This window comes from Pyrus communis, chromosome 11 (assembly GCF_041283825.1).
Source record: "Pyrus communis isolate YQ-2024b chromosome 11, ASM4128382v1, whole genome shotgun sequence".
Taxonomy (NCBI): Eukaryota; Viridiplantae; Streptophyta; class Magnoliopsida; order Rosales; family Rosaceae; genus Pyrus; species Pyrus communis.
The window spans coordinates 382501-444813 of record NC_142575.1 but is presented as its reverse complement, the minus strand read 5'-3'; the positions used below and the strand labels follow the sequence as shown (position 1 = coordinate 444813).

At 36.7% G+C, this 62313-nt stretch overlaps 9 protein-coding genes and 2 long non-coding RNA genes across 14 annotated transcripts; 6 read left to right on the top strand and 5 right to left on the bottom strand.

Annotated features, from left to right (window-relative positions):
* Nucleotides 1–6640: 6640 nt before the first annotated feature.
* Nucleotides 6641–10089, top strand: LOC137741524 (IQ domain-containing protein IQM2). The gene is made up of 8 exons (XM_068481226.2): nucleotides 6641–6829; nucleotides 7259–7762; nucleotides 7861–7975; nucleotides 8060–8125; nucleotides 8224–8403; nucleotides 8494–8733; nucleotides 8843–8944; nucleotides 9048–10089. Exons 2-8 carry the CDS (start codon nucleotides 7290–7292, stop codon nucleotides 9885–9887), a joined length of 2016 nt encoding a protein of 671 aa, XP_068337327.1. The 5' UTR covers nucleotides 6641–6829; nucleotides 7259–7289; the 3' UTR covers nucleotides 9888–10089.
* Nucleotides 10090–10577: 488 nt separating this feature from the next.
* LOC137741526 (protochlorophyllide-dependent translocon component 52, chloroplastic) lies at nucleotides 10578–14629 on the top strand. The gene is made up of 7 exons (XM_068481228.2): nucleotides 10578–11281; nucleotides 12061–12248; nucleotides 12469–12554; nucleotides 12918–13102; nucleotides 13184–13369; nucleotides 13586–13773; nucleotides 14172–14629. The coding sequence occupies exons 1-7, from the start codon at nucleotides 10760–10762 to the stop codon at nucleotides 14425–14427; spliced, it is 1611 nt and encodes a 536-aa protein (XP_068337329.1). The 5' UTR covers nucleotides 10578–10759; the 3' UTR covers nucleotides 14428–14629.
* Nucleotides 14630–14649: 20 nt separating this feature from the next.
* LOC137741525 (protochlorophyllide-dependent translocon component 52, chloroplastic) lies at nucleotides 14650–18686 on the top strand. Its single transcript, XM_068481227.2, has 7 exons — nucleotides 14650–15462; nucleotides 16229–16416; nucleotides 16634–16719; nucleotides 16808–16992; nucleotides 17074–17262; nucleotides 17641–17828; nucleotides 18228–18686. Exons 1-7 carry the CDS (start codon nucleotides 14941–14943, stop codon nucleotides 18481–18483), a joined length of 1614 nt encoding a protein of 537 aa, XP_068337328.1. The 5' UTR covers nucleotides 14650–14940; the 3' UTR covers nucleotides 18484–18686.
* Nucleotides 18687–19172: 486 nt separating this feature from the next.
* Nucleotides 19173–21472, top strand: LOC137741941 (uncharacterized). Its single transcript, XM_068481643.2, has 2 exons — nucleotides 19173–19379; nucleotides 19480–21472. Exon 2 carries the CDS (start codon nucleotides 19519–19521, stop codon nucleotides 21202–21204), a length of 1686 nt encoding a protein of 561 aa, XP_068337744.1. The 5' UTR covers nucleotides 19173–19379; nucleotides 19480–19518; the 3' UTR covers nucleotides 21205–21472.
* Nucleotides 21473–21696: 224 nt separating this feature from the next.
* On the bottom strand, nucleotides 21697–25533 carry LOC137741942 (cytokinin riboside 5'-monophosphate phosphoribohydrolase LOG8). Its single transcript, XM_068481644.2, has 7 exons — nucleotides 25367–25533; nucleotides 25120–25217; nucleotides 24896–24926; nucleotides 24670–24769; nucleotides 24375–24445; nucleotides 22260–22403; nucleotides 21697–21918 (listed from the first exon to the last, which is right to left on the bottom strand). The coding sequence occupies exons 1-7, from the start codon at nucleotides 25460–25462 to the stop codon at nucleotides 21841–21843; spliced, it is 618 nt and encodes a 205-aa protein (XP_068337745.1). The 5' UTR covers nucleotides 25463–25533; the 3' UTR covers nucleotides 21697–21840.
* A 2647-nt stretch (nucleotides 25534–28180) lies between these two features.
* LOC137743461 (alpha/beta-Hydrolases superfamily protein) lies at nucleotides 28181–31945 on the bottom strand. Its single transcript, XM_068483356.2, has 8 exons — nucleotides 31589–31945; nucleotides 30762–30854; nucleotides 30099–30310; nucleotides 29856–30000; nucleotides 29697–29769; nucleotides 29152–29298; nucleotides 28924–29049; nucleotides 28181–28591 (listed from the first exon to the last, which is right to left on the bottom strand). Exons 1-8 carry the CDS (start codon nucleotides 31834–31836, stop codon nucleotides 28502–28504), a joined length of 1134 nt encoding a protein of 377 aa, XP_068339457.1. The 5' UTR covers nucleotides 31837–31945; the 3' UTR covers nucleotides 28181–28501.
* An 839-nt stretch (nucleotides 31946–32784) lies between these two features.
* SETH2 (UDP-Glycosyltransferase superfamily protein) lies at nucleotides 32785–36500 on the bottom strand. 2 transcript variants are annotated; one of them, XM_068483286.2, is made up of 9 exons: nucleotides 36363–36500; nucleotides 36008–36144; nucleotides 35084–35656; nucleotides 34662–34816; nucleotides 34156–34246; nucleotides 33945–34061; nucleotides 33759–33862; nucleotides 33208–33298; nucleotides 32785–33122 (listed from the first exon to the last, which is right to left on the bottom strand). In XM_068483286.2, exons 2-9 carry the CDS (start codon nucleotides 36125–36127, stop codon nucleotides 33027–33029), a joined length of 1347 nt encoding a protein of 448 aa, XP_068339387.1. In that variant the 5' UTR covers nucleotides 36128–36144; nucleotides 36363–36500; the 3' UTR covers nucleotides 32785–33026. The 2 variants fall into 2 exon arrangements, with proteins under 2 accessions (XP_068339387.1, XP_068339388.1); XM_068483287.2 differs by lacking the exon at nucleotides 33759–33862 and having other exon boundaries at nucleotides 32938–33122.
* A 2269-nt stretch (nucleotides 36501–38769) lies between these two features.
* Nucleotides 38770–46677, top strand: LOC137742154 (uncharacterized). Of its 2 annotated transcripts, none has more exons than XR_011069363.2 (5): nucleotides 38770–39255; nucleotides 39363–39444; nucleotides 42679–42802; nucleotides 45013–45728; nucleotides 46002–46677. It is a non-coding gene; the product is annotated as an uncharacterized LOC137742154 (long non-coding RNA). The 2 variants fall into 2 exon arrangements; XR_015953161.1 differs by having other exon boundaries at nucleotides 39047–39255; nucleotides 39376–39444.
* LOC137742153 (uncharacterized) lies at nucleotides 44737–46364 on the bottom strand. The gene is made up of 2 exons (XM_068481922.2): nucleotides 45991–46364; nucleotides 44737–45798 (listed from the first exon to the last, which is right to left on the bottom strand). Exons 1-2 carry the CDS (start codon nucleotides 46362–46364, stop codon nucleotides 45045–45047), a joined length of 1128 nt encoding a protein of 375 aa, XP_068338023.1. The 3' UTR covers nucleotides 44737–45044.
* Nucleotides 46678–54246: 7569 nt separating the features above from the next.
* Nucleotides 54247–56937, top strand: LOC137742152 (beta-amyrin 28-monooxygenase-like). Its single transcript, XM_068481921.2, has 3 exons — nucleotides 54247–54902; nucleotides 55791–56209; nucleotides 56330–56937. Exons 1-3 carry the CDS (start codon nucleotides 54346–54348, stop codon nucleotides 56821–56823), a joined length of 1470 nt encoding a protein of 489 aa, XP_068338022.1. The 5' UTR covers nucleotides 54247–54345; the 3' UTR covers nucleotides 56824–56937.
* Nucleotides 56938–58539: 1602 nt separating this feature from the next.
* LOC148692609 (uncharacterized) lies at nucleotides 58540–59437 on the bottom strand. Of its 2 annotated transcripts, XR_015953163.1 has the most exons (3): nucleotides 59164–59437; nucleotides 58781–58980; nucleotides 58540–58673 (listed from the first exon to the last, which is right to left on the bottom strand). It is a non-coding gene; the product is annotated as an uncharacterized LOC148692609 (long non-coding RNA). The 2 variants fall into 2 exon arrangements; XR_015953162.1 differs by lacking the exon at nucleotides 58540–58673 and having other exon boundaries at nucleotides 58727–58980.
* Between the last annotated feature and the right edge of the window lie 2876 nt (nucleotides 59438–62313).

Below are 62313 nucleotides of genomic sequence, written 5' to 3'. Positions count from 1 at the left end.
AAAATTATAGAAACACTTGAAAATTAACCAAGACCAGATGGGTCCCCATGAATGACATTGAAGAGGTTGAAACAACGTCAACGATCATGACACCACCCCCTTACCGACTACCATGTAGATGGATAAGAACTCCTGTGTTGTGTTCGGTGCTACGAAAAATTATGCTCAAAATATAATATTAATGTTGTTCTATTCATATATATTTTTACTTTTCACGCATTCTTGTTAGTTTTTGTCAATGATTTTCTATTTCATTTAATTTAACAACTAAAATTGAGAAATTTGTGTGTGAAGTAAAAATCGATGTCTAAATAGCACTAACCCTTGTTAATTTATGCATTAATAATATAGAATGAATAATTATGCGTGTCTTGTAATATAGTAAGTGAACTAATAACATCTAAAGATCACATCCTACTGTATATATTTCCAGTCAGTGGTCCAAGTCAATTAATCCATATTTTGCTTTAGTCACCGTCCAATATTAATAAGTTCAAGCTATATGTGTGTGTGTGTGTGATGATGTGCATATTGGGATGAGAATATTTTCTTCGTAGGTCATATGTGGTAAGTAATCGGTAATGTGTTTATGGTCAAACTTGCCTGTGCGCTTCTGGACCGGTTGGACCGGCAGGATCAACCATGACCCACCAAATTTCAAAAAGCCAAATCCAGCAAACGTCAACCTAAAACAATCACTTTTAATCATCGAAAAGCGGAGGCAGAATAATTTACAAGTCGAGCTGACTTTTACTTGGTCCGCACTCCTACTGCCACGTAAGACCACCATAATGTTTTGATGCAGCAATACTTATAATACGTCGGTGCTGTCAAATACTACTCAGTTAGAAACGCGTTTTTTTTCTTTGTTTCTTTGGGACTTTTGAAAAGTGGACTTTTGAAAAGTATGGGAGGGGATCTTAGATTTTACTGGGAGTGCTGAAAGGGCACAAACAATTAAGCAGTCAAAGCTTGGCAATATATATATATATATATATATATATATATATATGCCCTTTATGCAAAGTGATTTTTATTTATTTGAAAAAAAATGGAGTTTAGGTGTTGGACTTACTTTACAACGAACTTCCAGAATCATTTATTTTGTAAATCTCGATTCATAGATTATCTTTACAAAAATTCAATTTAATTTGAAATCATTTGCTTATTTAAATGCTTTATATGTGTGTGTGTGTATATATATAGATAGAGTATGTATGTACTGTATGTAGCATGCAGCATATAGCTATATATATATATATATAGAGAGAGAGAGAGCAGCTGTCAAATAATATTTATTGAACCCGCGTGCTCTCCAGCTATGTTGTTATGGTCTATGACGGTTACTTACCACCTCAGCTTAATTAGGGATGTATTATTGCTATTTGGATAGCAATCAGGAAGATGTTATATTATTGTTCATCAGATTAGTAAATAGGAAGACTTTTATTTGTTAATTATAGTTTCCTATGTAACCCCAACTCCATTGAAATGAAAAGGAACACAGTTTTATGGTTGGTATGAAATGGAGATATACCATTTTCATTAGATCTCAACTCATAATTACAGTGACACCTAATTATAACTTTGTAACTAATCAAGAAGGAGATGGAAGCTATTGTTAGTAAGAAAAAAAATTCCAAAGCGAAATTACTTGTATACCTAATTCTTAAGACAATGTGATTGATTTACTTTTCTTTATAACTTTTTTTTTTTTTTGTAATTATTATGATTCTTAGTTAATTGTATTAGGTTACTTTGCTTTTTTGCATACGTTATATATACCCTTGCAGTGTGACGAATAAGACTCGTAAAATTTTACCCCGCAAAGGTTTGTTGGTATATAATTCTATAACAATGTGTTACAAATTAAATCTAATACTCTATAACCCACAAACATATATGTACTTAAGCATTTTTAGGCATCTTTATGATTATCTAGGGCAGGGTAGCTTAAGCTTTGGCTTAAGTATTACTTCCTCTAAGATTTTAGAGTCATAACACATGGAAAAATGACATATCTCTAGTTGTTGTTGTTGTATGAAAGTTCAGTTGTGGAATTTATATACATGTATGCATGTGTGATCAGAAACCAGTCATGTATATATTATTTAGATCCCTAACATTAGGCGAGCTAAGTGATCATATATTACAATCCTTAACAAGAAAATAAGGTGGACGCGCGTATAGTCTATAGCCAATGTAGTAGCTACATTGATCTACATATGATTGCAATTTGCAAAACAAGTGATGGAGAGTGAAAATAAACATTAATTAGCTACAAAATTAATATGTACAACACTGGGAAGGCGGAAAATTTTCTAGTATGATAGAAACACAATCCACTTGTATAATATTTAGTGTACTATAGTGTGCTTTCCGCATATTGAAAAATCTCTTCGGGAGCACTGTCATGGGATTTAGTTGTCTGGGTATTGGGTATGTGTGTACCACTCATACCAGGCAGCACATCGTGGTTGACTATCAAGCCAACAAGTGTACTTGATGCACCAGTAGTCGGCGAGTCCACAGCTTGTACGGTGCAAAGTACCCTTCACCTTGCATGTGCATGGAGATCCGAAAGTGATGACAGTTGGAGGTGACGATGTTATGTCTGATTCACTTTGATTTTTCAATAATTTAATCTTAATTAGCTAATAGCTAGGGTTTTAGACGGACCAAATTCATAAAGGCTATATTTTGGGGTTGGGGGTGACTTTTGACTTATTAGGGTTTCGAAAACAAGTACAAAACTAAACTAAAAACAACTGCGCAGTATTTAAGGACGAGGATTTGTTAAGTGGTTCCATTTTCTGACAAACACGTTCCCGATTACAAAAAGTGAGTTCTACAAGGCTATTTTATGTTCATTTTACAGATCAGATATATATGTGCCAAACTAATGGTACATATATTTTAAAACCTCCATATCCAGAAGGAAGGAAAAAAATCTATATCGGTTTGCGTTGAATTGAAATACACAGATCTCATATGGATTTGTTAGAACATAAATCTTATATAATATATTGTTGATAGTGTGTCTCATATTACCATTGATTATGATGATACACGGTGAAACCCCAAGTATTTGCCTTATTTGGTGGTTTGTATTGGATTGGATTTCAAATCTTGTTCGATTTGAAGTTATAAGATGAAATAGACATGACATAAATTTATCTCTTCCACATTAATAAGATTGGAAATGAAAATTTTCTTATCTCTAATTCATTTTTTACCTTCAATTTAAAAAAAAAATAAAAAATTAAAAGTTGGCATCCATTTTTTGCTCTAGTATACTTTCATGCAGTGCTCATTCAAAACCAAACGAGGACATAGGATATATCGACTTTAACACTTCCATATGAGTTTCTGCAGAGCATAAATGAAACAACTTGCCAAAAATTTGTATCCATTTTTCATAATATTATGCATGGATCAGATATATCATGGCGAATTATTCAGAAAAAATTGAGTGCAAGTATTAAACTATAAGGTTGTGGTATGTGGAAAATGAGAAAGCATTTTCGTTCCCATGTTTGAATGAAAAACACAACAATGCTCTACAAAATGATTTGAAATGTTGATAATTAATAACATTTCCCTAATCAAACCCTTTATTTTTCTTTTGGTTACATCGATCGCATCGACCTCCTACTACAAAGTAGTTGAGACTTGGGAAGGGCAGATCTTGTGAACATTTAAATTTCATCTCATTGAAAGCAACATTTTTTAGAGTTTTCATACCGAACTTTTGTATTGAGTTCATGAACTTCGTATACCTAGCTGTCAATGGGTATAACATATTTCAGAGATATATATATTTTTTGTTGGTGATAGTACGTACAGCCTACTGCTGTATGATACTTTACTAATTCATATGCTTTTGTAGACTACTTTCCCACACACACACACACATGTATATAAACTAGGGTTTTTCGGCTACGCGTATATGCACTTTACATGGTTATTCTACGTATGCATGCAATCAAATAATTAAACTTTGATGTGGATAGAAGTTTAAAAATATATAGTACTTCTCATTGAATTAATAAAATCCAGTTAAACGAATCCCTTTTGTTGGCCATTAGAGGGCAGATATTCAAAAGTTGTATATATGTCCAATGGCAGCAAAATTAGCACACAAGTTCGGCTTCATTATCCATGGCAACAACATACTGTTTCCTTTTTTTCTTCCAATCGTTTTGGTATAAAAGAAAGTGTAGTACTATTCATATACCTATTTTTACGTCTCACACATATCTCTCAATTTTCGGCCGTCAGATCAAATGAGTTAAAGAAGATTAATAGCAAAAAATCAATAACGGTATGTGGAATAAAATGAGTGTGTGGATAATACTATCCTAAAAGAAATGACTTTGATTTGGAAAGCACAGGTTTCAATACAAGATTACGGCTCGAACCATTGTATATATATCGTTCAAGACACAAAGAGTGATTAGTGTTATACTAATTATTTATTAATAATTAACTAGCTAATGCTTGAACATTATGGTGTATACATATACACAAACACGTATATCCTTGTTAATCTTTTTTAAAATAGTAAATGCAACATCCTACCCCCTCTCCTTATTATAAATAATATCGTTTGTTCAAAAAAAAAAAAAAAAAGTAAATACAACACAAAGAGCACACATTTATATGTATCTCACATTGATTATTAGTGGGGTATAAAGTAGGTTGGCATAAATTATATAGAAATGTATCGTACCAAAATACATGCAAAATACATATAATATCGTACATATATCATCTATGTATTTTTCACACAGACAGCCTATCTATGTTTAGTTTTTTTTATCCTTGGACAGATAATATATATGTATTTGTAATAATTAAAGATCCATATATTGCATAAGCTTGACTGCTTCTTGTATATGTGGATATTAAACAAAACACAAGCTTTAGACTTTTGAAGGGAGTTTTTGTTGTTATTAAACCATCAAACCCCTTTTGCATTTTGGTATATTCAAGTCAACTTGTGGGACATATATAGCTCTAACTTAAGAAGCGAATGCATGGAACTTTCAAAGACTTTGAGCTTTCACTTTCGAATAAATATGTATACATATATATAGAACAAATTCAATAGAGACCAATATGATTAACACAACAATGCAAATTAATATAGTCTAACAACTCATCATATCCATCCAAAACACTACACATCATCCATCAAACCAACTAATTAAATGCCACTTAGCTAGCTCCCTCTGATTAATCACCATCACAATTTATGTATGATTAGATAGAGAGCGATGTTATTTAGAAACACATTAATTAACACACGCTAATATACAACGAAAAAATTCACCATATTAAAGCACGTATTAACAAATGCCACCAATTAAAAGCTTGAGAGTTAAGCAACGTTACCCATATTACTTGGAGGTACGACGGTTCTATATAATGACATAAGTGCTGTCGACTATATGTGAAAATCATTCCCACTTTGTAAACTAACTATGATTTCAAGTGAAACAGACTGATATATTGTATATAAACAATAAATTATGTGTTAGTTTCCATGAAAATTAGGTTATATATAATATATAGTTCTTATAACTAATTACTTAATTATAATGGAAGAGTGCAAGAAAAGATTGCACCGTGTTGCTTGATTAACTTAACCAATTGTTCAATATTTAAGATCGAAACATCACTATGACTACAAGTCTACAAGTAATCTTTCTTAAATATAATTAATACTTAATTTGTACAAAAACAACTATATATGTCGGAAAATTGTGTTACGCGTATATAGGGCTTGTTTAAGTTAGGATGAAGTCAAAGACTCATATTTCCTTGAAAAAAGAGGATAACAGGTGACAAGTCACTGTTATCCACCCCTTTCGGATCCAGAGAGGCTATGATGAATTTAACCCTACCCGTGGCCACAGTCAAGCAAACTCACCAGCTTAGAATATCGAACCCGGAACCCCCACAGTTTTTTTGTCTATTGGGTAGTCGCAGTCCGCGCCCTTGCCACTGGACCACTTGATGTGGTTATGAAATCAAAAACTTAAAGTAACGTTAGTTCAACTAACATGAAAAAAATAAAATAGTAGATATTAATCGAAACAATTTTTAGACTTTTTTTTATTCTAATTGACGTGATACTGTTTTATTTGTTTATGTATATGTAACTTCTTCGTGACCTTCATTTTAGTCGATTTAGAACGAGTAATATGTTGTTTTATTTTGTCATTTGTATGGAGTTTGGGGCACATACAATATTTGCCTACATGGTCAAGTATCAAAATTATTATTTGTATATGAATTCTTACAATTTCTTAGAAAGAGGGAAGAAGGAAGAGAAAATAGAGATACTAAATTGTTTAATGTTTTATCACAAGAATATAAAGTCTAAAAACCAAAACAACAAACAAACAAAGACATAAATTAAAGGTTTTGGGTAGAACAAAAAAGGTTTTAGAAGAAAATGAAAATGCTTTCAAAATTCGGTTCTTTTCCCAGTAAACCCCCCATGATCACGTGGTTGGAAAATGGACACTCCCTCTCTCCTCTGTGTAAACTCTCTCTCTCTCTCTCTCTCTCTCTCTCTCTCTCTCTCTCTCTTCCCCCCCTATATATCATGCATCAATGGAAGGTAGAGTTTGAAAAGCACAAGAGCTTTGTAAGCAAGGAAGAAAGAGAGAAACTAACTCCTTTTTAATCCAAACGAACCCTCTCAAACCAAACCAATCAAACCCTCTCACTCACCATTCAAATTCCAAGCATTCACTTCTATTTTTACACAAAAATCTGTTTCTGCTCCTTCGTTGGCTCGCAAAATCCTCCTTTTAAGGTAACAATGCCCCGCTTTTAATTCTATACATAATTTCCCTTTTTGCTCTTCTTTTTCTACTTCTCAGTTTGTTTGCTGTTTGGTCAGTAAAAAGGAGTTAAAAATGGTAAAAGTCTCTTTCTTGGAGGAAAGTTAGGATTTTTATGCTGTTTTGATGAAATGGGTTTTCTGGGTTTGCTCTTGATTTCATGGCGATGTGCTTGTTTTTTTCATTGATTTTGTGACCTTTTCTGTTGTATACTTAATATTCTTGTAGTTTTTGTGGATCTGATCTCATGGTGGGTTTGTCTGATGGGTTCTTGTTCATGTTGGGATAATTTAACTGCATTCTTACACCGACAACAGCTCGATTTACGTTCATTCATGCTTTTATGCTGTATAATGGGTCAACTGATATGAAACTAAAGCTCGTTCTTTTTGTTCTCTCAGGAGTTTGAATTGTCTGGGTTGCTAAAACCGAATGGGAATTTCCTTTTCTTGCCCATTTTCGCAGCACAGTGATTTGGAAAGTGGGTTGGATTCGATAATTGTGAAGTCCATATGCTTTGGAGACAATGAAGATAAAACTCCGGCCAGATCAGTTAGTTTCAATGGTGGTGATGCAGAACCCACAATAATGAAATCCTTGGGTTCCGGAAGGATGACACTTGAAACTTCTGTTAGCTTTAAAGGCAGAGACTTGGAGAAAATGATGTTGCTCAAGGTTCCTTCGTTAGAAAAGAGCATGACCGTTGCGTCAGTCAGCCCTCTCAGCAAAGAAATGAACGTTCCCTCCCCAAGGTCAGATAGTCCTCTGGTGATGATCCGGCCCTTGCAACTTTTGGATCCCGCCAGCCCCAAACACATGGCCGCAATTAAATTGCAGAAAGTATACAAAAGTTTTCGAACCAGACGAAAGTTAGCAGATTGTGCAGTTCTTGTTGAACAGAGCTGGTATGCATTTTATCACCATGCTCTAATCTTTCTGTTTTATTAAAAAAAATTAATGTGCTTTTATCTTATTAATGTTTAAATTCTTTGAAATAATATAGGTGGAAGCTATTAGATTTTGCTGAGCTCAAGCGGAGTTCTATATCATTCTTTGAAATTGAGAAAAATGAAACTGCCATGTCGCGTTGGTCTAGAGCAAGGACCAGAGCCGCCAAGGTAAAATTTGAACAGATTGTATTCTTACACTTCGAGTTTCTCATAATCTTTTCAGAAAAACTAAGTATTTCTTTGTCACTGCAGGTTGGGAAAGGTCTATCAAAGAATGAAAAGGCACAAAAGCTTGCTTTGCAGCATTGGCTTGAGGCGGTAAGTTGATTGCATTCGACTGTCAATTTTGTTCTTCTTCTATCTGTTATGACTCGAGCCATTACTGATCTCGATTCTTTGTTATTGATTAACAACAGATTGATCCAAGGCATCGGTATGGACATAACCTGCACTTTTACTACGTTGAATGGCTTCACTGTCAGAGTAGAGAACCGTTCTTCTACTGGCTAGACATAGGTGAAGGGAAGGAAGTAAATCTTGTTGAAAAATGCCCTCGATCGAAACTGCAACAGCAGTGTATCAAGTACCTTGGACCGGTGAGCTTTATGTCCTTAATCCTTATTGATAATCCTTTAATCTGTTTCTTCTCCCATTTTGTTTACTGATTTTTGTTCTGCTCAATGTAGATGGAAAGAATGGCCTATGAAGTTGTTGTGGAGGATGGAAAATTCTTCTACAAACAATCAGGGGAGCTTCTCCATACAACCGGAGAATCCGATGATACCAAATGGATTTTCGTTCTTAGTGCTTCTAGATCCTTATACGTTGGCAAGAAAAAGAAGGGGACGTTTCAACATTCAAGTTTTTTGGCTGGAGGAGCCACATCTGCTGCCGGGAGATTAGTTGTTGAAAACGGCATCCTTAAGGTATGGCTAGAATACATACTACTCATAAAATCTTCCTTCTCTTTGCATACATACCATTGTTTAGATATTTTGATTGTTTGTAACGTTGATTTATTGTGAATTTCTACAGGCAGTTTGGCCTCACAGTGGTCACTATCGGCCTACAGAAGAAAATTTCAGAGACTTTGTCTCGTTCCTTGAAGAGAACAATGTGGATCTCAAAGATGTTAAGGTATAAATTAAGAAAAATAAAAATTTATGTTCTGATTTAATAGGTTTCAAGAGAAAACTATCGGAATATTTATCCTAAAAAGCTCGCTTTTCTGTATTTTCAGTTAAGTCCAGTTGATGAGGAAGAGGAGAGTTCACTTAGCAAGAAAAGAAGCAGTGCTCATATTAGATGCAACTCATCTGAAGAGGACTTGATCCCAAATGTATGTGATTTAAAGGCTGAAGAGACCATTGACGAAGAATTGATTCCGGAGGAGACTGATTCAATAGGACAAGCTGCTGCAATCGAATCTCATATGTCAAGTCGTCTCCGCTGTGTTAGCAGAAAATTGTCTAATCTTGCAATACCAAACAGGGAAAGGTATTCGGAGAAGGTAGAGAGCGCAACTCAACCCGCTGGTTCAAGTTGCAGCGGTATTCCAGTAGAAACTCCAGTTGATGGTATTGAAACGGTGGATGAAACTCTCCCATCAGAACAGGATTACATGGTTTCAAAGAAGAACTTGTTTGACGAAAACAATGATGAGACCAAGGGAGAAGCCATTCCTCAAGAATCAATTCTCAAAAGGATTAACTCACACAAAGGAATGAAATCATTCCAACTGGGAAGGCAGTTGTCATGCAAATGGACAACGGGAGCTGGACCTCGCATTGGTTGTGTGAGGGACTATCCCTCGGAGCTCCAGTTCCGAGCTTTGGAGCATGTGAACTTGTCTCCAAGAAGTGCTGCCCGTTCGAGGTCATACTTCTCTCCTCGGACCACCAGCGCGCTGAGTCCAAGGGTGTTGACACCGGCACAACGTGGCGGGGAGATGGAAGCACGCATAAGCTCCCCAGCACTTGAAAGAGTGAAGCGTTCTTTAAAAAGCATTAACCTTTCTAGAACTCAGTCATCCCAACTATCTACAGGAAGTACAGCAACCGCCATTGCTAATGTCTCATGACTGAAAAATGTAGATTCATATATTTATTTATTCTTTTGTGAATAGAAAAGATGACTAAGCAATTCTTTATCAGTCTTTTCCTACGCAAATCATGTATAAATTTATTTTTCATTAGTTCATCTTGTACAAAAGGAGACGACAAATCCTATAATTTTGGTGGGTTTGACGCCCTTTTAATACAAATTATTCATTTTTTTCTTGACTAGTTGTGTTTGACACTAATCATGAAATGTGTTAATGTTCTTGTTCAAAACTCATTTAGATCTTAGAGGTTTTTATTTTTTACAATGATAGCGTTAATGGATTAAATCGTTAAATGTTAAAGGGATGGAAATCGGTCGAGATCGAACTCTTATCAAAATGCATGAACATTATTTTTTCGCACCACTACGGTAGAACATTTTGTCTTCTATTTTTACTCTGAATAAAGCCCATTGCTTAACTCCAATGTTTGTACAAACCATTCTCACCAAGAACTCACGTACACTCTGTCAACTTACGATATTTCGAACAAGTAACACATTATCATGTGTTGAAATTACACGTAATAATCTGTTAAAATTACAAAATCAAATATTTACGTACATATCAAATTGTAATTTGTCCATTTGTTACGCGGAGTCAATTATTTTCGGAAAAACGGAAAACGCACACGCAAAACTTTATGCGGTTGGGCATGCATTGGATAGCAAACTAAAACATTATGACCAGTTAAAGCCTTGAACTACTTGTCATGTTATCCACTTCAGTCGACAAAATTCTCATCCCAAATCAGAACCTCAAGTTTCTTTTTACTGCATGCCAAGTTCAAAGCTTTGCACTTTTGAGCCTCCAAGTTCTTACCTTGCTGAGCTCCATACGTGGCACCAGCCATGGAAGCTCTGAGAATTTCATCTCTTCCCTCACTGCAATTTCCCACCAAATTTGACAAATCCCAACCCAAAAAACTTACTATCTCAGGATTTAACCCACGCCCCGCTTCATCTTTTTCACCGTTTCAAAGAACCGCATCATCAGCGTTCAAGACTTTCACCGCCGTACAATCCTCTGTTTCGACCGAGCCTGCAAACCCACCCGACCCATCACTCCGAAACCCGACCCAGGAGGAGAAATTCGACTGGTACGCCCAATGGTATCCGTTGATGCCGGTTTGTGATCTCGATAAGAGGGTCCCGCATGGAAAGAAGGTTTTGGGGATAGACGTGGTGGTGTGGTGGGACCGGAACGAGAGTGCTTGGAAGGTGTTCGATGATGCTTGTCCGCACAGGTTGGCGCCGTTGTCGGAAGGGAGGATTGATCAGTGGGGCAGGTTGCAGTGCGTCTATCACGGTTGGTGTTTTAATGGCTCCGGCGACTGCAAGTTCATCCCTCAAGCACCAACTGATGGCCCTCCGGTAAATAATCCTTGACTACCTTCATGCAAGTATGATATAGATATAGGTACAACTAGTTATTATGGTAAACCTTCGTACAAGTTAATTAGATAGACTGCTAGAGATGTCAAACAGTACCATAGATTTGCATAAAAAGTATGATTTTGGTCACTGTAGTTTCGGCGAATTTTCCACTTTGATTCCTGTAGTTTCAGTTGTTGTGATTTGACGTCTTTGTGTTGTAGTGTACTAATTGTTGCAGTTCAAGGAGGAGGAGGATGGCTTAATTATATTAGATTTTCAGCAGAATTAGCGCGTGAAACACCTCCAAAAAGTCTAATTTTTCCTTTATATATGATGATTGTATACTAATTATGTCGAAAAAAGGACACAATTAAAGTTAGTGGCCTTCAATTGCAACAATTACACCACTCATGGTGCCTAGAACGGGAAGGGATAATTTCCTTCGTGATTAATCCATCTAATTCCTCGACTATGACAAAAGTTGGAAGTTGGGGTTCATTTCTTATTTCAGCATTCATAGAATCTAGTGAGTTGTCATCCAATCCTAGACACGAACTGTGGCCTTCCTAAACTATAGGGATTAAATCACGTCAATTGAAACTACAGGGACCAATTTTAGTGAACTTTAAACATTATTTATAGTAATAGTATTCCAAGTTTGAATTGAAACTCTTCTCTTGTTGTTCTTGCAGAAGTGGTTCTATGCCAATAAACTATATGCTGTGCATGGTTAGTAGTTTAAATAAGATGATAGGGATGACACTTTCAACTTGCAGATTCACACGAATAAGAAAGCATGTGTAGCCGCTTATCCAACAACCGTGCAGAATGGCATTGTGTGGTTTTGGCCAAATTCCGATCCTCAATACAAAGATGTTCTTGCAGAGAAAAAACCTCCCTACATACCCGAACTAGATGATCCATCGTATAGTGGTCCAATGGGAAACAGAGAGATTCCTTATGGGTATGTAAAGATACTTTTTTTTTATACCAGTTCTGATATGAAACTATTTTTCTACTGAGGCATAATGCTCCTTTATAAGAAACCTTGTGAAGCCGCATCCAGGTCTTATTTCATCTTTCATGTCCAAGAACTTTTAGGTGTATGGATCTGAAATATTGAATTTTCATTTTTCAGCTTTTCCTCTTAATAACTTTGCTTAATATCTTTATTGCAATTCCAGGTACGAGGTCTTGATTGAAAATCTTATGGACCCTGCTCATGTTCCATATGCACATTATGGAATAATGCAAACGAGACAACCCAAAGGCAAACACTAGTTTATGCATCACTTTCAAGAAGTTGATTTCACTTTGTGTAGTTTGATCCTTTTAAGGGATAAAGTGCCAGGGAGTTCTTTAGGGTGCCAACTCCGGCGTGTCAGCTTAGTAATCCTCATCATTTTGGTTTATTATTAGGAATTTTTGGTTTTTATTGGATAACAGGTAGTTTCCAATTTCGGGATTTGTTTGAAATATTCAATAACTTGGTTTATAATAATGAAGTTAATTTTTTATTTGTTACTTTATGCGCCTCCCTATTATTTGCTGGATACAGTTTCCTTTTGATTTCTCCCTTGTAGCCTTTGAGGCCTCTCATCAGATGGATGATTTACAGTTCGTTTCTTTACAGAGAAAGCTGATAGAGAAGGGGGTAGACCAATGGATTTGAGTGTTGAGAAGTTAGACATAAATGGTTTCATTGCAAAGCAGGAATGGGGTCGGAGTAAATTTTTGCCACCATGTGTGTTCTATGTTTTTCCACTTGATCCGCTTGAGCAGGGTAATGGGGCTGCATCATCAGGTGAAACCAAAAAGGTAGAACATTCTGTTTTTGTTCAAATCCTTTATCTTTTTATCCTTTTGTACATCTCTTTATGTGTATGGTGATTTGTGTAGGTGTCATCAGCCCAGCGGGGACTTCTAATTTTTATTTGTATCCCAGTTAGTCCGGGTAATAGCAGGTTGATATGGACCTTCCCAAGAAACTTCGGCATTTGGATTGATAAGATTGTTCCGCGGTGGATGTTTCATATTGGACAAAATCTGATTCTGGACTCCGATTTATATCTTCTTCATGTTGAGGTGACTTTTAACTTTTGATAGTAGGTTTAGAAATTATCTTGCCTTTCAATTGCTGAATATGTAAGACTTTACTTTTTTGGTTGAGGCTTTTCTTCTGAACAATAAGAAAAACATTCTATTGAGTTCAAGTGTGCAGCTGCATGACCACGGAATAAGAGTCTTTGGTGAATCTCTTATCGCACTTATTCTTGCCTGAGTCTTGAGTTCTTCGTACAGGAACGTAAGATAATGGAAGCTGGCCCAGCCCAGTGGCAAAAAGCATGTTTTGTGCCAACAAAATCAGATGCCCTTGTGGTTGGTTTCAGAAAATGGTTAAACAAGTACGCTGGCGGTCAGGTAGATTGGAGAGGCAAGTTCAGTGGGGCTCTTCCCCCCACTCCTCCTAGAGAACAGTTGCTGGACAGGTAACTTTCACATAGTTATGAAGCAGGATTCAAACAACAAATTGATACTTAGTTTCAGAAAATTAGAACAGTTTATATGGGAAATTCTGATGGCATCAAAGTAGATCATAGCGGTCTTGAAAATATACTAAAATTTGGTGTTCCTGCAACTTTTACAAACCAGATCTGTTATAACACACCTTCAAGCATCTCTCAGTTTGTTCTTCGAATGTTCAGGCCAGCAAAAGATACAGAAATTTCCAGCACACATTTGAAAAATTTGGGTTTATTAGTTGAAATGCAAGTATTTGCCTTGCCAGGTTGTGTCATAGCCATAAGAACTAAGTTGGAGAGTGTTAAAACTTAAAAGTCCTCTTATTGTTGAATCATCATCGACGGGTGTTTGCACCACCTTTCAGGTACTGGTCCCATGTGGTAAACTGCAGCAGTTGCAGTGCCGGATACAAAGGTCTGAAAGTGCTCGAAGTTGTATTGCAGTTTGCCGCTTTTGCTTTAGTGGGAATTGTTGCTGCAACCAAGCAGGCTGCCATATCAGTGGCTGCAAGAACTACGCTCGTTGCAGCAGCTATACTATCATTTGCAGCTTCAAAATGGTTGGCTTACTTTATCTACAAACAGTTTCACTTTCATGACTACAACCATGCTTTCCGGTGATCTGGTTAATCTTCGCTCACCGTGCGTTTAGCTTAATACAACAATAAACACCGCGCGGGGTAATGTAATTATGAAACATACGTGATCCGAATGCATGTAAACTAAACACTGTAGAGCATGAGTTTGTACACTATACAAAGAGTGTCATGCTAATGTCAATGTTGTCTATTGGATAATGTGGATCATCTCTCAGTTTGGTAAATGGTTGCATTCCGTACCGTTCGTTGCATAGAGTTAATTATTTTGCTAAAATCATCACCTAAAAAATAAAAGAAATACGGAAAAACAGAAAAGGAACAAAACATTATGTGGTTGGGCATGCATTGAATAGCAAACTGAAACATTATAACCGGTTAAGCCTTGAACCACTTGTCATGTTATCCACTTCAATAGACAAAATTCTCATCCCAAATCTGAACCTCAAGTTTCTTTTTACTGCATGCCAAGTTCAAAGCTTTACACTTTTGAGCCTCCAAGTTCTTACCTTGTTGAGCTCCACACGTGGCAGCAGCCATGGAAGCTCTGAGAATTTTATCTCTTCCCTCACTGCAACTTCCCACCAAATTTGACAAATCCCAACCCAGAAAACTTACTCTATCTGGATTTAACCCACACCCCACTTCATCTTTTTCGCCGTTTCAAAGAACCGCATCATCAGCGTTCAAGACTTTCACCGCCGTACAATCCTCTGTTTCGACCGAGCCTGCAAACCCACCCGACCCATCACTCCAAAACCCGACCCAGGAGGAGAAATTCGACTGGTACGCCCAATGGTATCCGTTGATGCCGGTTTGTGATCTCGATAAGAGGGTCCCTCATGGAAAGAAGGTTTTGGGGATAGACGTGGTGGTGTGGTGGGACCGGAACGAGAGTGCTTGGAAGGTGTTCGATGATGCTTGTCCGCACAGGTTGGCGCCGTTGTCGGAAGGGAGGATTGATCAGTGGGGCAGGTTGCAGTGCGTCTATCACGGTTGGTGTTTTAATGGTTCCGGCGACTGCAAGTTCATCCCTCAAGCACCGACTGATGGCCCTCCGGTAAATAATCCTTGACTGAAAACCTTCATGCAAGTAAGATATAGATATAGGTACAGCTAGTTGTTATGGTAAACCTTTGTACAAGTTAATTAGATAGACTGCTAGAGATGTCAAACAGTACCGTAGATTTGCATAAAAAGTATGCTTTTGGTCACTGTAGTTTCGGCGAATTTTCCACTTTGATTCCTGTAGTTTCAGTTGTTGTGATTTGACGTCTTTGTGTTGTAGTTTTACTAATTGTTGCAGTTCAAGGATGATGGCTTAATTATGTTAGATTTTCAACGGAATTAGCGCATGAAACACCTTCAAAAAGTCTAATTTTTCCTTTATATATGACGATTGTATACTAATTATGTCGAAAAAAGGACACAATGAAAGTCATTGGCCTTCAATTGTAACAATTACACTACTCTTGGTGCCTAGAACGGGAAGGGATAATTTCCTTCGTGATTAATCCATCTAATTCCTCGACTATGACAAAGTTGGAAGTTGGGGTTTATTTCTTATTTCAGCATTCGTAGAATCTAGCGAGTTATCATCCAATCCTAGGCACGAACTGTGGTCTTCCTAAACTATAGGGATTAAATCACGTCAATTGAAACTATTGGGACCAATTTTAAAGAACTTTAAATAAATAATAGTAATCCAAGTTTGAATCGAAACTCTTCTCTTGTTCTTGCAGAAGTGGTTCTATGGCAATAAACTTTATGCTGTGCATGGTTTGTAGTTTAAATGAGATGATAGGGATGACACTTTCAACTTGCAGATTCACACGAATAAGAAAGCATGTGTAGCCGCTTATCCAACCACCGTGCAAAATGGCATTGTGTGGTTTTGGCCAAATTCCGATCCTCAATACAAAGATGTTCTTGCAGAGAAAAAACCTCCCTACATACCCGAACTAGATGATCCATCGTATAGTGGTCCAATGGGAAACAGAGAGATTCCTTACGGGTATGTAAAGATACTTTTTTCTACCAGTTCTGATATGAAACTATTTTTCTACTGAGGCATAATGCTCCTTTATAAGAAACCTTGTGAATCTGCATCCAGGTCTTATTTCATATTTCATGTCCAAGAACTTTTAGGTGTATGGATCTGAAATATTGAATTTTCATTTTTCAGCTTTTCCTCTTAATAACTTTGCTTAATATCAATATTGCAATTCCAGGTACGAGGTCTTGATTGAAAATCTTATGGACCCTGCTCATGTTCCATATGCACATTATGGAATAATGCAAACGAGACAACCCAAAGGCAAATACTAGTTTATGCATCACTTTCATGAAGTTAATTTCACTTTGTATAGGAGGTTCAGGATGATTTACAGTTCATTTCTTTACAGAGAAAGCTGACAGAGAAGGGGGTAGACCATTGGATTTGAGTGTTGAGAAGTTAGACATTAATGGTTTCATCGCAAAGCAGGAATGGGGTCGGAGTAAATTTTTGCCACCATGTGTGTTCTACGCTTCTCCACTTGCTCCGCTTGACCAGGGTAATGGGGCTGCATCATCAGCTGAAACCAAAAAGGTAGAACATTCTGTTTTTGTTCAAATCCTTTATGTTTTAATCCTTTTGTACATCTCTTTATGTGTATGGTGATTTGTGTAGGTGTCATCGGCCCAGCGGAGAATTCTTCTAATTTTTATTTGTATCCCAGTTAGTCCGGGTAATAGCAGGTTGATATGGACCTTCCCAAGAAACTTCGGCATTTGGATTGATAAGATTGTTCCGCGGTGGATGTTTCATATTGGACAAAATCTGATTCTGGACTCCGATTTATATCTTCTTCATGTTGAGGTGACTTTTAACTCTTGATGGTAGGTTTAAAAATTAGGGAACTTTAACCAAAAGCTCCCGGTATTGTGCACTTCAACAAAAAACCACATTTTTACTCTAAAAGTCAATCCTAGTACTATTCACATACAACAACTTTTTGTCCTTTTCGTTAAAACTCAAAGTTTTCAAGTCCTTTTCATTAGTTTTCCTTAAAAATTATCTTGCTTTTCACTTGCTGAATGTGTAAGATGTTACTTTTTCAGTTGAGGCTTTTCTTCTGAACAATAAGAAAAACATTCTATTGAGTTAAAGTGTGCAGCTGCATGACCACGGAATAAGAGTCTTTAGTGGATCTCTTATCGCACTTATTCTTGCCTGAGTCTTGAGTTCTTCGTACAGGAACGTAAGATAATGGAAGCTGGCCCAGCCCAGTGGCAAAAAGCATGTTTTGTGCCAACAAAGTCAGATGCCCTTGTGGTTGGTTTCAGAAAATGGTTAAACAAGTATGCTGGCGGTCAGGTAGATTGGAGAGGCAAGTTCAGTGGGGCTCTTCCCCCCACTCCTCCTAGAGAACAGTTGCTGGACAGGTAACTTTCACATAGTTTTGAAGCAGGATTCAAACAACAAATTGATTACTTAGTTTCAGAAAATTAGAACAGTTTATATGGGAAATTCTGATGGCATCAAAGTAGATCATAGCGGTCTTGAAAATATGCTAAAATTTGGTGTTCCTGCAACTTTTACAAACCAGATCTGTTATAACACACCTTCAAGCATCTCTCAGTTTGTTCTTCGAATGTTCAGGCCAGCAAAAGATATAGAAATTTCCAGCACACATTCGAAAATTTTGGGTTTATTAGTTGAATGCAAGCATTTGCCTTGCCAGGTTGTGTCATGGCCATAAGAACTAAGTTGGAGAGTGTTAAAACTTAAAAGTCCTCTTATTGTTGAATGATCACTGACAGGTTTTTGCACAACCTTTTCAGGTACTGGTCCCATGTGGTAAATTGCAGCAGTTGCAGTGCCGGATACAAAGGTCTGAAAGTGCTCGAAGTTGTATTGCAGTTTGTTGCTTTTGCTTTAGTGGGAATTGTTGCCGCAACCAAGCAGGCTGCCATATCAGTGGCTGCAAGAACTACGCTCGTTGCAGCAGCTATACTATCATTTGCAGCTTCAAAATGGTTGGCTTACTTTATCTACAAACAGTTTCACTTTCATGACTACAACCATGCTTTCCGGTGATCTGGTTATCTTCACTCACCGTGCATTTAGCTTAATACGACAATAAACACCCCGCGGGCGTGGGGTAATGTAATTATGATACATATGTGATCCGAATGCATGTAAACTTAACAATGTTGAGCATGAGTTTGTACACTATACAAAGTATCATGTTAATGTCAATGTTCTATTGGGTAATGTGGATCATCTCTCAGTTTGGTAAATGGTTGCATTCCGTATCGGGAGAACGTCTCGTTTCATATACCCCGAATCTCACATCACCGATTCCGTGGGAAGATCTTGGATAGTCAAGTGACGTTTAGTAGTCGAGCATTCGACTTTAACCAACACTTTTTGAACAAAATCTTGCACGATTTTACGAGGTCTTGCTTAGGCCCAAACAAAAAAGTATGGTTAAATTTTAGGCCCTCTCAAATCCATGCATCCAAAAGGGCCCTAACAAAAGTACTTGTCCTACGAAACGACCGACGCGGGCAAATGCAGAGCAGTGCAAAGTGGAACATTCACAAAGACAAGCAAACTAACCAACAGCTCCCTTCCTGTCTAAAAGTTTTTCAATGTGATCGGTACATAGAATATCACGTGTTATTATATAAATAATAAAATATATATGTTAAAAAATTAATAATTTTAAAATTAAAATTTTTAACCATTTATATAAAAATACAATGCACCACCGTTTTACAGTCAGAACGAAAAATTTCTCATCCCTGTCGCTTGCAACTGAAGCTCCGCAAGTCCAACGCACTCATTCACTTCCTCACTCCAAATCTGTCACGCGCGACATTAACAGCCGACCCACCGTCCTCAAAACAAATGTAAACAAAAAAACCAGTGAAGTAAAACTAAAGTCACACACTTTGGTGTCTATCTCTGCAGATCTCCATTAATCAACTGTAAGTAAATCCCCAGCTCCAAATCTCTGCTTTCTTTCCCCATTCATTTTTCTTCCACTTTCTCTAAAAACCCATCATTTTTTTTTCATGCATTCATAAGATCTGATCGGTTTTCCCACCTGGGTTTTCTCGAGAACTCATGAAAGAATCGAATCCGGCCACCGAGCCCTTCGGGCAAAACATCATCAAACTCATCAGCAATCTCTGTTTCTCAGTTTTTGTCTTTTCGGTGCTTATAATTACTGTAATTGCCATCACCTACCAACCCCCAGATCCATGGCTGGAGTCAGCTCCGGCCTTAACAAAACTCTTCACCGATTCCGAGAACGCCACTTTCAAAGATGACAACTCTGTCCTCACAACCGGCGAGGATTTACCTCTTGCCCCCGCCGTGTCCCCGGTTTCTTCGGGTTTTGCAGTCATTACGGAGTCTGTGATTGCGAAAGCCGAGGCCAAGGTCTCTAATTCGACTAATTCGACCCTGTCGGACGGGTTGAATTGTGAGGATTTGGAGAGAGTGAATTGCTCTGACCCACGGGCTTTGATTGCGGTGGAGAGATTTAATTTGAGGTGGTTTAAGAACATTGTGTTCTTGGAGTATCAAACGCCGGTTAATGGGTCGAAAGCGGATGAATGCGATGTGTTGTGGAAGTTTAGGAACAAAAAGGAGAAGTCTTGGAGGAAGTATAGGGATTTTAGGAGGTTTAAGCTCGGATTCGGGGTGAATTGTACTTATAAGGTGGTGCACGCCGGAAGGTGGCATTCGGGTATTAATGGGAGGAGAGCGAGCAGGATTAGTAGTAATGGCACCAGGGGTGGTGGGAAGGCTAGAATCACCCCACCAGTTCGTGATGAACAGATCAATGATACGATCCCTAGCTTGGGATCGGATAAGAATTTTAGGAGGGGGAGGTACTTGTACTATTCGCGCGGAGGGGATTATTGCAAGGGGATGAACCAGTTCCAATGGAGTTTCTTGTGTGGTTTAGGTGAGGCTATGTATTTGAACAGGACATTTGTGATGGATTTGAGTGTCTGCTTGGCGGGGAGTTATACTCTGAGTAATAAAGATGAGGAAGGGAAAGATTTTCGGTATTACTTTGATTATGAACATCTCAAGGAAACCGCCTCAATTGTGGATGAGGATGAATTTCTGCGGGATTGGAAGAAGTGGGATCGGATCCATAAGAAGAAAGTGCCCATTAAGAAGGTCGCGAGCCATAAGGTGACGCCAATGCAGCTCAAGAAAGAGAGGAGCACTATTATATGGAGGCAGTTTGATGGTCCGGAGCCAGAAAATTACTGGTACAGGGTGTGTGAAGGACAGGCTGCTAAGTACGTTCAGAGGCCGTGGCATGCCTTGTGGAAATCGAAGAGATTGATGAATATTGTTACGGAGATCAGCGGGCGGATGGACTGGGATTTTGATGCTGTTCATGTTGTGCGAGGAGAGAAGGCGCAGAATAAGCAGCTTTGGCCTCACCTTGATTATGATACGTCCCCAGACATGCTTCTTAACAAGGTCAAGACGATGGTGCAGCCTTGGAGGAATCTGTATATAGCCACTAACGAACGGTTCTACAATTACTTTGATAAACTGAGGTCTCAGTACAAAGTTCATTTGCTTGATGACTACAAAGAACTTTGGAGTAACACGAGTGAGTGGTACAATGAGACTAGCAATTTAAACAACGGGCGACCAGTTGAGTTCGATGGATACATGAGGGTTGAAGTGGATACCGAGGTTCTTTACAGGGCAAAGACGCGTGTGGAAACATTCTATAATTTGACGGCAGATTGCAAGGACGGAATCAACACATGCTGACCAGGTTGGAGAAACATCTAGTTCCCTATTCCATATTTTGATTCACTTTTTGAATGATACAGTTGAATTCGTGTGAGGCTTATTGCTGTTATTTGCTTGTTCTTCTATTATATTGGATGTTGGAATTTCTTATTGATCACAGAAAAGTCTATATATGTTGTATAATAGATTCAACTCATTTTGTTTTTCACATCAATTTTATCTCTTACAAGTTGTAGTCGATTCCATTGAACAAAAAATTGAATTGAAAAGTGGAGTCGAAGGTTTAGATCGATGCAACACATTTAGATTTTCATTTCAACCTGCAGATTTTGAAACTTCTTTCATCGGTTTAACTCCAAAACTCCTCATGTAGCTTTAAATGCTATACTTTTTTCTTCAATGCCATATCGTTCCTTAAAGCCATCGTTGGCGTCCATAGTTTTACAGAATGCTTAAACAGGTTATAGTGTTATGCATACGGGAATGAAGAATTATGGTTTAAGAGGCACATTTGTTACTGCATATGGTAGGAAATACTATATATATATATCAGTTACATCCCAATCTTAAAGAGGAAGATTAAATTTCAGAAAATCAAATATAACTAAATTCAACCCTTGCTTTTTATCTAAACCAATTCATTTGTAAAGTCAGTCATAGATCATTTGCATGGTTTTCTTCGACTTTCCAGTTTTGGGTTGGAGCCACTTGATTATGCAAAGGTATGTATTCCTGCAGAAATAAATAAAAACATGAACCTCTTTTAGGGTGAAAGGCGATGTAAACAAGCTATGTTTGTAACTTCATTTTCCCATCAAAGGTGTTTTCACATTGAAGTAGTTTTGGGGTGGGAATGATTTTGTAAGGGCTAAAAGTGCTTTCAAATGATCAAAAAAGTGGTTTTTTGGCGCTGTACAAGGAAACACCAAGAAGGAAGTACTTCCGATATTATTTATTAAATATTTGTTGAGCTTTTATGAGAAGTATTTATGAGCAGAAGTATTTTCTACAAAAGCAAACTAAAACAGGAATTTGATATGGAACAGTTTAAAAGCAGAGAGTGATATCAGTACCTCCATCTTCTGTATCAGCTCTGTGGCAGTTTTTGCAGATATGACAATATTCCTAGCAGATAAAGTGATAAATCCCTCTTCCACACCTTTGTCAAACAGACGAAGCAAGCAATCATAATACCCATCAATGTTCAAAAGACCCACCTGATTTGCAGACAAAAATATGTGGTATAGTGGTTAAAATGTTAATGTCTTTTTTCTAGAAAATTGGTTCATACGTTAAGGTCCAAGTTACAAACTCAAAAGTGACATAAAGTTGGTGGATTAATATGATTTTAAAAGGTGAAATGTCCTTTTCCCAATGCTTTTTTTTTTTTTCAACTTTTGTCCCATCATTTTTACAACAACATACGAGTGTGAAACGATTGTAATGACAAAGGGCGTGCTTCTAACGATTTGTCAAGGGAAAGAGTAAGCCTCAATCATATTATATATAGGTTTAAAAATGGTTACCAAGTCTTATCATGGCCATCCATGTCACACATCCATATGGCTATCAATCTAAAAACAAAGATCTGACTTATACCCACATACAGCTAAGTACTTGCTAGCTAATTCGGATGGATGACAGTTAAGAAAGAGGAGTATTAGGGTAAGTGGCGCGTTGGCACGTGAGTAGTTTTTGACCTTAAGATGCACCTAGATCTTTTAGTAAAACTGACGCGTATATATGATTGGAAATTGTGCACACATTCAAAGCAATCAAGATTCATTTAGAAATTGGAAGCTTTATTATTAGTTTTGAAGATTCTATTGTTTTATCACAAATGATAAGACAGTGAAATATTTGCGCGTGAGCACCTTTTGACTCTAGAGAAATGATAAGAAGATTTTTAAAATGTAATTCTCTGATACCTCACAATTTAACTTTAATTTTCATACCAACATTATAAAATAGTATGTTAAAAACATGAAGTGATCAAAGATCCATGCAGAGTACTATTGAAAGAAAATATAAATTATTAGCAATTGTAAGCAGATCAAAAGCGACTAACCACAGCAAAATTCATCGAGAAATTGAAAGCTCTATCACCTAAGATCCAGTTCCCTCCATTGCATAGAATGCGGAATGATTTTTCCCACTCAGATCAATAGATTATTTCACTTGGATGCCATCATACAATTTTCAATTCAAGAAGCCTAGCAGCTTACGGGGTGAATATGCATGTTGAAAGAAGATGGGGAGAGCTAGCTAGGCAGCGGAGGGCATCATTGTGGTGGATGCAAAGTGGTTAATGCACTACATGAATGTGTAGTGTGGGGTTCTTAGGCGTTAGGACCATTAGAATGACCCTTTTTATGATCATTTCAAATAAAAAACTTAATATAATACCAAGAAATTTTCAATTTTAATGAACTTCCACATGCTTGATTAATTAATACAATTATAAATGTGACTTGCAAGTGATTGCACATGTTTGAAATTTACATTAACACATTATATCGATGAATAAAATGTTATACGGTTCTTTGTCACAAAAAGAACATACCAATTTCTATTTTCTTTTTCCAAATTTGGTGAGAAAATTTGGATAATGGTTAAGATTAAAGCAAGTTCAGAGTTCAACTCTCTTATGTTTAACATTAATTTAACACAAAATTACTTCATAAAGATAACTAGATTTTTAAACGCTTACATGAATTCCTTTCGTGCGTACGATAAGATAGCGAGGGGGAATCTAATTGTTTTTTACAATCATTTTGAAGTTGAAAATTTGTACGAGTTATTTAAATTTTCCAAATATCTGAGTAAACAATAATATCATTGAGGATGCCTATTTTTTAGGGTTATTCGCGTCCTATGGCTCATGCAATCAATTATATATGCTAATTAAATCCAATAATTCTTCTTAGGTTATTAGATAGCTAGTAGATCCCAACAAAAAGTTACGACTTTTAACTACTCTGGAGACTATTTACTTAAATTATATTTAACAAATTCGTGAAATGATTCTTTATAATTGAATTATTACGTAAGTGTTTGATTAACGAGTTTATTTCTATTAGTTACACAACATATAATCTACAAATGTGGGCTAAATAAATAAACTCCCTAGCATTTTCCCTTTTGCCCTAAAATAATAAGAGGAAACACTTAATATATATTAAACTTACTGGTTTATTATGGATTCCAAGCTGAGACCATGTTATCATCTCAAGCAACTCTTCCATGGTTCCATACCCACCTAGTTATTCGCAGATATCCAAAATCCAGGCAAATAAAGAATTAATTACTAATGAAATGCATGGTATATATATATCATGTATACAGTTTAACAATTAATTTATTAATTACCAGAAGTTTAGAGATACTGTTGTAATCGTAACTTTAATTAGTTTGTTGCTGGTTATAATTCAAATTAAAGTTGTTAATAATGAAGGAAAGCACATGATATATGTGTATATTTACCAGGCAATGCAATGAAAGCATCAGCTCGACGAGCCATCTCAGCCTTTCTTTCATGCATGTTCGATACAACCAATACTTCTCCTACTGAATTGCCTGATATCTAAATAACATTCAATCACAACACAAAACAATAATCATCAGTTAGCATATGTATTATACGCACACAGAAAAACTAGGAGAGTTGGGGGGGGGGGGGGGGGGGGAGAGAGAGAGAGAGAGAGAGAACCTCAAGTGGAATTAGGGCTGTTGGGATTACTCTAGCCAAAGCCAAAAAGAAGAACATTAATCACTTGATTAATTAATTAAAGATTCGCAAATTGTACTAGCTAAGCATATCTTTAAAATCCAAACTCTTGTTTTTATAATTTTCATGCTAATAATATAGTTTGAGGTAGTTATTATGAAGGACTATTGTTAATTACTTGATCATCCTCATTGGTTAGTTCTTACCCAAGAACATGACATCCGCCATCATAAACTGTTTGAGAAACCAACCCCATCAACCCTACACTTCCTCCTCCATACACCAATTCCATCTTCCTCTCCACCTACAAAATTAATCGATTAACTAAAAACCCTTGCAGTTAAAACCCTCAAATCCATCAAGCAAATTCACAATAAGTACACAAAAAAATTTAATTAAATAATTAACCAGTGTGTTTTATCAGCTATATATATCGAGGTTATAAGTACCAACCAGTTCTTTCCCAAGTTGAAGAGCTGCATCACTGAATATCTTTCTGTGCCCGGAATTACTCCCACAAAATACACACACCGTTTTGAACTTACCCATTAATTCTTTCTGCTGAATAAGTCGCAGGCCCTCTAACAATAAGAAGTATACCTATCTCCACACACACACACACACACACATATATATACTCGATTTAACAATCCTGTACTGTGGAACTTGCATGACACGTGAGAGGTGATGTTAACTGATTGGTGCATATATAGGCCCCATGTATATGAAAATAATGCAAGTATTGTTCAATTTTCAGTCAAACAAGATTCTGCCTTTCTTTCAATCTCTTGTATTCTATATCTCATTTGTGTTTGGTGGGTGCACCAATAATATATTCCCTTCTCGATCTGCACCTTCATAGAATTTATGTAGAGGAGATTCATCGCGTACTTTGATTTGGAAAAATCTTATTTGATCAACTAATTAAGCTCTTTTATTGTATTCAAATACCAAATGTTGAACTCGTTGATTCTCTTTTCATCAACTATATTGGAAGATGTTTGAAGTTAGAAAACTCACTCTTAATTGAAGAAAAAAATATAATCTCTTTTGTTATTTGGTGATAGTTAAGTCGTACCCTCTTTCGCCTCGCTTATATAAAAATGAAAATATTTATAAAATTACATTTTAATATGATATGGTCTTTTGGCAGACCCATCTACTGGCTAAAAACATATTGACTCAATCGTATTAACTAGTTTAAATGGTATACCTTAATACCTTTTAGTTTTTCATCCTATTGCTTGTTACAACTTTGGGTTTAGTTATGATCATGCTTCAATCCTACTTGATAAACTTCATGATTATGGTGCTTAATCCCGTTGTATAATTTGCAATGCATGCATGGTTCTCACAAGTAGATGTTTTCTTCAATCCAATATAGGGCAAGGTAATTTGAAGCAAAAATGAAATTTTTGTTATGAATATGGAGAGCAACTTACATCGATCATAATGTCATAGTAGTAGTTTACCCAATGCATAGATAAGTTTCTCTCATGAATCCTTAAGAACCACATATAGCTCCCATTGCTTGAAATACTTACCAACTTTTTTCTTTTAATATCTTATACTAAATGATCAATGGTGCACACTTGGGCCTTGACCATCCATGATTTAATTACGATAGGCATGATATTAAAATAGGGGAAGAGATCTTCTCCAGATCTCTTCCACTAAGGTCATCGGATAAAATGATCTGAGCCTTCCAAATTTCATTGAACAACAGCAACAACAAAGTCTTTTCCCATTAAATGGAGTCGGCTATATGAATCCTAGAACGCTATTGCGCTCGGTTCTGTGTCCTTCCAAAGGGTTATGTGTCCTTCCAAATTTCATCCGACAGCCAAAAATTATCACAGCTTTTAAGGGATCAAAACAGGTGGGCCATTGGATGAATTTTGGAAGGCCCGGATCACTTGATCTGGTGACCTTGGTGGAAGAGATTCAGAGATGATCTCTTTCCCTCAAATGGTGTTCAAGCGTGCATTATTTATGATGATAATGTACAATCATCGTGAGCCCACAACGGGGATTTAATTGAAGAAAATATTTTTGCTCACCAGTCTAAAGTGAAGGTGATGCTCATTATCTTATTTTTTTTATCGTTTGATGAGCATCACCATCACTTAATTAGGATAGTGGCAAAAATGGCCTCCTAATTAAAACGGAACTGGATCCCCTCCTGAGCAAAAGGATCTGGGGCATTGAAATTGATCCAACAGCTGTAATTATTATAACTTTTAGAGGAGCTCATTTTTTGTAGCCGTTGAATCAAATTTCAACGGTTCAGATCCTTTGCTCAAGAAGCTTTGCCTCCTAAGATCAGGAGGAGATCCGGTTCCAAATAAAACAGATCTCTCTTGTGCTTTATTATGATTATGATGCTTGACTAATCATGTTGAATTGCCTTTGGGCTCTGGCAGGCTACCTATAAAGAAATGTAAAACAAAGAACAAAGGCAGGAACCAAAAGAATTCACTTTTCTTTTTTGTTAGGATTGTGGAAGTCGACGTTCCATAACAAATTCATTGTCATTAACTGACAATGAAATGGACAATTTTTCGGCGTGGAACAGCTTTTCACGTCCTCACAGGTCTGTCCGAGGAGTACCGTCATAAGCATGAGCGGCCTCCTCATGAGTCATGATCAATCTTTTTTAGTTGGGGTTGGAAGACATACAGTAAAAACAAGGACACATGAAGACATGTTGGTGAAATGTCTCTGGCTTAATTTTGTCTATTTTTTTCATTTTATTATGAAGCGTTATTGCTGACTTTATGGCATTTGAATCCTTGAGAGTCTGCATGGATCGTAGTTTTCAAGTGGGAAAAGAAAATAATAGAGGGGACAGTAAAAAGCAAGCACAAAAGACTAGGATCAATGCAATTCGAATGATTGATATAATGACTCAGTTTGTCTTAATTGTATTATACTCTTGTGTCCTGTGAGTCCAAGATGCCATGCTTTAACAGGACAGAAACAGTAAAACGCCAGATATATGCATCCTAATATGATCTTAACTCTTCAAGTGTTCAAATCATCATGTTAGGGACTAACAATCGGGTACTAATTTGAGTGCTAATGAGCATTTATTTTGTTTCTATGAACGGCTCTGCAGGAGAGATTCTGTCGTGTCATCGCCCGACGACACTCCATACTTTTTTCTCCTACAGATGACATTCAAGCAAACCTATCAACATTGTTTGGAAATAAAAAGAACAACAAAAAATCCCTTAATGTGATTGTAAAATATACACAAAAAACCCCTTAATGTGAATCTTGATATTATATCATTGACTGAAGAGCTGTAAACAGCCATTTTACAAATGTTATTACAAAGAGTGAAAGCTAATGAAAACTTCGCATTTTTGGTAAAGAGTACTGTACAACTTGAAAGTGTAAACACTAATGGTGGCATGCCGAGTTCCAGCAACACTCTATTAGAATGCCACGCCATGACCCCGTTAATAAAACGTCAAAATCAATTGCAATCAACGTCGTCAGCTATTGCTTCTGGGGAGTAATGGCCTCCAAAAAATCAGCATCTTTGATACACAAAGAAACTGCAACGGGGTGACACGCTATGCATCAGGTAGTCGTGGAAATGCTGGCAGGGAGCGCAGCGTGGCGTGCCACAAATGATTCAATCAGCGGATTTACAAGGTCAGGTGCTTCATCCTTCAGATCAGACACATTAACAAATTACAAAATCAGTATTTGTTGTCAATGGGAACATTGTCAGTGTTTTTTCTAATCAAGGTCTTATGTGGGTGATTAATTATATCTGCTAATAGTTAAACGCTAGGAAGTCTTTTCCCTATGCATCTACATTTGGACTACCAAAAACAGTTTCTCCAAGTCCTTCGGATTTTAGCATGCGATACAGAACCACATTGCATAGTCCATGAACCGTCACAAAAACATTTTAAATGACTCCATTAACCTTCATGCATGCAAACTTTCCAAGAGCTAAATTATGACATCAGAATGTTTGTGAGAGAGAGAGAGACCTGAGGGCAGTGGCCAACATTAGGAAGAACAACGAAGTCTTCTACAGAATCAAATTTTCCATATTCACGTCCGAGTTCAATGGGCTCCCACGGATCCTTGTCACCCCAGCCAATCAAAACAGGGCACTGTAAAGAGAAGTGGAAAAAACAAGCTCCATACGTGTTAGTAATGGTAACTTTGATTGGTGTGACGGTTGGTACCACACTTAATCATCTGACGAGACTAACCTTCAATTGAGGCAATAGTTCCTCAGGAAGGGGGCCACCCGAATAACAAATGAACTCCAGAAACACATCTACAGCACCAGGCTCAAGTCCTGGAAGAAGGATTTTTTGAACTAGTTCCTCTGTCACTTGGGAGGTGTCGTGGTAGCACTGAAATGAAAGTTTCTGTATCAGTAACATAATCGAAGCCAAAATGGCAAGAGTGCATGTTCCTAACTTTATAGGTTCTCTAGATAATTTGGAAACAGGTTTCCCAAGGGCAGATGAAAGTTTCTGAGATGTACAATTTGTGCAGCTACATGTTGCTTTAGAGTCTATATGCACATATCTGTTTTCGCTTTGCAACAAAGTTGCAGTACAAAGACTACATTCTTTGAAAAATTCCCGTTGTCTACTTAAAAATTTCCAGTCATATGCTATGAATCTATGATTCTCAACCATGACAGACTCATTGAAACAAAACTATATTTGCTTATCAGATCACCTTGGTTAATGCACTCGTATATTATAAGCTTATGAAAAAATACAATCTCGATATCGAAAAATACCTGGCTAAGGATATTCCTGACAGATTGTGGTGTGGCAACAGTTTTGAAGAAGTATTTGCCCACAGCAGTATTTCTGTCACAACAGCATGACTATCTTGAAATCCTTTTTTACACTATCGAACTCTAATATGGAAAGCAAACTACTTAATCCGCCTTTACCTCAGCAAGTTCTGAAAGGATTTGATCAATGGTCTCCCGTACCAAGGCTGCTTTGTAATATGCAGCATACGAAGAGAAATATTCAAAAGCAGTATGCCCTTGCATAACTGTGGCTCCATAACTGCTGCCTGAAGACCGACAAGTCCTATGTGAAGCCATGAAAAGCACTTGTAAGGTTAGATCTTTTTTGATATCATTCAAAAGGAAAAGTTCAGAAAGATCGAAGGCTCCAAATATCTGTACCTCCGATAGAGTTGCATATAAAGAATGCTTCACCCTTGACAACATCAGTACAAAAATCATTTAGCTGGGTGGCCCATGTCTCAAATGTATAAAACAAAGTTTCCCCAAATTGACGAGGATTTGGTTTGTCTGAGTACCCATAACCAATAAGATCGATAGAGTATACCCTGTGTGATTTTGAAAGAACTGGAAGATTTTTCCTCCAGTGATCACTGTAAAGGATAAAATGCTTATCATATGTACTGAACTTGACAAGTTAAAGCATGGGATGAAAGAGATCATGCACAAGATGAGGGTTTAAGTTCTAGATTGCAACAGAACCCAGAAATTCAGAGTTTGGTCTGTTGGTTTGTTCTTAAGCATTAACGACAGTTTCATCAGCTAATGATCTGACTTATTAAATCTAGTTAGCAACGAATTAACTCTCCCCCAGTTGTGTACAAAATAATCCTACTAGCAAACTAATAGGCAACCAATGTAAATGGTAAAACCATGTACAAGTAAATTTAATGAAACCTCATACCATGCGTCGAGCTAACAAAAATAGATATGTCTCTTGTCTCTCTGTGTGTGAAATCATGACTGTAATTAGCAATTTGTGCATGTAATACCTATAGCAATTAGTTGTCTGCTTATGAGAAGTAATATGTGGATGATGTGGACCTGTTTGCTCCAAAACCATGAATCAAAACTAATGCCGGGCCACTGTTGCCAGCATGCTGATATCGGATAGAATAACCCCTCCAGTTCCATATACTACGGCACACAGAAGAAGGATAACATTAGAAATATATTCATAAAAATTTCAAATAGTTCATATCAATTACAATTCTCACGAATTAAGGGATCAAAGATACAATGCAATGGCAACCGAAACTGGAATACTCTTTAAGGCAACATCTGTGTTCAACTCTCATTGGCGGAACCTATATTGTGCCATATATCAAGTGGGGGATCAAGAACACAAGCTTTATAAAAGCATACGAGCAACTCGATCCGGGTTCACGAGCAACTCCGGGTTCAAGTCTTACTAGAATTCCAACATGAGGCAGAGATATCTCATCCAAGTTTCTCCTTTCTTCCCACTTCTACTAGTTCATATGAGCTCCATTTACCATGGTTCGACTTAGTTTGCATATGATGGTTTAAGATTCAGCTACCTTCTGTCTCATCTTTTTTCAGTTCATACAGCTATGTATGCCGATTTTACCACAATTAAACTTAATATGCATAAATCGGAGTATAACTTATACCAAGTTCAGTCAAAAGTTATTCAGAAATTTCGTACAAAGGCTTTTTGCGGCCTACAAAATAGTTCCCTAACTAAGCTAAATTAAAGTCGTATAATTTGATGATTTGATCCCCAAAGTTCCGTTTGGTTCCCAAGAAACGGGAAACGAAGGACTTCACAAGTGCTTCAGGTATTCCTCCTTTCTGAAACCAAACAGAACCATGAAACAAATGAGTAAGAGAAACTGAAAATATGGTACCTGCTTTGAACTTGGACGTCAGACACATTGTTTACTGAAGTGATTGCTTCAGCACTTGGAGGGCTGGTCTCACCAGTTTGACCATTCAGAGAAGAAAACAGGACAGACCCGTTTGATTTAATTCCAGAAAAATTCGACAGCCTACGAGGAATCTTAACTTGATGGAGATTTTGCATGTTTCTCTGAGAGGAAAATGGTGGAAAATCCAGTTTTGACAAAGATAGAGCGGGAGAGCTGGTGCTTGCCATGGCTTTGATGTGAGAGAGAGAGAGAGAGAGAGAGAGAGAGAGAGAGAGTGATGAAGTATCAACTGAGAGTCTGAGATATGAAGCTCATATGGCAGACATAGATGATTGACTCTTGTGAAAGACAGAAAGCCAACGGTTGTCTAGGCTCGCTCCACGTACCCAATTTGCCATGTACCAATGCCATTGTCCTTATCTTATATTTAAAAGATGCAAGTTTTTGGGCTCTTCATTTCTATTCTCGAAAGTTTGATTTCATCGTCCGCTATAAATTTTTGATTGTGCTCGGAATATGGGCAATATCAAAGTGTAATTATGTTAGTGGAATGAAATTTTATTTTTAAGTTGTTAAAATTTTTAACACAATTATCTCATTAGTTTTATAATGACACAGTCATAGGTCTGTTGTTTCTAAACTTTTTGTCTTCTCTGTGTCTCTTTTATAATTTATTAACACGTGTCTTTCAACTTGACAAAAACTTAACAATGTTAACTTTATTTTTTTTTTCATTAAAATTTGAATTTCCAAAAATCCTCTGGGCACAACCACCTCAACCCCGCTGGAAAAACATAGTCATCCTCCAGTGTCTCTGAAAATCAATAAAAAGTCTTACATAAATTTTCAATATCTCACGGTGCGGTGAGAGTGAAAGCAAGTAGATTTTAAAATGATTTTTTTTCACAAATTTCCGAAATCGCCTAGAAACCATGATGCGTTACTAAGCAACTTTGAACACTATCTAAGTCTGTACAATATCTATTTTGTCATTTATTTATACTATAAGTTTATAACAAATGAATTAGTAATATCAAGTAACTCTATATTAGTTACAGGTTTATAAATTTGTGAGTGTAAATCAAGCCAATTAGCCAAGGCAATGTTTCCATCCCCTTACACCAGCGTCGAATCTCTCTCCTATAAATTAGAGTAGCTCATCAAAAGAAAAGTACTAAGCCTTCAAGTTTGGCGCTGTATAAACTTTCAAATATAAAATATCCATCAAAACTTGTAAGAAAGTTGCGATACAAGCGACAGACAATCATCGTTTGTCTGGTAAATTCGAAATCTTGAACAAAATTGATTACATGCAAGGACTAAACTGATGCTACCAACTGAAATCAACATAAAGAAGAATCAGGTCAATCCTATGCATCCCTACCAAAAAATAAAAAAATGTCAATCTGGAATGCAGTCATCTCGAGCTGTGGTTCGCATTGTCCAGCGAAATCCCTTCATCTTGATCATGGGACAGAACGAAATCGGGCACCTCTTCAATATCCTCTTCAGGCTGATGGACAATGAAAGGAAGGTAATTAAAAACGGAAATCGTGTTAATGCGGAAATTCAAAGAACTTGCACAGAAACTTTACAACCTTCCATAGTTGCAGCAGATGCCATAACAGAAAGTCAATGATCATAACCAAGCAGAAAATCTTTCCAGCCCAAGCTCCACACGAGAGGTATCTACAATAAACAAATTAAGTAATTAGCAACCCTCGCCCCTAAGATGTTTCTGCATTCTCGAGACATCAAGATAATAATGACACAAAGTTCTAAATCCATCACTGCCTCCTGATCAAGTTTACGTCTTGGCATCCAATTAAGGCAGCTTAACTAAAAACCGGTGTCACATTTTATAACAAGAAAGTACACAAACACCGTCTCCTATGCTTGCAATCACTATTAAGCTAATGGATCTAGAGATACAACATTCAGTCTTTGGAATGCAAAAATAACCAATGGTGCATCCTTTTCACCCCAAAACGATGAAGAGAAACTCAAGCAGATCACTGTGCTTTTACAGCCATTGATGTGATGAAGAGAATAAATGATCACATTCCTATGCACAATGAAGTTCTAAGAACAAGACTCAGCCAAACATCTCTATGAGCATGCAATTTAGATGTAAATTCTGACAACACACCGTGAGAGTCGTTGCAAAAGATTTTGATTTGAGCATTTCAAAGCACGGTCATAAACAATTTCTGTCCGTTTCGCCACATCATGCCAATTGTACAGTTCCTTCATCTAGAAATAAAGAAGCACATTTTAACCACTGTACAAGTAGTAATCTTTGTCTAAAGATCACAATCAATGAAAGAGCACTCACTCGATTGTGCATTTCTTGTGGGTCGATTGTAGGAAGTATAGATATTGCCTTCTCTATTGCTTGAACCATATCACTAGGATCTGGTTTTGCAAGTACAACCATGTCATCTGGAAGTACCTATGTACAGAACTGAGGTTAGCTAAAAGCTCTAAAAGGTCCAGATTCCACAAACACTATTCTACTAAGAGATGGATGATTTCACATTTCATACCTCTGGGACACCTCCTACACGTGTACTGACTGTTAATAATCCACAACTGGCAGCCTCTAAGATCGCTATGCAAAAAGCTTCAGTTAAAGAACTGCAATGAGGGTAAAAATCGCATCACATGAGAACTATGCCAGTCACAACTACAACTTGTCGGCCTGAGTGGCGTTTCTCCAGAGTTTCCACGGTAAGCTAGTCAGAAAAAGAACTATGCTGCGATCATTTGCACGCTATTGCAGCTCCTAATTTACTTATGTTTCAATTTGTTGATAGGATCACTGCCTTTAGAAACACCAGTGTTCAACTTCAGATAGAATCGAATTATAGCTGTTGTGATATTTCTATTAAAGAAAGTGAGCCAATTTGACTAGTGGTACAAGTAAACGACCAAATCCCAACAATTTAATTTTTTTTCACATAATTTGGTGTAGTTACAAAAGAAATTACAGACACTGCTCTACAGTTCTTGAAAGGAGAGGAATCATGTGAAAGAATATATTGACACGTACCTATTTAAGAATATATGGCCAGAAATTAGGACAGATCGTACTTTAGAGTGTTGCACAGCACCTAGCATTTCAACTCGATCTTGAAGAGAATGTTTTTCCCTCATTTCTTCCAACCGCACACGTTTAGGTCCATCTCCTCCAACAATGAAACGAACCTAACCACACATTTCTGAATGAGATGATTGAGTGCTAAATGACTATGCCAATAATTACATCCAATAATGCTAAGTTTCAAATTTCAAACTACCCTCAACATTTTCGTTATAATAAAAACATTCCTTTAGGTTACGGCTTCATGCACCAAAGTAGTTTTACAGGTAATAATGCTGACAAGTTATAAATATATGAACATTTCAATACGCAAATGGGGAAAATATTAGAAATCAAATATTTCATCTAATGCCATGTTAAAATAAACTCACATTGGGATATAAACGGCATACTTCTGGAATAACTTCAACAAGTAGATCTGCACCCTTTCGGTAAACCAATCTACTTATAACAACAATTACAATTTCATGACTACTCAGTCGTTCTGGTGCAGGCTTGAACATAGCTGTGTCAACAGCATTAGGTATTACAAAGACCTTTTCTGGTGGCAAACCTGACCTTAGCACTGTGTTTTCCTTGCTTGTATGAGAAACACAAATGGCCTGACTTACTTCTGCCAAAGTAAACTGCAATACCTTGTTCATGTGTATGCTTCCGGCATCAGCAAAACCATAGAGTGAATGATCAGTAAATACGACTTTGTACCCCATTGTGCGTGCGTGCATCAAAGCCTCATGGCAAAGAGTTGAGAAAGCTTGATGTCCGTGGACCAGCGATATTTTTTCTCGAATAAGGATGGTCCTTACAATTGGAAGTGTCCCATAAAAGGTGGGAAAAGTATTCTGCATGAGAAATGGTTTCCATGGTACGTAATACACTTTCAGACCACCTGTCATATATCTCACACCAGAACGGTTGTTGTAGGCATGAGTCATTACCACCACCTAAATAATCAAACAATGAAATTTCACTAGTCAACAACTAATCGAACAAAGGAAGCTGACTTGTATCATGAAAGAACTTCATTACTATCACTTGGCAGATACAATGTTCGGAACATATTAAAAAATAACAAGTATGTATCTGATATATAAGCTGACACCAGCCGCCTCTCATTCCATCGATCGTTACTCTAAACAAAACAGAGTTCCATCCAATGCCCCCATTACCGAGATGGGAGCTCTGACATCAATGTGAAGCAAAACCAACTTGATAGCATTGTGAAATAAATCAAAACAGCAGTTTCAATTCGAACTTTCGCTTTTCAGAAAGTGGAAGTGACAATGTGTTCTGACCTTGTGACCGAGCTTGAGAAGGCATTGTGAGAGATAATAGATGTGATTCTCCACACCACCGAAATTGGGATAGAAAAAATCAGAGACCATCAAAATTCTATGCCTTTTCCTCTCACCCATTTCTTCAATTCAATTTCCTGCAATTAATTCAACAAGAAAAAAAAAATCAATCTTTATGAGAAAAAAGATATTACCGCTTGTTGTAAATAATGGATTTTTGTTATGATCCGAACCCAGATAAAATATATGGCAAACTACATTGCTAAAATTCTGTAAAATTCTGAGCTTTGATTAGTCGATGAGCTTAAAAATATGAAATGGGATTTGTGAAAGAGAACGAGAGAAGCCAAATTACCTGAATATTACAGGGCAGCTGGATCGGAAAAGCTGAAGGCTTCGGTGAATTTGATAAATCGCATCTCAAATTTAAAATCCCTAATTTGAGAAATCGGAATTGGGGGCGGGTCGATGGAGAGAGCGCGCGCTCGCACGCATGGGCAAATATGGAAGTTCAATTTTTGTGACATTATTTTACTAGTGCTGCTATACGCACCCAACGTCTTTATTTTCTCTCTCACCATAAAATGTGAAAACAAAACTACTTTTCTTGTTTTGTTCAAAAAAAAAAAAAAAATCAAAGAGATGTGGACCGTTAGATAAAAATTCAACGGTTATAATTATTATAATTTTAAAGAGATCCGTCTATTTATAGTCGTTGGATATAAATTCTAAGGTCCACATTCCTTGGTCACGAGGATCCTCATCCTTAAATTAGGAGAGGATCCTGGTCCCTCTTTTCCCACCCATCATTGCTAGAGATTTTACAATATGACTGGTACACGGGGTGACACATCACGTGTCATTATACAAATAAGGTAATATGTGTGCTACAAAATTAATAACTTAAAAAATAAAAATTTTTACTATTTCTATTAAAACACGTAATATACCACTTGTATTTTCATTAAAATGAAAATCTTCACTACCGTTACCCCAAGGCCCCAACATCCTGCTCACTGGCATCCCCATCCGATCCCAATTATTGGCCGCTTAAACACCCAATCATATCCTTCTCTTGTAACATGTTTTTTATTCTATTTTAAATTCTTTAAATAACATTTTATTATTAATTTTTATTTAAATGTAATTAAACTAGAAAGAAGCAAAACCGCAAACACCATCCAAAACATCTCCACGGTCGACCACAAGGGTGATGCAGTAGGTGAAAAGATAAGACATCGGATGGATATGAAAGCATGTCATTTTATAGAGCAATGTAAAATATTTTCTTGAGCGAAAAAAATGTGAAAATAATTTTATTATTTTAGAATGTAAATTAAGTTTAATTTTTTTTCCCTACTCTCAACAGCTGTATTTTTCAAGTAAAATACTAAAATGCTTTTTGTTTGGTCTAACAAAATATTGAAATGTTTATACTTGTCAAGTTGTGTACTTATTTTATTCATATAAAATTCTACAAGCTTTGTCAAGTAACGTTGTACTTGTACTTATGTAAATGTTTTGATGAATCCACACTTTGGAGTCGACATAGCACACATCTGAGAATTATGTACTTTTAATTTCTTTGAAACGAGTTTATAGCTCAATTAAATACCTAGTTCAAAGGATATATAAAAAGGAAAACTAAAGAAAAGGTTTGAAAATTTTGAGTTTTAATAATAATGACAAAATAAAAGGTAAAATGAATAGTAACATGATTGACTTTTTAGTGTAAAAATATGATTTTTCGTTAAAATGAACAGTACCGAAAGCTTTTCGTTAATGTTCTCTATATAAAAATTATTTTCAGTTTCTCCTCTTTCAATATCGCATCTTAAAACCTGTTAGGGGGACAATTGTTGAGTTGGGTTCTAAAATTGGTGGCAATTGGATAAAAATTTAGAAAATACGAAGAACCAACTAGTTTGGTAAGTGCTTGGATTTGTGGTTGAAACATAGATCGTAAGAATGTAGAATGTTTCATCAAATTTTGGCATCTCGTATCTGAGTGGGAATTGTATGTTGAGCTGTAGAATGGTAGGTTCCATGTCCTTTGCTTAGATGTGTTTGACTTTTGAACAAAAAATAAAATTCTGACCGTCGGCTGCTAATTGGTTATAACATATATCAGTACATGCAGTTTTCTATAGGCAAGCCAATTTTTGGAGCATTGCTCTTTAACTGTAAGTATTCCAGCAATTGGGTCCATAATACTCTAATTTGTCCAAAAGTTAATTTACTTTCTCATTTTATAATCAGCATTCGTTTTTTTTTTTTTTTCGAACTTTTAAATCATTCCACATTAAACATATTTAGTTGTCAGTCGTAAGGCCGCGATATTATTGTTTCTGATTTTTTGGCGTAATTATTATTAAATAACCATTAGGTTTGAAAATTTTCAATTGTCAAGAAATGAGACAGTAATGTATATCAAGCTAACAGTCTCCCTCGCATCCAAACCCATTATGCCTTTGGAGATCGAAACAACAAACATACACAATGGAATAAGTACAACCCCCACCCTTCGAAGGATAACTGAAAATATTTGGGGCGCAGGGGTTGGAGGTTTAGGACCTTTATGGAACCAAAGCTTTAATACCTTATTAGAGAATGAGTCAATAATGTATATCAAGCTAACAACCGCTACATTAGCTAAAAACCTAGTTAGGTTAACACATGCGCATATTTGAAAGTTAGGTACACATATGGAATCTAGAATTAAATGTTGAGGCAAGTGTTTGACAAGTTTGTAGAGTTCATTACACTAAATTCTACGGCACCGAAATCCTCAAATCGAGCAGTTTAGTGCGGACTGCAGAGATAGGTTTATCCCTCCAACGTAGTACACAAAAATACTACAAGCAGATGTTAAAATCTAGGATCTCAAAAAAAATGCAGATAGAGACTGTGAGCTGATAGGAGGATGGAAGAAGGAAAAGGAAGTATTTGGCAGCAAAAATTTAGACTAGAAAGTTTGGTCCGTCTAACAAAACACTCTGACCTTTTTCTTTTGTGTTAGAACGTTTGGTTGGGTTTTACATTTTGCTCACCAAATATTAGCCGGTAATCCTCTTGTAAACAAGACAAAATCTACCGGTCAAATCCCAGACATACCATTCCAACTATAAGCCCCCATTGCACTGGCTCTAGCCTCTAGTGAGCTGCAAGTTTTGGCCAGCAACACCTGAAAGACGCGTGTACTTCCCTCTCAAAAACTGCAAAAACTGGGTGCTTAAAGAAAAATGATTGTAAGAGCTTTCTACAACACGAAGTTTCTTTCTTACAACTTTTTCCAGTTTCAACGTTTATTTTAAGTTACTGAGATTTCCATGACCCCATTTGATCATTACGTCAGTCTCGTTGAGCAGCAATCCATTCGGCGAAAAGGTCTCGAACGACGGAGATCGTGTCCAGTTTTCGAGGACAAATATGTTTTGGTAAGTCATGAAAAACTTTTGCTTCTTGTTTTCTGTTTCAATGGTCTTTTGCTTTCATCTTGTGATGATACTTGTTTTCTTCAAGTTTGTGAATGTTAAGTGCTTTTTTGAGAAGCGGGATGGATTATGCGTGGACATGGTATGCTTTTGCTTATTATCTAAGTTAGCCAGCCTGCCCAACAACGTTAATATCATCATTAAGTTAAATGAGGCTCAAAATTTGTAGCAAATTCCTACTGTGTTTTCTCTCTTTTATCTGTTTTTTCATGTTTATATGTTTTTTTAGCTACGAGAAAACTCTTGCGACGCATTCCATAGTCTATATGTTCCTTCTTGTTTGCTTTGGTGGTTGTAGAAGTTTAAGATTTGAGATTAAGAGTTCTTGTGGGATTTACCTTGTTTTCTTAAATTTCGAAGACTTATTTGCATTAGCATTTAGGAAGAGAAAAAGCCTCACCATGCGCTTGTTAGATAAGAAATATAGTTCGAAAAGGATACATATATCATTCTAGTACCAAATATTTGAATGGAAACTAAATATTCAATCTCATTTTACCATATGAATTACATTTTTATCACCTTTTTGGAATCATTTTTTCATACTAAAAAAATCAATATCACGACCACACACATGATAAAAGTACGCATTGAGCTATTTTTTTCACATTTTTTATTTTATTTTTGGGATGCTTTCTACCATTTGTCCTGTGAAAAAAACGTTATTATAGCTTGAAAAAATGCACCATTAATTGTGTCCATTTAAGACCCCCTTGAAATTATGACCCACCAGAAGGCAAATTCTCAAAGCTTGTCGCCTTCGATAAAAATAATTCAATATGTCAGGAATAGTACCATGTACATTCGTGTCATAATATAATTGATTGTAAAAAAAAATTCAAATTTTAAAGTAATAATATTATTACACCTGGTATACCGTTCGGGTACCCAACACACTAAAAAATCTATCGCCTTTGACCCCACGAATTTTAATACAAAACAAGATAATACTCCTTTTTTATGTTCTTCATGAATTAGAATTGACTTGAATAAAGTTTTTAACCCTTTACTCCTAGAAGAGTACCCCAAGAAAATAATTTGTAAACTGCAATTTGCTAAGATTACACCTTGATGCATGTTAATGATGATAAAGAACTGCAATTTACCATAATATTTGTAAACTATTTTTTGTACAAGCCATGTTGAGAAGGAAGACTCGAACAAATGGTCTCAAATATAGAGTAGTGAAAGTAAATTTGTTTAATCACTTGAATTGCAAGTCTGTAAATAACAATGAAAAAGAATATCATCATAAAACCGCATTTTTTGTTAGAAGCTTTCCCACCCAATAGTTGACTATGCAGATATAGGATCTAAAGAGCAAACACGAATGGCTAGCTTAGCTTAGATTGGTAGTTGATACGCTTGTATCAATGTTCACGGACATGGACATCAATGGAGTGTTAGATATATATGTATATCATGAGGAAATAGAAATTAAGAGAACATAAGTTTTAAAGAGTCAAACAAGTTGCAGTAGAAGCTACTGAATTGGTATGCAACAGGTCAACCATCTACCAATCGCAGAAGACTGGTAGTTTGAACTTTAAGGGGAGAGTCAGATGCAACAATTTTGGGATATTCAGGTCACACCACAATGGAAGCCACTAGGAATAGCCTAGTGGTGAGGGTGTGCCGGAGTGGGTAAGGGGTGGGGTAGATTATGTCCCAGGATCGAGGCCTGTGTGGGTGGGGTGGGGTGAAAAAAAAAAAAATTGAAAAAAAAAAAAATAAATAAATAAAAAAGAGGTCACACCACAATGGTCCTCAGGGCTAAATGTCTAACGGCCCATTTAGAATTCAATGGCTGTTAAAATCAGGCCACATACCCAATACCAAGGTAGGCTTCTGTTTCCTTCCCTTCCAGTTTGCTAGAGCTCCAACTCCACCAGGTTAAATTCTTCAAAAATTATTATAGGATAGTAGAAATAAAATGCTTGCATGTGCCTCGACGGGATTAAAAAAGTACTGCATAATCATTATGAAGATATATATGTGTGCGTAATTCTCATGGATTGCATTTGTAATACCCTTTGGCAAAGTTTGGTTAAGGGATTTCCAAGTCATGGGATTGAAAGCCAAATTGTAAAGAAAATGATCACAAAATGTTGGATATAATGGATTAGGAAATGTACCATGCGTAGAGCATTACAAAGACATGTAAGAGAGATTTGTAAATGATATATGGATTAACTAATCCTTCCTATCCAACATTTTGTTATCTTTTTCTTTGTAATTTGGCTTTTAATCTTATAACTTGGAAATCCCTCACGCAAACATAGCATTTATGTAACGGTTTATAGTTTTGTTCTTTACTAATTTAGCCTTAATGCCTTGATACTTTGTCCCTCATCTAAACACAACCCAACCCAACTAATTTTATAGCTCATATTAAAAGACATGAAGTTTGTGAGACCACATGGTTAGAGGAGATGCTCGTGAAAATATTTAGGCTTTTTATCAACAAAAAGAAAAGTTAGGATTTTAATTGTTGTAATATATCTATTGTAACTCTATAAACAATATATGCTTTTAGAAGCGAAGATGTAAGTTATTTAGGGTCTCAGAAAACGAAGTGTAAGCTTTGAGGCGGTGAGGGGTAAACTTGTCGTGTCATTGCTCTACTAAGAAAAAAATGTAATATTAGGAATATTAAATTTTTAAGAGTGATGCTAGAAAGGTTAAATTTGTAAACAAAATTTGCAAACTAAATTATGTGTTACCAATAAGAAATGAACACATTTACCAACGCTTAAGTATTAATCCAATTATCAATTTTCATGTCACTTAGTTTACAAAATTTTGTTACAAATTTAATCTCCCTATCATTACTCAATTTCTAAACCAAATTTTGTAAACCAAATGATGTGAATGTTGATGATTGGATTATGACTTTGTGTTGATTAGCATGTTTATTTTCTATTGGTGACACATCATTTAGTTTAAAATTTTGGCCTCCCTAGCATTGTTCTAGCTATGATAAAATATACGAGATGTCATAGAGGGAGATAGGGTGCAATAAGCCATTAGTCAGGTGTGTGAGCCATCTTCTATCTTAAATAAGTAGAACGAACATGTTGATGTTATCCAACGGTTAGCATATGATTAACATGCATATATGCATCAAGGGCGTGTACTCCACTGATTTCGTTTTTTTCTCCATGCATGGTTCTGCAGGAAGCTCACACGACGATCGCATCAGAAATGTTGGGAGGGAGACCGATTGAAAGTAATCAACAAAATCTTGTTCCACAGATGATCAAGTCTACACATTGAAGAATTATATCATGTTCTGCTATGAGTAAGTGACTTTCATCCTTGACATGTATGCATATTGCATAATATTGCACGATGACTTAATTATATAGCTTCTCGATTAATTGGTGTTCGCTGAGAACCTACATATATCGTCCGTGGACTGAACATACTGCCTACTAATTCTATCTAAACACAATCTGCATACCAAATGTTCTAGAAAACCCCAAAAATATACTGTTCTGGAAATGTTCATGCTGCAAATCATTTAGCATTTAGCATTTTTACTACGAAAGAGATATATTTCAGCACCACAGTATAATTCTCAAATATATATGAGTGCTGCTTTAACAAATACCACCTTTGCCTATCAATTACCCTCGACCACTCAAACTCATGGCAATTTAACTGTCGCTTTATATTTAAGTCCCTATGTTATAGGCTTTGAGAATCTTCAACCTGGGTATTCTGAATGCCATTTTTGTTTCCTATAGCTTCCATCTTTAGTTCTCTCAGTTACCTTCACAATACCTACTTCACTCAAACACATAGATGTATACGGGATAGATTACGATAGTACACTAATGCCCAAAAATACATGCACACTATTTCAAATAGACAAATGGCTACAAAAATGCATACCAGAATAGAAAACAGACGAATTATTCATAAAGTAGTTGATCACAAGGTTATATATGCTAAGTACCTTTTCATATTGATATGTGGCCTGGCCTGTGGCAATTAGCCTATCGCCACTGCTATCAGTGGTTTTAGGAATCAGTAACAGTAGCTTAATTAACCCCAGATTTTTCGTAGTATAACTAGCTTGAGTTTAAAGTTATGTACGGTTAGAACTTCAAGCCTTTAATAAAATTAATGTCTTCTAAGGTGTATATGTATGAACAGGTTTGAGTACTTGTGTTCAAATTAAACGGTTATTCACCTAACAGAAAGCAAGAATACGAGCTCACTACTAAAGTTTGCACCAAAACATATTTCTAACTAATACCATGCATTGATCTTTCATTTATAAGAACTTTTTAATCTTTCTTTCTCTTTCTCTTGTTCATTTTACATCAGTAGTTGTGTCTATAACCTTGATACATTGTTGCAATATTCCCTATCCTAACCGTTTAAGTTTTTGGAGCTAGTCGTGTATAAGGAAATGATAAACACTACTATGTTTCATGTTTTTGTTATCACCTCAAATGTTTTTGATGATTTAGATTGTGAATGTGACATCTTAATATCTACAATGATTATAACCTTTTATGCACGCAAGATCTTTGCCTTGTAACGTATTTTGGATTCATATCTAGCTTCATTTACTCATTTTTCATACTTACCCTCAACGATCAATTTGTTTAAAATATGGTTGTAGAACTAGTCTTTTGTCTCCCAGATGCATCATATGCTACATGTAATAAGATTTCAGAAAGATGTCAAATATTTACCACGCTTGGGCACAAAATGAAAGCAGATATACCAAAAAACATTAGTACAAGATTTATTTGGGATTTAAGAAAAGAAGATTTTTATATGTTCATGTCATCTATATATGTATATCTGATTGTCATAGATCATTAGTTTCTAATTAGTATATATATGAGATATAAACATCAAAGAATAGATTAAGTCCCAATATTGATAATGAATGTAAAGTGAAAGCTTCACTGTTTAAGAACTTTCGGGATATTTTGCACCTTCTTCTTCATTGAATTAACATGTCGATCCCCCTCCATGAACTTGTGCATGCGGTGAAGATCACACTTTAGAAAGAATGAACAGATATATAATTTCCTTCCATGAAGATTAACTTTAATTAAGCATCTTACACTGTATGGATGTATGCATGCAAAGTGTTTAGCTCTTTTGTGCATTTATCATCAGGGTTACAAACCCTATATGTGTATGCAAAGTGATAAATGTGGCAGATGTATAAAACATGAAATTGATTCACGCATAAATTACTCTACATACTTCTAAATACAAATTAATTAACATTGATCAAATTTATGCTTGTTTTACAATACCGGTAACATATATAGATAGATAGATGATATTACAAACGTGATCGACAATACATTGATATACGACCCCATTCGTAGAGCGATGTTGGGGTAGTCGAATAATTAAGAATAGAGATAGCACACACAAAATCACATTTCATATGATATTTCAAACCCTAGCTAGGACTAATTTCTACATATAAATTAACTAATTAAGCAACTGCATTGCTTGTTAAAACATGCACAGTGCGATTGATCAATCAAACAGGTGGCTAGCTGCTACTCCGTTGGATCATTAACCCTCTGGTGATCATTTTGGATGAAAGCAGAAGACATGAGCACAGCAGACTCCCAGCCAAATGTTGATGGCGCCGTAGTACTAGCACCAGTCATAGTAATCAAAGGAAGGTTCTCGGAACCAGCAGCAGCTGCGTGTGCACTAACATTCCCATTCTGCAGTACTTGTTGCAATTGGTGTTGTCCATGAAATGGATCCTCATTGATCAACGAATTCAGAAACGAAGAGAAGACGTCATCCGCACAACAGTTGATGTCGTCGTCCTCTTCATTTCCTCCTCCCCCAAGTAGTACTCCACCGTGGCTGTTGTTGCTCCTCAAACTCAAAGTACCCGTTGCCGTGGCCGAAGAAGAAGCATCGGGATTGTTGATGGACGTGATCATATTTGCATAGCCATGGACTATAGTGCCCAGATCATGATCATCAATTGCGATGTTTCCACCATTACGGCTGTTATTTGGATCCCCTTCTTTATGGACAAGACGATCAGAAGGGGGACTAGGGTTAGGGTTTGAGAACCGATCATTGGCTTTGGAAGAAGAAGCAACAGCAGTTGATTTGTTTGTGTTGTCCACGTCGGCATCATCAGCAGCAGAGTGATGATCTGGATTGAGAGGCTTGTGGGTTCTGGGATCTATGCCTTGGTTTATCAGCTTCTTGCTCAGGTGTGTGTTCCAGTAGTTCTTTATCTCATTGTCCGTACGGCCTGGAATCCTCCCAGCTATCAAAGACCACCTGCACACATCCAAATTAATTAAACCCTAAATTTTATATAATGGATATCAACAGTGAAACCCTAAACCCAAACATGTAATAAAATGGTGATAAATTTGTAGGGTGGATATATGGATATTGTTTGTCGAAGAAAATCGCGACAAATTAGTTTCTCTGAAATCTAACAAATGTAGTGTGTGTGTGTAAATGTACCGATTGCCCAGAAGGCGATGGAGGCGAAGGATGAGATCTTCTTCATCGGGGGCGATCTGGCCGCGCTTGACAGAAGGGCGGAGATAGTTCATCCAGCGGAGGCGGCAGCTCTTACCGCAGCGGAGCAACCCAGCCCGCTTGGGAAGGGTCCGCCACCGTCCCTCCCCTTCTTTCTTGATGTAATTTGCTAGCAGCTCGTCCTCTTCGGGAGTCCACGGCCCTCTCTTCAAACCCACCTTTGCGCAACACGGCGTCTTGGTCCCTCCAGCAACCCCAGCCGCCTTGCTCGACGAGGACGACGCTGTTATCGTCGTTTGCATCTTAGCACTTGCTGCTGCTGCTGCTGCTTTCGACGAAGGCGATGGGTTCCTCATTGTAAAGCTTTTTCAGTGTTTTTTCTTCTTCTTCTGAGTAGGAGTGGATCGAATGCGAATACAAATGGAGATTTTGATATTTTGAGAACCTGATCTTGTTTTTCTTACTTCTGTGAGGTTTTAAGATGCTGTGTCTGCGTGTGTAGGTAGATTTAGTTTTGCATCTTTAATTTGTTTGGTATTGAGGATGGGGGATGAGAGATAGAGAGAGATGAGAGATGGAGAGCCGAGACACACAGTGCTGGGTTTTGTTGTAATAATATTCTAATAGGCAGCTGAATATACACTCTCACGCACCACTCTATTGCTTTAACACCACTCGCATTATTAGTGCTATATTAATTGAGGGGGTAGCTGAGTGATATTCTTTGGCTCCACTATCTCACTAACAAAAATATCGTTGTCTGCTGCTTTTGGTTAATTCAGCCTCACGTGTTGAGGGCGTAGCTGAGTGATTTCTTGTTGAATCGAATGAATGACTCGACTTGATGACCTTACTAAAAAATGATAATATTAAGCAGACCAAATTTTTAAACAGATTTGTAAATAAAATGATGTTTCACTAATAGAAAATAAGAATATTAATCAACAAGCAAGTGATCATTTACTACAGTGATGAAAAAGTGTTGCAATTTTGCATGACGGCGTAGGTTCGAATCCTGTCGGTGGCTAATCTAACATTTAAATTAATAACGCTATCATTTCATTCAAAAAAAAAAAATTGTTAATCAACAACAGTTGAGTAATAATTAAATCATTAACAACTATTTACAAAATTTGGTTTAAAATTTTGATCTCAATTTAGTGCACTCACAATGTTTTTACTTTTATTGTTTCATGGTACTGGAGTTCTTACATTTAATGTATATCTCAAAATTTTACGTAATTTCTATGGTTATAATTTTCTTATTAGTTGAATTACGAAAAAATAATAGTGACTTGAGCACTTATATGACGACTTTCAGTCATTGATTTTAATCAATTTATTCACTTATTGAACAAAAGACCTTGAATGCATGAGTTAATCATCTTAATTACTTACAAACATACAACCTTTTGCTTTTTTGTTTATACTTTCAGTTCTCTATATTTCTTTCAATTACACCGCGTGTGGGAGAGTTTTAGACTAACCTTAGTTGAATGCGCGTGGGAGTGTGGGAGTTTGAATCATGAAGTGAAGCAGCAAAGGACAGCGAGGATGGTTAAAGGTAGGACCCGCAGAGCACTCAGCCACCTTTTTCTTTTATTTTCTATATTATATTTTCAGAAGAAAATTTTAAATAAAAATTATAACCAGCCAGTGCCACTCCCAAGTCTTCGCATAATCAACGATCTGGATTTTTCTCTGTTCACGATTAAATCATGCACCGCATACACACCTGATCCCAACCCCCAGTAATGAGACAGAGACACTGAGACTTGCTACTTCCCACTCCCCGGCAAAACTTTGAGAAATTGATGGGTCTGAGATCAAGTTTCTCGGAATTGAATCCTCTCCTGGAGATCAGGATCCAACTTACTCATTAACATGGGTCGTTGGATTTTGATTCAACGACTACAAACAAAGAATCCTTCTAAAAATTATAATAATTATATCAAAATCCAACAATCCATGTTAGTAGATCAAAAGGATCCTGATCTCCCGCTCATGAGAGGATCCAATTGCAAGTTTCTCTACCTTCACGGATGAAATTTAAAGCTGATGGGTTCCATTTATAGTACAAAAAAATCATCTCAAAACGAAGGATAATACTTGGATGGTAAGTTGTTAGAACACTATATTGCTGCTAATCGATCACACGGATTAACACGCATGCGCCCTCTTGTTTATAAATCCACCGACTGTTGAATTTCCATATGAATATTCTAGCAATCACAACCCAAGAGTGATCCCGAAAGAAAACCATTTACTCATTTACAAACGTTACTGTATAAATTCATGTTGGCAATGTTTCTAATCTTAGGTGCTTGTATTTCTGCTTTGAACTGAAGCATCTCGCACTTTGTACGAAGACTTTAGAAATTGCGAGATTCTTCGACTCAGAGCAGAATCAATCTAGTCAAAGAGGCACACCATCAATACTAGTACCACCTCCTTAATTAACGTCTTATCCACAATTGAATCGGTAAATAACAAGCAAACGGTGGTAGAATCATTCAAAATATACTTTTTATAAATTTTAAGCCATCTGGTGATTGTTGTTATACAGTCGGAGAAACAAACTAAGAATATGGATGTCTTGAACGTAAGAAATGTTTATCTGAGACAAACACACAACCACCATATAATCACTCGTCTTCGAGCTGTTGCATTAAATTTTTGCAGCAAGAATGCTTTTGGATCCATTTGACCTGGTGGCCTCCCGATACCTGGCAAGATATTTAACATGCTTTCAAGTACTGGGAAGAGATCATTCAAATTCATGAAATTTGGAAATTCAAACTCACCGAATCTTGGCCAAGGAAATTCTCTGTTCCCTCGAAAGTGATAGATCGCACTCTTCAGTCTGAATAACAAAACAAAATCCAGTGATATCCACCGGTCTTCCACATATTATCCTTAAGTTTGAAAGCAGAAAAATGCAAAATTGAAATGCCACGCAAGATGGAGATGAAAATTAATACATTTTCAATAATTATACGAGTGCTTAATTGGTTGATAAGCCTGAAAAAGGGAAGCTTGACCATAATAATTCTGGTAACACCGCATAATCATGGTCTTTATTCTTCAGGGTAGAAGTAGTGATGGTCAAGTAATAACAAAGGAGCCATCCTAATATGCAGCTCCTATATAATTAGTTCACCAACGATTCTTCTACTTGATTATACCAACGTTAACACCAGTGTCTAGGCAGGTTCTAACATTTTTGGCTAGACACTTTTCATCATTGCTTAATTCCATAGATGCATAACTGCTTAAAACTCGAAATAAAAAAAATTGATCATACCCATTGTGGTATACATGACCTCCGTTGGGTACGTAAAGACGAAGTACCCCACAAGGTAAGGTCATATCATCATGAAACTACATAAAAGAATAAATAAATACTATAAAGCTATACAAAGATGCTATGCGTACAAAAAAACCTTAAAAGCCAGAAGAAGAAAGTACCACAAGCACGCGATTGAGAGACAGTTTACAATAAGCAGCAAGGGGTCCTGTCTGTAGTTTAACAAAAGAGAGGAACAAGTTAAACCATGCACTGATATCTCTTCTAGTCACATTTACATAACCAGTAGCATTAATAGCTCTAAGCCTCTAACATACAAAAGTGAAGCAGTTAATGAATTGCGAATGGGTTTGAAAGTGTGCTAGAAGGAATGAAATGCACAGAACAAATACCATTTCAGTATATTCATTGAAATCCCAGGGGAAGTAATAAACATAAACAGCAAGGCTAGATAAATGAATAACCTTTGCAAATAGAAGTACAATAACATAATTCCGTCAGATGTTTAAGAAAGTATATACGGTTGAAGAGTATAACCATTATCTCGAAAGAAAAACAAGTTGTAAAAAACAAAACCCAAAGAATATGAGGCACTAATCTTTGCGGACATAATACTAGAAACAATTGCATGGTCTTCAATCCTCTTCAAGATAGCGTTGATGCCATTATATTTCAGTGGTGTAAAGGCAAATCCACAATGAGAATCAGAGAAAAATTGATCAAAAAGAATAAGCAGAGGTACTTGATTGGAAGCAACAGTAGATTGCGCTGAAAGTAAACATGGCATGATGCATAGAATCAGTACCAACTTTAATGGACATCCATTATTGAGTAGACACATTGTTATCTCAAATGATAACCATTGCAAGGCTTGTTCTCAAGGGAAGTTGGTAATTAGACCATCACAACTAAAGGTTGATGCTGAATCCCCATCATTTCTGCAAAGAATTCAAGGGGATATTTGTGGGCCTATTCAACCATCATGTGGACCATTTCAATATTTTATGGTTTTGGTTGATGCATCTACCCGATGGTCACATGTTTGTCTCTTGTCTACTCGGAATGTAACTTTTACGAGACTTCTTGCTCAGATAATTAAATTACGAGCACAGTTCTCAGATTACCCCATTAAGTCAATCCGACTTGATAACGTTGGTGAATTTACGTCTCAAACTTTTGATTATTACTATATGACATTGGGCATTGATTAAGCGGCTTCAGTTAATAGCTCGCACTCTGCTCATGAAAACAAAATTGCCAAGTTTTGCATGAGGACATGTCATCTTACATGCTGCATCATTGGTTCGATTGAGACCTATAGCCAACCACCAATACTCCTCAGTACAACTCGTGTTTGACATCAACCAAACATTTCACATTTACGAGTTTTTAGTTGTGCTGTTTATGTGCCTATTGCACCGCCGCAATGCACTAAAATGAGACCTCAACGTAAACTAGGAATTTTATGTGAGTTTTGATTCACCATCTATCATTAGATATTTGGAACCCCTGACAGGTGATATGTTTACAGCTCGTTTTGCTGATTGTCACTTTGATGAGACAGTATTCTCGTCGTTAGGGAGAGAAAAGATTGTTCCAGAAAAACAGCAAGAGCTGACATGGGTTGTACCCACCTTGTATCATTTTGATCCTCGAAGCATTCAATGTGAAAATGAAGTGAAAAAAATCATTCATCTTCAAAGTATTGCCAATCAAATGCCAGATGCATTTAATGATGCTATGAAAGTGACAAAATCACATACAGCAGTTGTAAAAGCACATGCAAGAATTGATGTCCCTGTTGGACAAAATAAAGTGGCAACGAATAATTCATCTGGTGCACGCCTGAAGCGTGGTAGACCCCTAGATTCAAAAGATTCAGCCTCTCAAAAAAGAAAGTCGAGGGCACAACTGAATCCAAATGAAATCATTCAAGAAGAGAAAATGGATGACAAATCCACAATTCATGATTATGTACTTTCAGAAAAAGAACATGTCCTTGATGAGACACATGTACCTAAAGAAACAGAGGTACATGAAAGCAAAGAAATCTCCATAAATTATGCATGTACAAAAGAAATCTCCTATGAAATTTAAACTGGAATTTCACCCAAATTCAATGAAATTCTTCAAGAATTTCAATGATATTGGATCAAAAATCACGACACCATGTCAGATTTAGTCAAAAAATTGGATGGCAAGGTCGTGATCTTGCTTCAGACGAGGTGGGTTTTCTAGGTTTGGATGCTATAGGTGTCAGGTTCCAAAGAAGCTGGATGCTCCATGTTTACTCAGGGTCACGGCTTTGAAGAAACCATATGGCGATTTCAACCAAAAAAAATTGTGTTTTTTTTTGTTTTCTTTAGATTATGAAATTCAATTATATGCATATTTAATTCAATAATATAATGCATGTACATTTATTTGATGCAATTCATGGCAAATATCGAATTCACATAATTCAACAATTATGAATATAATGCATACACAATCTATCAGGGCTGCAAAAATATCGAAATAAAAAAGTTGTTTGGGAAAAACCTGATTGTGTGATCATATGGATGAAGTGGTTTGATGCAGAAAATCTCCTCATCAAATTCCTAAGCTCAGCGGTAGGAGCGTGTTGATAACATGTTATAGCCTATTTTAACTGACAAGGGGAAGGGGGCCAGTGGTAAAGAGAGGAAGTAGAGAAAGATATGTGTTTGTAGAATTGTAGGGGAATGTATGTGTTATCCCTCATATGTACTGCCTTTATTTATAGTAATAAGGGGGAAGGAATCCTTCATCCCCAAGGAATACAAGTTGTAATAGGAAGTGATAACTAGAATCAAATCTAATCTAGGATTTACACAATCACACTTTAAAAGGAAGTTTACAACAAACTTTTTATATTTAAGTACTTTAACTTAATAGTTCAAATATTCAAATAGTATCTATAATACGCTACTATTGTGAAGAGAAAAAAAAATATTTGAACCCATTTAACTTTTTTTTTTACACCCAACTTACTTTCTACATTCATATTTTTTTTCCATTAAACTATCAATATCTCTTTAAAGTTTAAACCCAAATTTATTACCTAAACTACTCTCACAAATCTAATTCAATATGTAAATTTATCTTTACACCCATTTAGAAAATAAAAACTTAAGATCATGTCTTGCAATTCATTTAAGGCGTGAAAGGAGCAATCAAATCAATGAGGTTTACAACAATATGTGAGTGATCATCCAAAAGGTGTAACTGGTTCATTGGCTTATTTGACTAATCCATCACTCACATATTGTAGTCTCTCTCTAATGACATTTCATCCATGAATGTTCTGCAACTCATTCAATCTTAATACAAAGTAGGTTTGTGTAACTTGATACCAAATTTTCCTGTCAATGATTGATTGGACAACCTTTCCATGTTGTCCAATCTATTCTCAACCTCTCCTTGTTGTCCAATCAATGCTATTGCGAAGAAAGCTAGGATTGATCTTCGCAAGTTATGATTCTTGGTTTTATTGTTTTTCTGTTGTAAGGCATGCTTGATCACTAATCAAACTACTTTTTGTTTCTACTCTACCCAAATATTGTGTTCAATCTTGATTGAGCTTTAGTTTTCATTACTGCAGCCTACAAGTTCTTGGCTGATCTCTAATGAATGTGCGGAGCATCAAGTCTATTTCTGCAACTGCAATATAGTTATGTTGTTTTTTTTTAATCTAAAATATAACATATATCGATCAAATAATTTTTAATCATTTTCAAGAGCCACAATATTATTAGTGGGTTTATTAATAAATTTTAATTTTATTGTTATTTTCATCTTGTACTTGATAGTAATTATATAATAGGGTAAAAAAGAAAATTATATTTGAAATTTAAGTTGGGTGTAGAGTAAGATTATATGGATTCAAAATAAAATTTTCCAAGAAAAAGATGTCTAGAAGTTGACTTAATGAAACTTGAGGAGAAAAGAAAAGCAAGTTTATTATAGAAGACATTCTCTGTCATCCCTTTTTTTTTTTTTCACTCTAGTCTGGAGGTTAAGGTCAATCCTGTTAAAAAAAGATTCTAGTTCCATCCCTGCATACGTTGAGAGCTTCATACAACAACTCACAGATGGGAAAACATACTTAAAGATGCGGCAATGATGGATAGCGACGATGATAATCATAGCATGAGTTCATGTCCGTGAATGATGATATACAATGCAAGTGGATTAGGAATTGTATGATAAGAGATAAGAAAACAAAAACATAAGTTTGCCACAATATTGCATCGGTGTCTAAATTGCATTCAAAAATTGGGTCCGTCAAAGAGATGGTTGGCGCCTCATGTGATCGGATTTTTTTCTGACTGTTGGATGTGGGGGATAATGCTCATAAATACCGGAATAATCACTACCTCTGACTTCACAGGTTTTCAAATATGGAAGAGATCCCTTCCACTTAATCTACCAAACCAACAAATTCAGACATTTAAAATTTGATTCAATGGTTATAATTATTATAACTTTTAAAGAAGTCTTCTGTTTGTAGCCATTTGTTCAAATTTCAAGGGTCCGGATTTGTTGGTTTGGTGAATTGGGAGGAAGAGATCCCAAGAGAATCTCTTTCCCTCAAATCTGGATCAGATGTATAAAAAAAATTATTAGAACCAGTCAACCTTGGTGTTCTTGTAAATTAATAGTGATTTAAACACCATCGATCCCATTAATTAGTTCATTTGACTAGTTTGCATTATAGGATTTTGTTTAACAATAGCGAGTTTGCATGATGAATATGTTATGTTGAGTACTAGCTGTAACGACAGGTAGTTTGCATTATTGGATTTTGTTTAACAATATCGAGTTTGCATGATTGAATATGTTATGTTGAGTACTAGGTGTAGCGATATGTAGTCATTTCTTTGACTTTTTACTTAATAGTTTGCCTGGAAGTCCACTCGGAACAACCACCTTGATGAAAACTTTTATATCCAGAAAAGAATGAAATGAAAAACCTCATCTGATTCGCTCCCTGGCTCTGTAGTGTAACTATGGGGATGGAGCATTATAGCTTCTATCTCAACTTCTTGTTGGGCTTTATTGTTTTCGTCATATCCCTCTCTCTCTTAGCATTGGTGCTCTTTTACAGGCACAGATCGCAGTTCAAAGGAAACAACCTACCCCCGGGCAACGTGGGGTACCCTTTGATCGGAGAGAGCTACGATTTCGTGTCCGCGGGATGGAAAGGTCACCCGGAGAAGTTCTTCTTCGACCGCATCGCTAACTACTCTTCTCAAATATTCAAGACATCCCTCTTTGGGAAGCAAGCTGCCTTCTTCTACGGCGCGGCTGGCAACAAGTTCTTGTTCTCCAACGAGAACAGGCTTGTCAATGTTTGGTGGCCCGATCACGTCAACAAGATTTTCCCAACTTCCGCGGACGTTTCTGCAACGAAGGAGGCCATAAAGTTGAAAAAGCTGATTCCCAATTTCATGAAGCCTGAGGCTTTGAAACGGTACATCGGCATCATGGACGCTATTACCCAGAAGCACTTTGCAAACAGTTGGGAAAACAAGCAGCAAGTTCATGTATTCCCCCTAGCCAAGAAGTAAGTAATTCTTCTCTATCTCATAACATGCATACATATAGCTGCAGAGTACACGTCGTCTTACATACATACATACATACATACATACATACATACATACATACATACATATATATATATATATATATATATGCATGTTAATATGTTATAGGCTTTTTAGCCAAAATAGTCCATGAGATTTGCATAACTCATCAATTTGTCCCCTGAGATTTGAAATCAATAAAAATCCCTCTGAGTTTGTCCACCATCAATCATTTTGGTCATTATGTTAAATAATGACTAAATGACAAAAATACCCTCAATTTAATAAACCATTGGCAAAAATGGTTTGACAAAAGTTGAGGGTATTTTGGTCATGTTATCATTATTTAATGGAGATTTTTTAAGGAATGACCAAAATAATTGATGATAAACAAACTCAGGGACCACTTCTATTGATTTCAAATCTTAGGGACCAAAGTGAGGAGTTATACAAATATCAAGGACCATTTTGGCTAAAAAGCCTTTGTTATATCATTCAAAATATCAATCTCGTGATCAGTATTAATTTGATGAAATTTCATTTATATAGGTCCTATTAATTTTAATTGGGCGATTAGCAGGAATGATCATTTGTTTTATTATAGTCTCAAAACACACACATATAAACAACATGTCAAATAATGAAAACATATTAATCAAGAGAACTATTATTAACACTCCAAAAATCTCATTCTACACTCCTCACAAATGTATTCTTGGAGTGCCAAACGAGATTTTTGAAGTGATAATCAATTATCTCACAAATATACTTTCTAATTAATCAATTATCTTACAAACACACACATATATACAGTAAATGCTTACTATTATTGCTTTATTACTTGTGTATACATAATACTACTGCAGCTACACCTTGGCGATCGTTGCACGTTTGTTTCTTAGCCTCGAGGACCAAAAGGACATAGACAAACTGGGCCACTCTTTGTATCTGGCTAACGCCGGAGTCATATCGATGCCTATTGACTTTCCTGGGACCCCGCTTCGCAAAGCCATCAAGGCCTCCAAACTCATCAATGGGATGTTGACGGAGATAATAAAGCAGAGGAAAGCTGATTTGGCTAATGGCAAGGCTTCTCCGACGCAAGACATTTTGTCACACATGCTCATGACATGCGATGAGGATGGAACCTACATGAAGGAATTGGATATCAGTACTAAGATTATGGGGCTGTTAATTGGTGGTTATGAAGCTACTGGTGCTGTTTGCACCTTCGTTGTCAAGTTTCTTGCTGAACTCCCTCACATCTACGATGCAGTCTACAAGGGTACGTAATTGCACCAGATGCTCCATAATTTGGGCACTTGGGTTAAATGACATCCAAATTACTAAAAATAATACTTACGGTTTCATTGTTGTTGGATGCTAAATCAAATACTAATTACAGAGCAAATGGAGATTGCAAATTCGAAAGCCCCTGGAGAGTTGTTAAACTGGGATGACATTCAGAAAATGAAGTACTCATGGAATGTAGCTCAAGAAGTGATGAGATTGACACCACCAATTCAAGGATCCTTCAGGGAAGCCGCAACTGATTTTGTCTTCAATGGATACACAATTCCAAAGGGTTGGATATTATATTGGAGTTCGATCACAACGCACAAGAGTGCAGATTATTTCCAGGAACCCGATAAATTTGATCCATCGAGGTTTGAAGGAACCGGGCCAGCACCATGCACTTATGTTCCATTTGGAGGAGGGCCAATGATGTGCCCCGGCAAAGAGTATGCCCGGATGGAAATACTTGTGTTCATGCACAACCTGGTCAAGAGGTTCAAATGTGAGAGACTTCTTCCCCAAGAGAAAATTGTAATGGACCCATTGGCCATGCCTGCCAAAGGACTTCCAATCCGCCTTTTCCCTCACAATCACATTAATTGAAACCACCATAACCGTCAATTTGTTTTATTACACTGAAATATTAATTTCAATAATTTGTTTTTTTCACTTTGTACAATGATGATGATGTAATAATGTGAATGTGAACTACACATTCTAGCAAGAATATACTATATGTTGTGTTGATTTACTGCTAGATGACTATCTATCTTATCAAATAAATTTAGGTAAATTACACAAAACTACCTCAACGGTTGGTCGAATCACATTCTTATACCACATGTTTTAAACATTGCAATGTTATACCTCAACTTATGAATTTGTTGCAATGTTAGATCTCCATTAAATTTTCTGATAATTTGGCTGTTAAATGATGACGTGGCAAGAGTAGAGCCTACTTCTTTGCCAACTGGAATAAAAAATTAATTATTATTAATAATGTGGTGCATGTGTGTATGAAGTTGTGTTTAAGAATGTGGTAGGTTGGGTTGTGTAAATTTTCGGTATTTATTGGAATTTCAATGTTTTAAGCTTAAAAATTGTTCATAAAAAAAGTAAGCTAAAATTCTTTGTAATTATGCTCTCTTTTCAACTCTAGGCAGTACTAATTACGCAGATCACAACGTTTCCTAATGAGGATTATGAAAGAGGCATGGTTCTGTATATGATATGGAGTCTGCAATTCAAGTTACCATATGTTGAAAAATCGGTCTTTTGTTCAAATTTAAGGTCTCCTTGGTGTTGCTCAAACAAATAGGCTACGTCAAACCTCCAACAATAACAAAGTTTCATTTTACTAAGTGAGATTGGTTCTATAAATTTTAGAACGGCACTGCGTTCAGTTTTGTGTCACGTTTTCTATTACATTCAAGGACTCAAAAGTCATTTTATTTAAGTCTATTTTTGTGTCTTTGGATGTCTTTGTCCCACCAATGGAGTGGAGAAATTTTTTCATGTACCTGGAATATAAGTTGACTTGGAATTCTCGAAGTACAAAGTTTTGTCACCTAGCCCTTTCAATTGAAAAATTGCCACGTTATACCAGCAAACCACCCGCTTCAACCGTCGCCTTATGACTTTGTCGGCGACACCCAATACCTTCTTTCTCCTCTTCTCTCTCTCTCTCTCTCTCTCTCTCTCTCTCTCTCTCTCTCTCTCTCGTATGTCGAAATGTAACTTGAGGATAGTCAATGGCACCCTTAGATTTGTTGTTGACGGCCTCTGATTCAAGGGCTTGTGAGGTCAGCGGAATCCCCATCAATTAAATCATGTTTTTTGTTATATTAAATTATTTTTATATTTGATTGATCTAAAAAATGATAAAGCACGATTAAAATTGTAAAGATGAGATTGATGGATTTACGAGAGGAATGGTAACCGGCGCGGACGGGGAAGAAGAAGAAAGGCTGGGGGTCTTTTTACAGGTGTCAATAAGTGATTATTGGAGAACACCATGCATATGTGTGTCTATCCATTACTTTGAAAAATTCCTCAATGGAGTGGTTATCTGACCAATGAAGTTTAGACAGGTAACATTGCGACGATTGGTTATTTTTTATTTTTTGAAGCAATTGAGATTGTTAGATGTTTAAAAAAATTTGTTACATGTCAAAATTTTATTACTCAGATACGCCACGTCAATTGTGTATTGGATTGGAAACACAATAATTCATGTTAAATTATTTATGTTCATCTTAGACCATTTTTAACTCTTGGATTAAAACAAAAAAGTTTTAACTTAGAAAGTTTAGGTTTGAACTCAGAAATAATTTTGCTGCCCCAACTCTTTTGGGTTAGATTTAAATGCCTTGCCAAAGTATAGCTTTGCATTGGACCGTGTTCGTTGCAATGCCTTGCGAACCAGCAAAAGCATCAATCATCTGAAACCTCGCCTGCTTCAAACAAAAAAAGGAGAATCTGAAACTTGTTATCAAAACAACAAACATGAAAACTAAAAATCTCAAATTGTAGCCACTAAATGTATAATCCGGAATAGTACATTGTGCCTAGTTCCTTTGTACTTATCGCGGGGATTGCTCAAACCTACAAATAGCCATGGCCTTGGAGCAGCAGTGCAAAAGCAACAGCCGACTTAACCGATCAAGCATCTTCCCCCTTACCCTCGGTGCCTCCCACTACACCTCAGCCCCATAATTCATCTAAAAAAATGAACTGGAAACTCGAAGGTCTCCAACCCACCTGCCACTCGCAACTTTTCACAAACAGTTAGAATGCATTCAAAATGTAAACAGCGAGTGAACTTCCGAACGGAGTGTAAAATTACTAAAATGTTTGGAGACACAACGGAAACAAAGCCAAAGACAAGAAGCGTATTGCAGAATGCAAAGCATATACTAGTCAAGTTTGAGATTAATAACTTGCCTTGCATAACCGGTGAGAGCGTCAGAGAGAAGGTGCGGGCTTTGGCTCTGAACGTTTTGGTGCTCTGACAAGCAACCACGCCCGCGTACCGGCGGTGGTGAATTTCGCGAGACAGTCGGCGAGACTGCTAAAGTCACGATTACTGAAGGCCCAAGCGCACTGTTCTCTTACGAGTTTATATTTTTATTTTTTATTTTTTGATAAAAGGTCATTTGCCTCGCCCACTAAATTAAAAGAAAATTATTTTTCCACTATGCCCTGTATTTGTTCTTAAAATTATTTTCCAACCATTTTTATCTTCTGGCACGTTACTTTCCATTTTTAACAACCAAATTGAATCAATTTGGCCCAAAGGCCCTTAAACCAACTTCAATGGTGACTAAAAGCCAAATTACCCCCCAAAATTTCCCCCCAAATGCACTCCAACCCAAGGGGGAATTTTGAGCTAAATGCTAAACCAATGCCAAATTCCCCTTGAAATTTAGCCCAGAAATCGGGGTGGACTCTACCCAATATTTATCGGAATTTAAATTTTTTTAGATTAAAATGTTCATAAAATTAATTTACGATAGTCTACATATTTATTTTTAAAAAAAATTTAATTTAACAAAAAAAAAAAGCCTAAATTCATTCTTTAATAATCCCGAGCTAAAATTTTAAGGTAGAATGGTTGGAGTAGAAAAACTGTTTTTGGGCTAAAAGCTAAATTTTTCGGGTTAAAAAATTTGACTTTTAGCCCAACCATTGGAGATGATCTTAGAACTGAAATGGAAAAATAGGTTTGGATTCAGGGCCTTCACAGATGAGGCCCAAGGCCTTTAAAACAAATAATAAAAATATACTAAAAACAAAATAAAAATAAAAGGAGGTTGGGTTGGGCTCGACAGGAATGCCCCAAAAGCCTTAGACTTAAAAGGATTTGGGTTTGGGGTAATTGGGCTAGGTCTCAGCCCGAATGGGTTTGGGTTTTAAGGCAGACGGGTTGGGTTGACCTGTTTTAAGGCCAAGCTCTTGGCCGGTTTCTAGGTTGATTTTTCAAGGCTCATAACTTCTTCAATACTCAACGAAATTGATACCTTGCACACCGACCAACTCACCGTGGTTTGGCCAAACGAAGAGATTGATACCTTGGCCGGTTTCTTGTAGTACTCAGCAAGACGAAGAGATTGATACCTTGCACACCGGCCAACTCATCGTGGTTTGTCCAGAAATTGCCTCAAAAGGGACGATGCTTACCGAAAAATTTGGAAAAGCTACTCTGAGCTATTTTCTGCGATTCACGCATATACACCACTTAAAACAAGCTTCGATCTAACCCTAAAACATAACCCCAAGGGTTTCTAGAAGCTTACCAACGTCGGAAAAATACGAAACACGACGGAGAAGATGATGAACAGTACCGGCCAAAAGGAAGAGAAGGGTTTGCGGTGTTCTTTCTTTGATCCTTAGTTTGCACGGGTGATGGTGATGATGTTTTGTTGTTGTGGTGATTGATGATGAGGGAGATGAGGGTGTGCAAGGAGGGAGAACACGGGTGAGAGGGAGAGAGGGTGAGAGAAATGAGAGTTGTGAGAAAGGGAGAGAGAACTGAGAGAGGAGAGAGACGAGAGGCTCGGGGGACAAAAAAATCAGGGGGTGGGCCCCTTGGGCACACCATTTAAGGCCCAAAATCCATTTTTAAAAGGAAAAATATCCCCAAACTTAGTGAAAATACAAAAATACATTTTTTGTTCCGTAAATCCCGGGTCGGATTGTTACATCCCTTGAATTAAGGACACAAGACTGCTGATGTAAACAGCCAACCTACTTACACTCAGCTTCCAATAAAAATTCACTTTTTGCTTCTCTTCATATGGAAATGGAAATGGAAATGGACATGGAAATGGAAATGGAAATGGACATGGACATGGACATGGACATGGACATGGATATGGTGAGGAGGAATCATAGGAGATTGGGGCAGTGCTGCATGAACAATGCAAGGCTGATGGAGCTACCCACCGAAATCCTTGACCACATCCATTTGAGGCTACCCATAAGCTGTTTTTTTTTGCCTCAGATGTGTCTCTAAGACATCAAAGAACATAGTCGACTGCCTTTGCTTTGTTACACTACACATGCGACGTTTACTTTTGGCGCAATCTACTGTTGCTTCCGAACAAGGACCTTTGCTTATGCTTCTTGATCAATTTTCCTATGACTCTCATTGTAGATTTGCATTTACACCACTACAATATAATGGCATCAACGCGGCCTTGAAGAGGATCGAAGACCATGCAATTGTTTCTGATATTAGGTCAAGGATTAGTGCTTCATATTGTTTGGGTTTTGTTTTCTATAACTTGTTTTTCTTTCTAGATCATGATTATATTTTTCAACCGTACAAAAAGAATGATAGAAGTCCATGTTTCTTATTCAATCCTCTAAAGGGAGAAGTTCTTCCGCTCCCAACCATTGATATCCAAATTCCATACAGTTTGTATGGAACGTACAAGGAATGGTTTGGTATGGGATTTGATGATGTAACCAGCACTTACAAGATTGTTCATGTTTCTGGAGATGAAGATTCGACAAGATATAAACTTATGGCCCAAATTTATGTACTGGGCACAGGCTCGTGGCGAGAGATACCCTCAGTCCCTCCGTGTAATTTAAGCAACAACCATGCATTTGCACATGGAGACCAGCATCGGTTGCTTTTCTTACCTGATCAATCAAGTTGTAGTAATAGAAGAGTACTCAGTATATGTTCTTTTGATTTTAAGAAAGAGGAGTTTTACTCGACTATTCCCCTTCCCAAGCTCATGCAAAGTAAGTATATTCCGCAATATCTGGTCTTTTTGTGTCTTCACTTGCTTAATCTTAAAGGATCTTTGGCCATCATGGACACTTCATCAGATGACTATATTGAGATATAGGTGTTGAAGAACTATGATACAAAAGAGTGGAGGCTAGAGTACAAGATAGATACTGCAACTGTCAGAGGCGAGCTTATTAACTTGACATGTTGTGAGTGGGAGCATGGCATATTCTTCACTTCACAAGATATTACAGAAAGTCATAAGATTACAGTCTTTGTGGATTTAAGATCTGGCTCCATGAATAATGTAAAGTTATTTCCACCCAGGCGCTTCAGGATTACAAGCATCT

Bases quoted from the DNA above. Each gene is read 5' to 3' on its own strand.
- LOC137741524 (XM_068481226.2), top strand. From the start codon at position 7,290: ATGGGAATTTCCTTTTCTTGCCCATTTTCGCAGCACAGTGATTTGGAA. The intron at 7,763-7,860 runs GTATGCATTTTA...GAAATAATATAG, and splicing joins GTTCTTGTTGAACAGAGCTG to GTGGAAGCTATTAGATTTTG. The intron at 8,404-8,493 runs GTGAGCTTTATG...TGCTCAATGTAG, and splicing joins GTATCAAGTACCTTGGACCG to ATGGAAAGAATGGCCTATGA.
- LOC137741526 (XM_068481228.2), top strand. From the start codon at position 10,760: ATGGAAGCTCTGAGAATTTCATCTCTTCCCTCACTGCAATTTCCCACC. The intron at 12,555-12,917 runs GCAAACACTAGT...GTTTCTTTACAG, and splicing joins GCAAACGAGACAACCCAAAG to AGAAAGCTGATAGAGAAGGG. The intron at 13,774-14,171 runs GTAACTTTCACA...ACCACCTTTCAG, and splicing joins AGAGAACAGTTGCTGGACAG to GTACTGGTCCCATGTGGTAA.
- LOC137741525 (XM_068481227.2), top strand. From the start codon at position 14,941: ATGGAAGCTCTGAGAATTTTATCTCTTCCCTCACTGCAACTTCCCACC. The intron at 15,463-16,228 runs GTAAATAATCCT...TTCAACTTGCAG, and splicing joins CACCGACTGATGGCCCTCCG to ATTCACACGAATAAGAAAGC. The intron at 17,263-17,640 runs GTGACTTTTAAC...TTCTTCGTACAG, and splicing joins TATATCTTCTTCATGTTGAG to GAACGTAAGATAATGGAAGC.
- LOC137741941 (XM_068481643.2), top strand. From the start codon at position 19,519: ATGAAAGAATCGAATCCGGCCACCGAGCCCTTCGGGCAAAACATCATC.
- LOC137741942 (XM_068481644.2), bottom strand. From the start codon at position 25,462: ATGGGTAAGTTCAAAACGGTGTGTGTATTTTGTGGGAGTAATTCCGGG. The intron at 25,218-25,366 runs GTTGGTACTTAT...TTAATTTTGTAG, and splicing joins TTCAACTTGGGAAAGAACTG to GTGGAGAGGAAGATGGAATT. The intron at 21,919-22,259 runs GTACTGATATCA...TTATTTCTGCAG, and splicing joins AGCTGATACAGAAGATGGAG to GAATACATACCTTTGCATAA.
- LOC137743461 (XM_068483356.2), bottom strand. From the start codon at position 31,836: ATGGCAAGCACCAGCTCTCCCGCTCTATCTTTGTCAAAACTGGATTTT. The intron at 29,770-29,855 runs GTAAAGGCGGAT...CTGTTGTGACAG, and splicing joins TCCTTTCAGAACTTGCTGAG to AAATACTGCTGTGGGCAAAT. The intron at 29,299-29,696 runs GTATTTTTCGAT...CTTTCATTTCAG, and splicing joins TCAGGAATATCCTTAGCCAG to TGCTACCACGACACCTCCCA.
- SETH2 (XM_068483286.2), bottom strand. From the start codon at position 36,127: ATGGGTGAGAGGAAAAGGCATAGAATTTTGATGGTCTCTGATTTTTTC. The intron at 34,247-34,661 runs GTACGTGTCAAT...CCCTCATTGCAG, and splicing joins GGCCATATATTCTTAAATAG to TTCTTTAACTGAAGCTTTTT. The intron at 33,123-33,207 runs GTTGTAAAGTTT...ATTGTCCATCAG, and splicing joins ATCTGCTGCAACTATGGAAG to CCTGAAGAGGATATTGAAGA.
- LOC137742153 (XM_068481922.2), bottom strand. From the start codon at position 46,364: ATGAGGAACCCATCGCCTTCGTCGAAAGCAGCAGCAGCAGCAGCAAGT. The intron at 45,799-45,990 runs GTACATTTACAC...GGATGTGTGCAG, and splicing joins CATCGCCTTCTGGGCAATCG to GTGGTCTTTGATAGCTGGGA.
- LOC137742152 (XM_068481921.2), top strand. From the start codon at position 54,346: ATGGGGATGGAGCATTATAGCTTCTATCTCAACTTCTTGTTGGGCTTT. The intron at 54,903-55,790 runs GTAAGTAATTCT...ATACTACTGCAG, and splicing joins GTATTCCCCCTAGCCAAGAA to CTACACCTTGGCGATCGTTG. The intron at 56,210-56,329 runs GTACGTAATTGC...TACTAATTACAG, and splicing joins CTACGATGCAGTCTACAAGG to AGCAAATGGAGATTGCAAAT.